Below are 72089 nucleotides of genomic sequence, written 5' to 3' on the forward strand. Positions count from 1 at the left end.
TTTGTTTATATGGTTGCTTCCCAAGTGTCCTAAATCCAAATCTTCAATAGTTTCTCACTGCCTACACTCCGCTTCCTGAACCACAGCCATGATGGAAATCCGTAAGTTGTATGAAGTGCTTCCGGACCTATTGCTGCTTGCTTCTGTGGACTGGGCACAGGTGCTGTGTGTTCTCTTTAGCTGGCACTTTACCAAGGCTCTAATACTCCATCAGGGTTTCAATAAAAACACGACCATAAACAAATCACAATTCCTCATCTCTAACATTCAAGTCCAGAAAAAACAAAGCAAAACAAAAAAAACCTCAAGTCCAAACTTTTAATCACTATTTAAGATCTTTTGCTTGGCCAGTGTGGCTCAGTGGTTCATCATCAACCCATGAACCAAGAGGTCACTAGTTCATTCCCAGTCAGGGCACATGTCACAGTTGCTGGCTCAATCCCCACTGGGGGGCATGCAGCAGGCAGCCAGCCAATCAATGTTCCTCTTTCATTAATGTTTCTCTCTCCATCCCTCACACACCCTTCCTCTAAAATAAGTAAAGATGTATTTTTTAAAAAAGACCCTTCTAGATTTATTCAACTGAATCTCCAATTAATGCTGATTTCTTACTTCTGGCCACCTACTACCTGCCCCAATAAAACACATCTTCTATGTTTACTTCAGAATTTTGTATGTTCAAGTCACCTTAAAGTCTCAAAGGGTATTTTAAATAGGGGAATGGAAGGAGAAAGACATGACACTTTCTTCAAATAATGTAATATTCCACATTTGAAAAGTTTCCTGAAAACTTTTATTGTAATCAAAAAGTGACATAACGGGGTTGTAATGAATTCAGCAAATCATTCTGCTGATATTTTAGAACTGATATCAGCTTTTGCCAGGCAATTAAAAAATTCAAATGTGAAAATTTCACAGTACAGTAAACTCCACCCCAACTAATTAATGGTGGTTAAAAATAATAGGTCCTAGCAAAACCTCTCATGTTACATGGTCACAACTCACAATTCTGTACAAAAGTTCGTGTTATAAAGCTCTGATGTAAAAATCAAATAATCAAGCAGCAATATTTTAAGTGCAGCACAGGGTCTTCCGTATCATTATTTACAAGGCTTGAATCTCTTTACATTATAACAAAATTTAATACAGATGACTTAGTAATTAAGTCAATTTTTAAAATCTGTCCTTCTACACAGTGACAGATTTCACTTTTTGGTCATCTTTCTCCTTCTCCTTCTCCTTTTCCTTCTCCTTCTCTTTATCTTTGCTCTTCTTTGATTTCTTTTTCTTGTGTTTGTGTTTCTGGCTTTTTTCCAATTCTGCTTCAGGGCCTGCATGTTTCTTATGCTTCTTATGTTTTTTATGTTTCTTGTGCTTTTTCTTTTCCTTCTTTTTCTTCTTCTTCTTGCTGTCCTGACTTTCTGCCGAGCTGGCACTGCTACTGTGGCTTCGAGTTTGGCTTCCAGAAGGGCTGTGACTTCTACTTGGACTAACACTGGGACTGCTCTGACTCTGGCTCCTGGTGACACCTATCTGGGTGACTGCTGCTGTGTCCGGGCTCTCTTTTACTTTCTCTATGACTTTCTCTTTCAATTCCTTAGGAATTTTCCCGGAAGTATCTTCCTCTTTTATTACTGATGCATTGCTTTCACTGTCACTTTCATTATAATCTGGTTCAAAAGCAGCTTCATCAGTTTCTCTAGTTAAGTCGGAGCAAAGTCGAGAGGAGTGACTTAACTGGGGTTTAGGCTTGGTAGCACTCTTATCAATTTGCCCAGCAACCTGCTCTTTTTCAGTCTGTGGGTCTGGTGGATTAAGTATATACAGTAATTTATTGCCACTTGACTCTTTACTGTTCCTTGTTTCTAACATATGCTTCTCACGATCCTTACAAGGATTTTTATCTACGGATTTTGTCTCTTCACTTAAGCGTTTAGTATCAGAAGTGGCTTTATGATCATGAGGTTTTTTGTCTCTTGAGGGGCTAGAATTACTTTTTTTAGAATCTCCTGTTCCTTTTTTAGGCAAATCTCTCTCCTCCCTTGGCTTAGTTTTCTGTCCAGATGCAGAATCTTTGCTCCGAGAAGGAGAGTCTTTTCTTCTTGTTAATTCATTCCGTTCATCTCTACGTTTGGAACTTGAATATTCTCTGCTGTCATAGTCCATTTTTTTGTCTCTACTGGGAGAAAAGTCTCTCTTTGAGGAACCTCTAGTGGAATCATGCTTATCTGAAGTTCTAGTCTCTTTGGAAGATTGAGACAAACTTTTAAAATTACCTTGTTCATTGAGACGGTCCAAATTACTATCTTTCTCTGGCTGAGTGCTGCTCTTCCTCTTTTCAGGATTTTCCTTCTCCAACACTGAATGATCTCTCTCTTTGGTTTTCCCTTTTTCACCAGATGCAGAGTTTTTCGAACCTTTGATCTCATGTTGTATGATTTCATGGCTCACTTCCTTGGTGAGTTTTGGAAGTTTCTCTGCTGGCTCGCTCTCTTTTTCAGTATACTTGACTGTATTTGCTGGTTTAGTGCTAACATTTTTTATAACACTGGCAGGTTTTCCTACACTTGACACAGGCTGTGTGGCTTTAACATCTTCTTCCTCAGATTCAAAGTCATCTTTATCCCATTTGGACTGAGGGACCTGAATCATAATAATGACATCTTCAGCAGGAGCTGTGTTATCGTTATTATATTCTTCCATAGTTTTGATGACAGTTCGCTTTGTATCTGTTTTTTCTTCAGATTTTCTCACAGGACTGCCTCCAGTTGAACTTGTACTAAAAAGAAATAAAATATTTTCAATTAATGAAGAATTTACTTTTATTAAAACACTGATAAATATAAAAAGGCTAATCCATGATGTTTCTCTGCCCTGTTTCACGTGGCTCAGTTGTTTGGGCATTGTCCCATGCACCAAAAGATTGTTGATTCAATTTCCAGTCAGGGTACATACCCTGGTTGCAGGCTCAATCCATGGTGCGGGGTATGTGTGTGTGTGTATGTGTGTGCGTGCGTGCACATGCACGCAGGAGGTAGCCAATTAATGTTTTGCTCTCACATTGATGTCTCTCTCTCTCCCTCCCTCCCTCCCTTTCTCTCTCTAAAAAAAAAAAAAATCAATGAAAATATTAAAAAACCACACGTTTAACTTCCAAAAGGAATAAGTCTACTCTAACAAAGATATAAATTGTTTAAGCACATGTCTGCATAAACACAATGACTCACCCCAAAACTGACTGACTTAAAAGCTTATCTTTAAAGTAAACCAGCCCAACCCCCAATATCAAAACGCATTCTTAATTAACATATTCCACTTTTAAAGAAAATTCTCTCCCAAAACAAACACCCACCCACCCATATCAAATACCTGGTATAGTCCACAAGAGTAGAGCTGGATCCTTCAGTTCCAGTTACTTTTCGTCTGACCTTTCCTTTGACTTTTTCTTGTTTAACTTTGCTAGATGATGACTCCAATTTTTCAGAGGTTTCTTTTGTATTAGATATATTTTCTGTACTTCCAATTTTTTTACCAGTTTCTCTGTTGAGCTTAATCTTTTTGGCTGGGGCTGTTGATGATGAAGTTTTGTCCTTTTCAGGGGTCCTATCCATCTTTTCAATATCAGGTTCCATTTTGCGTTTTGGCGATGGCTTCACTATTTCAGTTACTTCGAGTTTAGAGGCTTTCATTGAAGATGATTCAAAGTCTTTCTCTACACCTTTCTCTTCAGTTTTTCTTTTTCTTTTTTCTCCTTTGCTGTCAAGAGGCTTACTTTTCTCAGTAGGCTTCTTGGCCTTGTCTTCCTTACTAGTTAGTTTTTCTGATTTGACGTCTTTGGAATAATCTTTCTTCACTTTTTCCTCTCTGATAGGTTTTGTCTCTTGGTGTTCTTTTGCTGACTTAGAGTGAGCTTTTCTGGGGGTGCCGATGGCCTTCTCATCTTTTTGAGAGGAAGATGATGACTTAGCACTGTCAGTCTTTGGAGTCTCCTCTTTGGCTTTTTTAGGTGGAGGTTCAGATCGAGGAGATTTTTCACGCTCTCCCTCTAGCTTTTCTTGGGATCCCTTAGCAGGTTTTACATTTTCTTTTTTGGACACAGAAGATCCATCATTTTTTCGTTTGGTCTTATCTCCTTTTGCTTTTGGCTTATCTTTTTCTCTCCTGTCTTTTTCAGACACTGATTTAAAAGTGATGGATTCTGCATCCATTGGTTCATCTCTAACTGGTGTAGCATCATCTCTACTCGGAAGAACAAATAATGAGTCTGTTTTATTTTCCTCACCACTTGTAGGTTCTCTTGATTTTCCAGAAGGTTCTAACAACTCTGTGTTTAGAAGGCCTTCGCTTCCTTCCGCCTTCGATGTTCCTTATGTTTACTTCCTTTACCATCTCCTGCAGCACTGTCGCTCTCCTTCTCTTCTGACTTTGTACTGTCCTTCCTATTGTGGCTGTCTCTTGTTGAAAGCTTTTCTGGAGAGTTGCTACCACCTATGTTTCGACTTCTACGACTTTGTCCACCCGAGTAAACTTCTCTGCGGCCCCTTGTAAGGGGAGAATTCCTGATATGAGGCGGTGAAAAGCTCTCTGGGGGAAAGTTATCTCCATTTGCTGATGCTCGAGGCTGTGCTCCAGCAGCATAACCTCTGTGGTATCTGTCATACCACTCTCTGTATTTTCTCTCCCACTCTCGATAATGCTCGTTTTCAAAGGGGTCTCTAAAGTCAACACTCCTGCCATAGTAAGCTTTTCTGTCATATGGTGGTGGAACTTCTCTGTATCTATTAAAATATTCACGTCCTGTTTCCCCTTGTGGTACAGTACGTTTATTTGGAGACTGTCCCCTAAATGCTTGAGGGGACCTTGGTCGCGAAGGACATCGTCTATATAGTGGTGACCTTGACCTAGATCGATGATATCCATGAGATCTAGACCTTGGGCGGTAATTTCGACTCTTGCCTCTGCCCCTTCTGGGGTATGGAGGTGATCGCGAATAGGAACGAGAGTGTGAGCGGCTAAATGATCGAGAATAAGAACGTGACCGCGTTGAACCAGATCTTGATTTAGAGTAAGTATAAGAACTTCTGGAGTATGAGGAACCACTATAGGGAGATTTAGACCTAAAAACAAAAACAAAACAACAGTTGGACAGTTGAGAAATATATACAAAGTAAAACACAGACTCTCAGATTCTAGCATGCTTCTCCTTAGGGTTCTATCTTTATATCAAATTTCCTCTTGGATGATTAAAGAGGCACAGTGGCCTTTATTGGAATGGAATAAAATACACTATGCAAAGGTCAGATCAATCACTTGTTACAAAACAAAAGTGAAACCTTAACAATTAGAGTGAAGTGCATTAATGTACTGTGAGTTATATGAGCTAATAAACTTAACATTTAAAAAAATGCCAATTATGTTTAAATTTTACTTCCTATTTGCTCATTTAAATATGAGCAATATCTTTATCCTATGTTGGCCAATATAATCTAGCTTTAAAAGAAACTGCATTTCAAATGTAAGCTTAAAAAATAAGTCTTTTAAACAAACTTCCAGGGAATTTTTATAGTAATTCAGTTTTTCTATCAATAAAGCAACTTGTATTCTATCATACATCACCATAATTACACAGGTTAATGTTCCAGCAAGAAGCTGTAGCCTTAAGTAACAGTGTCCTCAGATATGTGCTTTGGCTATTCCCCTATTTCTTTCCTTCCACAAACATTTCCCAATTATTTCACATTATAAATAAAGTTCGAGGGACAAGGGTACTTTAATCCCCATAACTGCTAGTTCTACACAATAGAATTGACATTGAGACATTATTTCAATAAAAGGATATTGGGAAATAAGCTACGTCTCCATTTCTATATATCTAGACCGAATCAGAAAAACTCCGTAAGTGCAGTGTTATTTATATCCATAGCTAATCCCTGGATAGGCAAAGTCCCATTTGTAATTCTGTTGTGAAGGCTTGCAAAACACTAACCTGGAAAATGAGCGCCTACGCTCCTTTTGAATCTTTTTGTATTCCATCAATTCCTTAGCAAAATCATTTGTAAACTCATCTAGCTTGGACTTTTTCTTTTCCCTAGTAAAATAAAGTTAAAGAGTGAAAGTTAACAAAAACCATTTAAGAAAACTAACAAGACAAATGTAATTAGACCATGAATGAAATGAATGAAATTGCCATTAGTTTTCCACTTTAAAACTACAGATAACTAGGAATCCCTGAGGAAGTTGCTTGTATGGCTTTGGTTCGATTTCTACGTGATTTTTCTTGTACTAACTGGAAACAATGGAAAATGTTTCCATAGAAACCTGCTTAAGGTTACATCAGAAAATGAAAGTGTATAATTTCAAATGAACACACTTACTCTCCTTTTAGCCGTCGCTGCTCTCTATAGAATTCTTCCCCGGGCCCAACTGGTGCTTGTGTTGTTGGGATGGTATTTGAATGAGCAGTCTGCACTCCTGATGATCCCCAAGGCGTTGACAAATTGGCTGGCGCTGGAGAGAACCCGGGGGGAGGGACGCTATACCCAGCAGGTGGTGGCTGGCCAGGAGGAAACTGAGGAGAAAACTGTGGTGGAGGAACACCTGGAGGGAGAGGCAGTGTATGTGGAGGAGGTGGGTACAGAGGAGGGGGCGGAACAGGCACAAAAACTGGAGCTGTTGGTAGTGATGGGCCTTGAGTTCTCTGTGATCTTTCGCTGTGGTGTCGTCCACGGTTTATACTTCTGGAGAAATAAAAATTCCAAGATGTTATTCCTTCAAACTAAAATCATCTGAGATAAGTAAGTTTGTCTTTTCTATCCATAATTATTTTCAAACTTATAAACAATGGATTAGAATAAGAACACTGATATCACTTATATGTACCATCATTTACATATAAAAATAATTATAAAGGCTACCTAGGGACTGAGATGATGTAAGTATACGGGGCCTTCTCTATACAGCCAAGGTATACTTAAAAGTTTCTTTTGTAAAGTTCAGATTTATTATCACCGTACAACTATCTCATTAGTTCCTAATTTTTCCTTTAAAGGAACTAGCTGACAGGTTACTATTTCTGTAATAAAGGCACTTAGTTCTCCCCAAAATGTCTTCCCAGACCCAAAGTTTAAAAGGAGGAAAAACACTTCGTATAATTTTTGAGGGAAGAAGTGGGTAAAGACCCTTCAAAGTACAATAAATTACTAGTTTTAACATTTGTAATGAATACTTGAAAATTACACTGCTTTCTCTCAAAGATTTAGGTCAAAATAACAGTGATGGCCAAAGTTTCTGATTTGTGCCTCATCAAAGAAATAATGGCTTCTTTAAAAGTGTGGGGTTCTTGCCCTGGCTAGAGTGTCATTCATGCAATGAAGGGTTTCGGGTTTGATTCCCAGTCAGGGCACATACCCAGGTTGCGGGTTTGATCTCTGGTTGGGGCACTTGCGTGAGGCAACCGATCGATGTTTCTCTTTCTCTCTCTCTCTTCTTCTCTCTCTAAAATCAATGAAAAACATATCCTCAGGTAAGAATTAAAAAATAATGATAATAAAATAGTGGATTTCTTTCTGTTAAACTAAAGATTCTTTAAATTATAGCTCACTAATATAAAGTAGTAGCAGGAGGGGTGCTTAGATTTTAAGCCTCTTTTCAGAGTCTGATTTAGTAAATATTATCTTCCATTAATGTGATCTATAAGGAAGTATTAGTTTACTTTCAGAAACTTATCAATTCTTAATGGAGCACTAGAAAATACAGTAAAACGTCTATATAACGGACTAATTTGGGTGAGGGGTTGTCCATTAAAGCTGAAAGTCCATTATATAGTAAAAATAAAGTAGGTTTTTTGAATGTGTATGACAAGAAAACTGACAAATTAGTTTACCTGTTTAAACTTATGTAGACATGTCTGTGTAATTAAAATTAAGTATGCATAAAAGTTTAATTTCACAGAAAAGTCTTTAAATTTATACTGAATAGGTCTAGCAAATGTGTTCATTCACCAGTTACCAAGAATAAACAAATGCACATGCCTGGGGCATGGCTTAGCATGTGAGAACATGGGCTGGCATGTGTGAAAACTGCTGCAAAAAGTCACACCACATGATAACAGAAACAACTGCTTCAGGCAATGCAGTGTGGTCATGTGCTAATCACTTGTAGAACATTATTTATAAGCAGTGACTCTTGGATTTAAAAAGGTAGATTTGTAATTGTAGATATGTAATATTTATTTATGTTGGCAAAATTACTAGTGTTTTTTTCTAACAAATGGCCTATTCGATAAAATTTGTTAAAAATTACAGTGAATTAGTAACAAAAATGACCTGTTAATCTAATTATAAGCAAATCTTGGTTAAAAGCATTTAAAAATTAACAGGGTATTAATCTTTATATATGATATACAAACAGGAAATTTTGTCTGTTAAGTCCAGGTCCACAAAATCACCTTTACTAATCCTGTCATAAAGTTAACTTGGAGAACCCTTTACCCTGGTGGTGTGTGAGTATGACTTATTTACTTGTAAGATTAGTACAGCTTGTTCCTGTGCAGGGCACAAGCTCCTAATAACATTCTCCTGGTCTCTTCTTCCTCGAGAGAAGAGAGAAGAAGAGAGGAGAGAAGAAGAGAGGAGAGGAGAGAAGAAGAGAGGAGAGAGGAGAGAAGAAGAGAGGAGAGAAGAAGAGAGGAGAGAGGAGAGAGAGAGGGGAGAGGGGAGAGGGGAGAGGGGAGAGGGGAGAGGGGGAGGGGAGAGGGGAGAGGGGAGAGGGGAGAGGGGAGAGGGGAGAGAGGAAAGGAAAAGAAAAGAAAAGAAAAGAAAAGAAAAGAAAAGAAAAGAAAGAAAAGAAAAGAAAAGAAAAGAAAGACTGGGACAATTGGGTCTAGAAGAGAAATAAATACAATGCTTCACACTTGGGAGCTTTGGGCGCTGAGCTGATTAACTGAAATACGCTCTGGGCCTTAATGACTTCCTTCTACCCTCAAAAGAGTACGTAAGCCAACAATCTGCTGTGTGCTGACAGGGAGAAAGCAGTCGACTGATGTTGGGAAGGAGCCTTAAAACCATAATTAAAATACTGACATAATCCATTTTTCTTAGACCTCTTAAGGGCAACTACTGAGGACTAAAGTTAGTGTAAACTGTAACTGTGCTTTAATTTCTCTGTGTTATATTTTTGAGTGTGTCATCAGATTAGTGTTTTTCAAGAATTTTAGCAAGCCTACCTGTAGCAACTCCTCTCTCCCCTCCTAATTTGCTGTGGCGGAGAAACCAGATATCCAAGCTTGTTGGAACTGTATGGAAAGAAAGATAAAATAAGCTTGATTATAACACATTACCTTTTTAGTGTGTATACATTAACTTTACTTTGAAAATGTTTCTTACTCCCTGTTCCCAACTCTTACACGTTCCAGATAGAGAAGATATGAGCAAGCATAACATTTACTTTAACTAATTTTTCTGATGAATGTGTTTAACAATAATGACACCTCAATATAGACTATTTTCTGTAATATTATATTCAATTAGCATTCTATAAGTTAGTCTGTGAACTCATTGTTACAGAAAAGGAACAAAGCCCTTACCTGCCAGGCAATGTGTAGGCATTTTATATGCTGAGGTAGGCAGTACCAATCAACTTCTATAGGTAAGGAAATAGGCTGAGAGGTGTCCCACTGCCCACTGTCATGTCGCTAGTATATGGAAGAGTTGGGATTCAAACCCGGTCTACCTGTCTGCAAAGCCCACATTTTCCCTAATATGTTCCATTAGTCTCTTATTTAAATATTTTATAAAAGATATTTGGTTTATCTTTCAAACAACAACAAAATAATCAAAATTTTAGAATATAAGCCAGTTTATACATATATGTAAGCCTGTTAATATAAATTATATAAACAGAAATGATTGTATATATAGAAAGATAAATAAATCTACCGATTTTTAATATGCTATAAGATCAAAATTCATTGTATTTCAGGGTAGAAAACCATATAAATATTAATATGCAGTAAAATGACACTAACACAGACTATTCAAAATGAGAAATTTTGTGTTGTGTGGGCTTTCATCTCAGTATGTATTTATTTATTCAAATTTTGAACATCCAAATTAAGAACAGGAAGAAGTTTAATCGGTTAGGATAAGTGAGTCAGTATTTAAACTATTCTTTCAAGTTATTCTTATCTATTCATTAATTAAGGTCCTGTCAATATCACCATTTGTTAAGACATAAAAATAAAAGGAATTTATAAGATTTTAAATTTTAAAAAAGAATTACTTATTCTTTTAAAAAAGAATTCTTCATAATTTTGAATTTGTGATATTTTACATAAAAACCATGGTAACATGACATATAAGAGTTAGCAAAAGACATTCATCAATACAATGTCTAGATCAGGGATCCTCAAACTTTTTAAACAGGGGGCCAGTTCACTGTCCCTCAGACATTGGAGGGCCGGACTATAGTTTAAAAAAAAACTATGAACAAATTCCTATGCACACTGCACATATCTTATTTTGAAGTAAAAAAACAAAACGGGAACAAATACAATATTTGTATTTGCATGTGGCCCGCGGGCCGTAGTTTGAGGACCCCTGGTCTAGATTATAGTTTCCATTATCTAGCTCAAAGCAATCAGCTGAAGATTATTTTAAACATATACTTACTGCTCCCAACCTGGTCGACCACCACCTGGACGAGCAGCATTTATTCTTACTGGACCTTGGAAGCAAAAATAAACAAGAACAGTAAGTAAATATTTTATTGTGTTTAGAAAAAGTTATAGGAAAAACGTTCAAACCAGAATGATTTTACTCACCAGTTGTAGGGATCAACTGTCCATGCAATAATGACTGTCCAAGCAAAGATGGGGTTCCAAGCACAGGCACCGGGTAACCTTTCTCCTCCACAAGGGCAGTCATTGCTATTAAAGAGGTTCCCTTTGAATGTTCTGAGGCAAGGGCTGCAGCTGGCAATATTTTATGATCGGAATCCCTAAAAAACAATAATTTACAATACACTAAAAAGTTATCAGACATGGAGGATTAAGAGTAAAAGTTACAACTGTGTTTTCATCCTCTGCACTAAGATGAGTTAAATCAAAGATGATGAAAACTTCTGAGGAAGGTGAGAGACTGGACTTTTAGAGTCCTTCACATACAAGTGAAAAGTAGAAAGAAGAAACCTCAAGAAGCACCATCAAGGATTTATGATGGCTGTGATAGAAATCAGTTAAGTTATAACAATAAAGCTTGAAAAAAAAGCAGCTCAAAGTGTGGGACACACACACACACACAATACAGAATCAAGATTAAATTCTATTTCTAAATCTGCCAATAAATTAAAGGGGGCAATTTTCAGATAATCCAATGAACTCTGGGCTTTATTCCCACTGTTAATCAAATGAAAGGCTAACCTACCTATCAGTGGGATTTGTTACATATACATGTGAAGGCCCCACACCTGAAGATTTTGCTTCGGCATGCCTGGAACAGGCCCCTGGCATCATTCTATACCCCGGTTGAGGCCTATGCGGGAGGCAACCCGTTGACGGGCTGTTGTTTTTTCCTCTCTCTCCATCAATAAAAACAATAAAATACCAACATATCCTCAGGTGAGGATAAAAAAAAACCACCACCCAACAACTCACAACTGGTTGACCTCTTAAGAATTTATGAACTGCTGGATTACATGGTCAAAGGTCACTTTTATTTCTTAAGCGGAAATATTTAAATAAATCTTCACTACTTTTCTAAGTAATTATGCTCCAAAACAATGATTATTGCTGACCTCTCTACCTCTACCAATGTTTTATGCTCCCTTCCTCTGCCTTCAAAATTGTTCTTAGTTCTGCTCATATCTGTTCATTTCTAATACATTAGTATGACCACAAGTCAAGTCTCACCCCAGTGGACTGCTGAGCTGTTATGGGATACAATTCAACATGTAAAAGGGGGTGTTGGCAACCTGCAGTTTGTTGTTGTTTTTTTTAAAATATACATTTTATTAATTTTTTTACAGAGAGGAAGGGAGAGGGATAGAGAGTTAGAAACATTGATGAGAGAGAGACATTGATCAGCTGCTTCCTGCACACCTCCTACTGGGGATGTGCCCACAACCAAGGTACATGCCCTTGACCGGAATCGAACCGGGGACCCTTGAGTCCGCAGGCCGACGCTCTATCCACTGAGTCAAACCGGTCAGGGCAACCTGCAGTTTTTTACTTTGGGATGTTTAATCATGGCCAATCAACCTCTTCCTCAAATTAAGATTAAGGCATTTCTTACAAGTTGCCCACCTTGCTGAGCACAGTGGTCCACAAGGACATACAAACTGCAGGTCACTACAGCAACCATTGAAACAATATACATAAAAACCACATTACTGTTCTCACTTGTTTCCTAACACTGGGAATCCAGACTTACCGGAAAGGCCCATCTGATTTTTCTGAGTGGACTGATATGGAGACCGTTGCAGTTATATCAGGTACAGGCGCTGGGGTAGATGAATTTCTGGGCACAGCAGGGGCTAAGGAAGACTGACTAGAAGTTAATGAAGATATAGAGGGAGCCGGGTGGCCTGATGAAGACGTCACTGGAGTCATCGGAGGATCTTGCTGTCTTGATATTGGAGATCTCATCAGAGGCTGTAGATTCCGCTGAATGAGGGGTCTCGGAGGCGGTATCGGGGGTGGTGGTGGGGGTAACTGTTTCCGTAGTCTTTTTGTATAACCAGTTTCATTTTTGAAGTTATTAACAGCCTAGACACCAAACATAAAAATGCAGAAAATGTAATGCAGTGTTTACGCAAGTAGTTAAATCAATTAAAAGATTAAAACATTTTTTCATAAAAGTGTTATTATAAAAGGAATAGAAAGACAGCTACCTGTCGCAAGAATTTATTGGCAATTAAAGCATCAGGAGAGACATCATTTTGATGACACGTTGGGCATGTATGGTCCTCTGATTCCAAGAGTGCTGTTCTTATACCTATATATAACATTTTAAATATTAATGCTAGGACTGTCCAGTTACATTATTGTTTTCCAAGCACATTATCACTAATCATTTCTAGTCTCTTGCCTCATAGTACTCTGCTCTAACTTCTTTCTGCCTTAAAAACAGAAATCATGAATTTAAACATTTAAATTTTTGAAAAAAGCATTCTTTCTCAAATACTTTTCTCTTTGTTGAGCTAGTTATTGGAATATTACAGGAAAAATTAGTCTAAAAAAAAAAAACTTTATATGGCTTACTAGGGTTTTATAAGAAACAGAAACATTATTCAGTCAAAGAAACCAGAGACATCTATAGCACATTAAGTAGGAATAACACTGAATTACAGATTCACTGATTATGTTCCAGTGTAATAAAAAAATTCAGTAACAAAGTGGTTTGCTAAATCCAAGACACACTCTGAAAGAAGTCTTAAGTGACCTCCTCTCTTGACTTTAGTCTGCACTACAGAGGCCCCCAAATACAGATTTATAGTTCAAAACTATCTTTAGAAATGAAAAAGGCCAGAGCAGTGAAACTTTCAGATGATACCATTTTTATTTCAGTAAGAAGGGACAAACTTAGGATGAGTGGCAGAAAATAAAAAAGTGCTAATATGAGTATCAGGAAAAAAAGCTCTAAGTAACCACATGACAAAATATTGGTATTTATTTACAGAGAGCGGTTTTAAATCTTACAGAGAGCGGTTCTAAATCACACTCAGGAGTTATCTTTTCACTTAAAGGAAACACTTTCTGGCTTCTTTTTAGCATATGTGAATTGCCAGAATCCCTACGCTTGTGCTATGGGGCCATCAATAAGTAAAATAAGGGTGACTTGAATACAAGAACTGTGATACCATGACAGTAATGTGATAACCAATATAGCTATTAAGGGACTATGTGAGGGAAATGGAGACACTGGACAAAAGGATGGTTCTCGTCTCAGGTGGGACAAAACTGCTCAGCATGAGATTTCATCATGCTATTCAGAACAGTGCACAATTTAAAAATTATGAATTGTTTATTTCTGGAATTTTCCATTTAATATTTTCAAACTGTGGTTGACCCTGGTTAATTGAAACCACAGTGAAACCTTGGGTAAAAGGGAGGCCACGTAAGATATCTTTCACGATCCAGAAAAGGGAATTAGTTACCATTTTAAAGTATCTGCACTGTATACCATTTAAAATGTATAGGAGCCCTAGCTGGTTTGGCTCAGTGGATAGAGTGTCGGCTTGCCGACTGAAGGGTCCCAGGCTCGATTCTGGTCAAGGGCACATGCCCAGGTTGCGGGCTCGATCCCCAGTTGGGGGGCGTGCAGGAGGCAGCTGATCAAGGATTCTCATCACTGGTGGTTCTCTCTCTCTCTCCCCTTCTCCTTTCCTCACTGAAATCAATAAAAAAGTAAAATCAATAAAAACTTATTTAAAATAAAATTAAAGATAAAATGTATAGGAAACAAGAATTCTTCATTTTATAAAACCTCATCACAGCCAGTCACGCCCTGATGAAGGTATTGGTTAATTCAAATAGTAAAAGGACAGAGAGGCTGTTGCTTAGAAAAAGAAAAACGTAGCAGCAAAAGCAGAGTTCTCATTATTAAATGCTCAGTCAATTATCAACATTTCATATCTTATTAAAATTCACAATGTTGCTAAGTGCCTTTCCAAGTAAAACAGCTAAACCTTAAACATGGATTTGAACTGCATGGGTCCACTTATACATGGATCTCCCCCCAATAAATATGTACAGTACTGTAAAAGTATTTCCTTTCTTATGATTTTCTTAATAACATTTTCTTTTCTCTAGCTTACTTTATTATAAGAATACAGAATATAATATATGTAGCATACAAAATATAAAATTAACTATTTTTTGGTAAGGCTTCTAGTCAACAGTAGGCTAGTAACAGTTAAGTTTGGGGGAGTCTAAGTTATACTTGGATTTCTGACTAGGGGTTAACGCCCCTAACCTCCATGTTGCCAAAGGTCAACTGTATACATATTCTAAAATCTATGTCTTCAAAGGCTGAGCATGCCTTACACTCATCACAGTAGCTGTTTCCACAGCAGGGAATGACAACGGCATCAGTCATGATGTCTTTGCAGATGAGACACAGCAACTCATCTGGGATAGGGTCGTCCTCTTCAGAAGATGAAGAAGGCTCCTCTGGTAAGAAAGGTGGCTTTTCTTTCTTCCCAATTGCATATGCTTCTCTGTAAAAGAAGGTTTTAGCATTTTAACACTGTTAAGAAGGAAAAGTATTTCTAAGACATTTACAAGTTCTGCTATATCCATAAAGGGAACTTATAATTCAGTACAATGCCTGATTAGTTGACATGAGTGTAATATCTTCCAAAATAAGGGAGCAATTATTATTCTCCATCTAACCAACAAAAAGACATAAAATCCTCAACAAGTATACAAAAAGAAACAAAGAATGCTATAAAAGTGGCTGAAAGGATCTTAGAATCCATAGCTCTAAGAACTGAGGGCCAGAAGGTAAAGTGACATTCAGTGCCACAAAAGGATTCAAACTTAGACATGGCAATACCCTGATCACATTTTTGTGCCCTACCAGGTTTCCTGGGGGGGGGGAGAGGGGGAACCCCTCCATGGTCTAACAGTCCTCAATACCTGTAAAGGTAATTACTGTGAATGCCACATAATATGGGAAACTAAAATTGGTACAAGGGGAAATATTATGTCACCAACCACACCAATAATTAGTGGCCAGTGGTCTACTTATAATTGGTATTTTAAAAGAGATTTGTCCATTTATAGTCAATTTTTACTTAAATGATTAGAACATGTTACAAAAATTTAAAGTAACACCTGCAGAAATGTTGGATATTAAATGTATTCAAAATAAAAAACAAAACACGCTACTCTCAGACTCATCACCACTGCGTCCAACACCCCCATCTTCTCTGTAATCAGGCAAACTTGTAAAACAGGAATCCCTAGAGAAATTTCCTATCTCGTTAAGGAACAGTGTGTTTATCTCACTGGACAGAGAAGGTACCTGAGGTGTGCTATTTGTGTTGCAGTTGCTCCATAGACATCACCACGATTCCAGAAATAAGTGTCAATTTGCTTATGCCCCACTGTTCCCAATTTGTGAAAGAGGAGTCTCCCACTGCCCGAGAGAGAAAAGAAAAGAAAAAAAAAAAAAAGAAGAGAGGATAGAAAAAGAAACAGAAGAATCTGAGTTGCTTATTAGTGGTGTTAATGGAGAGGGTGAAAGTTTTAATTAAAATATTTGGGCTCCCATTTTCCCCAGCATTTGCTGCGTGTTTGACATAAATGAGTTTTCTGTATTTCACCATTCAAAAGCAATGAATTATTAACTCTGGTTCACAGGTGATGCTCATTTTTCCAACACAAATATTTAAAATACTTTATTTCTATATTTTATTAAGATGAAGCGGTCTGCTCTTAAATTGTGTCTGTAAAAATAATTTCAACCTAAAATTGTTTGGAAGCATGTATGGAATGTCTGAATTACAAACAGCGTAACAAGTTACTCTAAGATGAACCACAAAAATACAAGATGGTAACCGATAAAAAACAGATGGGTGTGAAGTTAAGAAAGTGAGCAGGGTTGGGAATTTTCTTATCTGTGAACTAAAACATTTACTGAAGTACCTACTCAAAAACACTAAATCTTTTCGATACCATTCTATGGAACAGCCATTTTCATTGTCCTCCCCGGCTCACTACACTACTTTCAACAATACAGCAAGAAGCTGAGGAACAACTGTGTTCTTACATAAAATACTTTTGTATGTCATTGAGAACAGGGACATCTTATTTTCTAAATTGAGGTCTGTCAAGGTAACTTCACGATCTCCTGGAGGACCTGTTATAAATGCAGCAGCGGTGGCAGTGGCACGTGAATGCCTAGACCACTCAACATAGAGATTCCTATGCACTATGAAGTTGTTCTCTAAAACAACATTTAATATTGTGTTGTGTGAGTTCACAGCTGTTGAGAGTGACAAAAAGGTAATTAGAAGCATTAGTAAGAGCTCATGAAAGGGAACTTACTAGTTGAACTATTTCCCTAGGTTTTCATGTCTATCCATTTCATTAAAAATTAGCTCACAAAATTAAATTTGAAAACGCATTAAAAATGAGCATTAAGGTATAGCTTATTGTGCTAGAGATGGCCTGAACTAATGGTTTACAAAATAAACCGTACTTTAGAATCTTAAGACTCACACAGATCCCTCAGTGTTTCACTTCTTGTCACTTACATTTACCTTGACATATTGCAGAACTTTTATTCTTAAGCCTCGTTTCTCAAAACTATTAAGATATCTGTCTTGTTAACTTAAAAAATGCAAGTAGCATGTGAGTTTATGTGGCAGTAAGTATGTGAATGAGGAGGAAAGCAGGGAATGACAGAAAAAGAAAAAAATTAGAAGACTACAAGGGAAGTGGCACTCTGGTAACAGAATGTGCTTTAAATGGAGCCGACTGCAGCTTCTCATTCCTAACACAGAAGTGGCCAAGTTCCAAGCTCAAGGCAAACAGAACACTCTACCTGGACTGACTGCAGTCCCCACAGGCCATATTTAATCTGAATACTCACGCATCTATAGTTGGTATTGCGTATTTTCCAGTGTTGGTGAGCATTGCACCTTTCATGTTAGGATCTTTCACTTCCATCATGAAACTTCTGGGAATTCCAGTGCTCTTTTTAATCCTAGGACCAGATTCGAAGTTCTTATCCTTTTCAGAGACGAAAGATGAGGAGGGAGAGAAATTTAACATTAGCTAACATGTAGTGTTTACTAACTATATATATTATTTACACATGATTTCACTTAATCCTCACAACAGCCATCCACAGGCAAAAAGTAACAGGCTTGGAGAAATCAGGTAACTCGCCCAAGCTCACCCAGCTATTAAGTGGCTGAGCCAGTATTTGAAGCCTGACAATTTGGCTTTGACCACAGAGGCTGTGGTCATTTGCCCTTGTACCATAGAAAGCAGTATTTACCAAGAAAAAAAAAAAGGCTAATAAATAACTGTAAGAAAAATAAGCTGAACTATGTTTTGTACTTTGGACTTACCCCATTTGTTGGGCAATTCTTAATATAATGGCCAGGTTTACCACAGCGGAAACAGGTATAAGATGGAGGTGGTGGACCTAGAGGTTTCTTCATGTAACTGAAAGGGAGAAAAAAATTACATGTAAACAAAATCTTAAAAAAAAATAAAGCCTCTGATTGGGGGAGAAATCCACCCCGAAGTCCCTAGTAGTATACAGTACTTATGAACTTACTTGATTGGGTCGTATTCATGGCCAGATTGCGACATCATTGCTTTAATTTTATCTTCTTCAGAAGCATTGGCTTCAGCCAGATTGGCAGTCTGTTTAACAGGTAATTATTTGACACACACATTAGAAACACATTTAAGACCACACAGCCAAAGACAACACCACTCATCCTGTAAAGAGCAGTATCTAATCTTGCATAAAAACAGCTATTTACACATATAACCCAGAAGAGGCACCGGGAGTTCCTCAGGTGTTTGAGTGTCTGCGGGATTGGAGAAAGTCGTTCTGGGGGCACTCAAACCTTAGACCCTGTTTATACCTTGTGTTAAGATTTGCACACTACTCCTCTTAAGAGTTAAAAGCAGATTAAGTTTAGAAAGAAACACTTGATGTTTTCCAACCTTAAAAATAATTCAAGTGTCGTAGCACTAAGACTATAGTACTTTGTACTTACAACTGGGAGGTGGGATTGGGGGTAGAATAACTGAACACATTAAAAATCAGAAGGCTCTTTAGGGAGTGGTGCCAATTTCAAATTAAGAACAAAGCAAAGCACATGCAATAAGCATTCATAATTTTAAATCCAACTCTCCAAATTTTTATGAACTTCATCTTTAAGGTATATACAAGTGTAGATACAAGCAGGGTCTAAGGGAGTGAGTCCTAATAGCTTGAATCTTCAGGCATCTAGCACTCATATCAGTCATTCATTGGGTTTTTATCTTTACATTCATTCACAAAACAAGCAACCAGTTTTAACATTTTATTGTAATTTTGTATACAAAGAATGCTTAACATTAACAGAGCTTAGAACAGCAACATTTACAGAAAACTTGATTACATGTTGAACAACTAATTTGTTTGAACCCAAACATTAATTTACAAATAGTTAAAAAAAAATTCCCCAAACCTCCAAAACTCCCCAACTGCTTCCCACAGAGAAACACTGGTAGGAATAGACCCAAATTCGAATATGGTCCTTACAGCACATAAGGATTAAAACAGTAACCTATAAACTGCTAATGATGTTAAGTCTATGATAAACTACTTTGTATTAGAAAATTAGGAGGACAGTTTTAGCCCACTTTATGCTCTAGAGTTATCAATTTTAATGTTTAGTTTTCCCAGAAAAGGAACTAGGACATTTTTTTTGGGGGGGGGGGGGGGGGAGGGGTACATTCTAAGGGAAAAGGACACAACCTATAACAAAACCAAGGTATAAGATGGAGGTGGTGGACCTAGAGGGATAGCACCAATGGAAAACCCATCAACTCATTAATCGTGGTTGCTAAATTTGGCTTTATATTTCTGATAGTAGGAAAAAAAAAAAAGATGTTTTGAAAACTTCCTTTTTGGCCCTCAAAAATCTGTCTATTCTGTAATAATTGCCTTTTTAAAAAAAGGCATGATTTGCAAGCTAAATCTATTGTTTTTAAAAGTAATCCATTACTAGTGCTTTCCAAAATAAAAAGTACACACTGTTGAGCAGAAAATGTAAGCAATCTTATAGCAAAACATGGCATATACAATGATTTCAGGAGGTAACATTTTGCCCCTCTGTCAAACATACACATTGGTATATTCCTGCAAACAGCTGTATACATCACAATTCATGTAGTCTGTGTTCAAACAAATTAGGTTGTTTAAAACTTTTTCTAATGCAGACAGACTACAAGTCTATAGTATAAAGAAGCAATTGTATCACATTTAATATATTGACCTTCATGGGTTCAATTCAAATATTCAAGAAAGAACCATGCAATTGTCCGTGTAAAGGAAAGCTTCTATTTGGCTGCTTAAATAAAGTCCACATAATTTACAGCCAAAACCAAGGAATTCCTCCAGAACTTTCTTAGTTTCCAATGTACAATTAAAAACAAAATATATGAGGGGGGGAAAGTATGAGTAGCTTCATTGTGTTTCTTCTGTCTTGAAGATGAAAATACTCCAACATTGTGCTGAGGCTGACAAAGTACTCCCCCTATCTTCTCAAAACCACACTACTCTTTACAGGATAGTAATAATACATACAATATTTTTACAAAAATCTCCTCCCCCAACCCCTCCAAAAAATTGTTCCACATAAAAATACGATGTTAGAAAAAGATTAATATTTTCAAGAATATATGTATATATACCTTTGTAAGCTGGGCCAGAGAAATAGATGCAGAAGAGTCATCAATCTGTTCACAAAAAATTAAACACACATTCAAGTTCCACACTGCAAACATCTAAAAGTGATCAGTTAGTTCCTACTGCCACTTAATGTTTAAATATTGGGCATTTCCTTAGAAGTATTCTAAAGAATGTTATTTTCTAAAAAGTGTTTTAAAGCTGAAAGTGTAGCTCACCCCTCCTTTCCCTATGTATTTCACACACAGTAACAAAGGCTAACAGCTGAGGGGGGCTAAATCACAATGGGAAAACGGGGTAAGGAAAAGTGTATCATATAGGCACTCTATGCAGCCAGGTGACTAAATGCTAGGTAGAGTCCAGTGTCTGTCAGTGGTCTCTAAATTTGATGATGCTCAAGACAATGGACACTAGGAGAGCAAGAAATCTAACTTTCCTGGAATGTCATTATGTAAATTGTAAAACAAGCAGTTCTTTAAAGGCTCAGATAATCTTGAGTAAAACAACTCCCACTAATTGTGACTTTTGATCTTTTTTTAAGCATACACTCCTCAATCTAAGGAAGTTTAGTCTCCCATATGGAGAGTAACAAGTAACTTCTTGACAAAGAAAACACAACTTTATCAGGGCAAAAATGTTACGCTAAACAGAAGGGCCCCGAGGCAAGGGCAAACAGAGCTGGTCCGTGTGAGGATGATTTTAATATGTGAAGAAAAGAAAACTAATCAAATGGAGCAAGTATTAGAAATGAAAGATATAAGGGGGCTTTTTAAAAAAAAGTGTTTTCAAATGTGACTTTCTCAAATTTTTCATTATTTGGTTCCCTGACATGATTTTAATATCAGCTTTTAAAAAGTATATATGTATGTGCATATATGTACACGCACACACACTTATCTTTAGCACATAATTGTGAAGATATAATTTTCCTGCAGGTGTACCCAAATGAAAGCATTATCTTTCTATGTACTTAGGAACTTGTTATAATTCTCTCATGCATTATTGGTTATAACTCTAGCTTAAAATGGAGAGAATGTAACAAGATGTCTGAATCAAAGAAGAAAACAAAAGTTAGTTTGATGGCTATTATTACTGAGATGCTTAAATAAAGGTTCATAGCTCTATACTGAGGGACTCTAAAGAGTTCATAATGCATGAATCCCACATTCCTAATACTCAACCATATAATCCACCATTGGGTCCTCACAACTGTCCAGCTCTTAAAATTTAGTTTCCTAATAGAACTAATCTCAAGGGGCAAGTTAAAAAAATTTTTTGAGAGAATTTACGATATCCATTTTTAGCCAGAATAAATTAACCTCGTCAAATCTGTTTTAAAGAGGGTTACATTTTACATCAACCAGGAACTGTTTGAATTTAAATAACAAGAACTGAATAAACTACTGTCACCCATCATCTATATACTGTATTATGCTTCTAACCAATGAAACAAATAGCCTTTAAAACAGTCCTTTACTACCTCGAATATGATACTGATCATTTCCTTAGAAAGAAAGTAAATCAGTTATGTTAACTCTCTTACTGCTGGAACTGAAAAACTAACGTTTTTGTTCATCCCACTCTAACACTTAAAATATAACGTCTTTTTTGTTCTTATGCCAGGCTTTCTTGTCCTCCTTTTTAGCTTTCTGCCAACTTGTTATTAGTACTGGATATTTATTGGGTTGAAAGTGGTTTCAGATATTCAATGGCATCTAAGTAACTTTTTTCCACCAAATAATCACCATAGCACCTAAATATTTTATAATCCACAAGGAAGTCAAATGTACCACAAATTTAGAAGGGTATCTAATTGTTTTCTACATATAGCAAGGTAAGAAAAACTGAAAACTTGCTGACAAGGAATGGTTTAAAAATGACTAGAAATTTGTATGTTCTAAACATCAATAAATACAGTAACTCTCAGACTATTGATAAAAACAAATTCTGCCACATTAAAAAAAAAGTCTTCAAAACAACTGCTTGATGCATACTGTGGACATCATTAAGACACCTCCCCACATCTAATTTGTGGTCTTGCTTCTGGGAGCAAGAATCTAAAATCTTTAATGACAAATACACTTACTTGAAATTAAAGGATCCTACACAATGTAATTCTGATGTTCAGTTAGTAGGAAGAAGACCCAGTTTTGGAGTCTCAACATGGAAGGACAACTAAGTAAAGAAAGCTGAAGAGTACAGACAGATATAGCCAGTCATCTTTGATTAGAGATGGCCAAGTTACCAAAATGTACATACATTCACTTCTACTAATCAGAATGTAAAAACCTGGTTTAGTGATTTTTATCTTACTTGGTTTTTGGAACAATACATGTGATTCTTAAGTCTCTTAAGATGGGAACAAATTATACTTGTTGAAGCTCTTCTCTCATCCTAAACGTCAGCAAATGTACCCCAAGCAAATAAATGACGGGGATATTGTTATCTAATGTCTCCATTTCAGAAAATTCTACTTAAAAATTAAAGCCACTTTTAAAGTACTAAAAACAAAAAGAAAGAGAAACCTAAATAAGCATAAAATAAACTGCTTCTTATAAGTGTAATACAGACATGCCAGGGAACACACAAGGCTAAAAGAATGTTAACTTTATTTATGAACATGTGATTTGTGTTTATACACATGCTAATAAACAAAAAGGAAATAACTGTTTTCAAGAAATAAAACTTCATCTGAATTAGTTTAAATACTATATAAAATGTACTTTATACAAATGTGTTACATTAACTACTACAGTCACCAGGATAGTCATCTATTTTGTGCTAGCATTTGGATACATTTTTAAAAAATCAGTTTTAAACCAATCACCAGCAAAACAGAAACTTGGACATTTTTTACAGCATTATGCTTAAAAAAAACAAAAACCCATATACCCCAAAAGAGGGGGGGAACCCCAAACACTATGAGTTTGGAATCACTGTATTTAATTCCATGGGAACTAAAGGCCATATATACTTTAGAGAACAAGTCCAAAGTTCAGATTTTCTATGTTATCATGTTTAAGATCCAATGATCCAAGGTTAGTGAAACAACTAATACACAATTCAAGATCAGTATTTAAAAAGGATAAAGTGAAACAGCAAGCAGTACCCTTGAATTCTAAATGAAGATTTCAGACATCTTGTGTATAAATCAGCCTGAGCAGTCAGATGTTTAGAGAACCATCCAGTTTACAGAACCAATTACTGCAGACCTGTGTTTGGAAACAGATGCTTCATCCCACAACTGAGGACTACTACTAATTATTAGCTCACAGTCAAAATGGTGCCGTACTTCAAGTTAATCTGTGATAAAATTAAGATGTTACCCTGGTTAAGGGCAGTTACCTTTGATAAGGTACAGTTCTCAATTAGCTTACAATTAATATCTTATGAGAATGAGGGAAATATTTTAATTTGGACAACTGAGCAAACTGGAACTGGAAGACCTTATATTAAAATTTGAAAACAATGTACTCAATTATATAAAATCATCAAAATCACTGAGGAGACTGATATCCTGTTGGAGGGCCCAATTCGGGTTTCACTTTAGAGTAAGGACAGAAACAAAGAATCGGAGCTCAGAACTGCCAAATAAAGCAAAACTAAATAATAAAGCTGCATCAGTGGTCGCTGGGAAGCTTTCTTCTCTCATGTGTCTGAACTTGGAGAAAGCATCAAACTTTACTATGGAGCTTTGCATGTTGCTAATGCCCTTTTAAAAGCCATCCATCAGGCAGGAAAAAAAAATCTAACAAAAACTAAGTGATACAACGTGAAAATGGCAAATTATACACTCCAAACATTTTTTTATTGCAAGAAACAAAAAGCACACAACAGCCTGTACATACATACAAAATACTAACTATAGACAGACAGATGCAGAACATGTTATCATGTTCAGTAATGTAAAACCTACATGATCTAAAAAGGATCATACATTAACTGTACAACACAGTGTCATACAGGGTTGCTATCATTTAATACGAAACAGTGTTCTTGGGGCACAAATTACCCATTTCTACAAAGTAAGTGTGCAAATTATGCCACATATATCCAGATTCAACTGAGCTGTCATCAAGATACATTTTATTTACAATATGTACTATGATCAGTTGGATATTAAGGTCTAATGTGATTTACTTCACTGCAACAGTATAAAGGTAAAAGCAATGTGTAGAAAAAGTGTGAGATTGTGTTTTTACATACTGCTTTTGAAGTTCCCATCACTGGTTCAGTTCGACTTCTAAAAAACAAAAACAAAAATAACATTAGCTCTATGAGCAGCTAGTTAGGATTTTATCTCTATCACACATTTGCAGGACAATTTTCCTTTGGGACAAAGATTTACAAACAGCCAATTTCCAAAATAGTACACTACTTTATTGACCTTTACCACCTTTGAACACTATCAATTTAAGATGCATTTGTGATTTAAAAAAAATAAAACTAAAAAATCTACTCTGGAGGCCTGGCAGACCTCTAGAATCTTCCAGGAAAGATGGATTGCATTTGAGTGAAAATATGTTTATTAGAATAATGGTCTGAAAAATGTAAGTATGAGATAGTTAAGACAATGTCCCATTATGACTCGCACCTCTAACAATCCACCTCCATAAACTCATATGCCTTTTGACTTATTGCTACTTAGAATATTATAATTCAGTCTATTAAGAACTATTAGGAACTATTTCTATTAAACTTTCCCCCAGTTCTTAATAGGTACAGATGTAAATTTTCACACATCAGATTTTCTTAAAGCAAGACCATCGTTAATATTTGTAATTTGGATCCCTGAAAAATTGTTGTGCTCCAAAAACTGGATTTCAAATCCAGAAAGACAGGTTGATAGTTACTTTAATTTTTTTTTTAATTTGAAAGACACTTTCTTGATACTGAAGTTGCTTTTAAGTTTGTATACTATTGGATAATTACCTTCATTTTTTAAAGTCTCAAAACAATGACCAAAGGTTATCAGTAAACAAGAATTCTAACTTCCAGAAAAATACAACATAGTTTGACAGAATATTTTAGTCAAAAGAATGAGTTAAATGGTTATGGATAATTGAATAAATTAATTTTTAAAGAGCACACAAATAAACCCCAAAAGAAATTTTTTTAAGGTCTCACAGGCCAGAGGATGAGTTACTAAATATGTAGTCTTTATATGTTTAGTTTTAGTTTATGCTGTCCTGACTATTCAGAAATGTGTAGAACCTGAAAGGAGTTTCTAAGTTTGTGCATAATTTGGAAGTCCTGAGGTAAAAATAAAGTTTTCTTTTTCTAGTATTCGCTCAACAAACTCAAGAGGCATTTTATGAGTCAAATATATGAGTCAAAAAAAAGGGAAATCATATCCATAGTGAATTAACATGCAATTCTCTAACAGCCAACTTATTTTTTTTATGTACTTCAAATAATTCCCCAAGAGTTTCTGAATATATAAAAAAATAAATCTGAAACTCAATGTTTTTAAAAGGTACTCGGTAAATTAAAGTGTAATTTCACACTAGATTCTAGGAATTAATTTTTTCCTTATAATTTCTTAAGATTACATAAAAAACACATAGTTCACTTGGTATTTACAGCAAAAAAAAAAAGTATTCAGTCTTTTAAGTTGTTATTATATAGAAGATATTATACAAAAGGACCTCCAAACGGAATGGAACTTTACAGTAAACAATCAGAATAATCTGTAAGAATGAATACTTGCCCACACCAAGTAAAGCTCTAAGATATGATTGTACCTCAATTCTAAGGACACATTCCATTTCCTAAGACTGACAAATTAGCAAATTCCGGAACTTTTTCATTAACCAAAAGCAGAATTTGCCAAAATTATAAATAAGGTTATCTAATTTCTAAGGGGAAATCACTACCCTTTAAATCAGGGGTCCTCAAACTTTTTAAACAGGGGGCCAGTTCACTCACTGTCCCTCAGACCGTTGGAGGGCTGGACTATAGTTTTTAAAAAAAACTATGAACAAATTCCTATGTACACAGCGGCGGCAAAAACACCCGGCGGGCCAGATAAATGTTTTCGGCTCGGCGGGCCGCATGTGGCCCACGGGCGGTAGTTTGAGGACCCCTGCTTTAAATAGTCTATGTTGCCCCTTGGCCTGTTTGGTTCAGTTGGCTGGGTATTATCTGGTGCAACAAAAGGTTGCCAGCTCAACCCCTGGTAGACAGCATGCAGGAGGCAGTGGACAGATGTCGCCCCACTCCCACTTCCTCTAAAAATCAATTAAAAAAAAACTTTAAATAATAAACAAATGGCCTAAGTTGCTGCCCTTTTCACATATTATGATTTTGCTATCACCATTAAATAGCAAGAACGTATAGAAAGTTACAAGATATAAAATGTTAACCCTGCCTCCTTCTTAAGCTCTAGACTAGCCCTAAAGTACTGCTGTTTTGGTCATTTACCATGTACCAGGCACTGTTTATTCATATCCCTATTTCATTTTGAGAACTCTAAGGTACAGATTTTAAGTAACTTACCCAAAGTCACAAATTAGTGTGAAGCATTAAGTATAGTCAAACCTAAATTTGATTCCAGTGTCTGCTCAAAAATCCTATAAACTCTCTAGCCTCCCGACTAAACCCCTTTTTGATGAGGAGCAAATGTTGGCATTACTTAATACTCTTTTTTTTAAATTTTATTTTTAATTTAATTTAATTTTTTTAAATATTTTTTTATTAATTTCAGAGAAGATGGAAGAGGGAGAGAGAGATAGAAACATTCATGATGAGAGAGAATCATTGATTGGCTGCCGCCTGCAAGCTCCCCACTGGGGATCGAGCCCACAACCTGGGCATGTGCCCTTGACCGCAACCTGGGCATGTGCCCTTGACTGGAATCAAACCTGGGACCCTTTGGTCCACAGGTTGATGCTCTACCGGGTAGGGCATATTTAATACTCTTGATGGTGACAAAATATTTAGGACAGATCTCTTAAGAAACTCATATACATTTTTTAACAGTAGGTGGAAAAAGAAAGTGTAGAGGCAAATAAAAGCAAAGGGTACAGAAATACTTGTTCACTATTTGAACATCATTTTGTTTTTCTAAATATTACTGATATAGAGTAAAAATTCTTCCTAATGGTGCTTACTCCTAACTACAGGTTAAGTTAATCTACCTGGGGGAAGAAATCAGGAAAAAACAAACTAATCATCACAGTTTTAATGATTGAAGAGATGCAGGAAGTTTGGTTCTAAAACATCCCTGGTTCTTTCTCAAACCGACAGTCTATTATTTTAAGAACTTAAATACATGAAATTGATACTTACATAACGTACGTCTTGCTTGTAGATTTAACACCTCCAATAGGAATTCTTCTAACAATTACAGATGAATTCTTAGGAATCAGAGCATTATCATCAGTATATTCTGTAAGTAAATGATAGAAATGAATTCTATTTGGGGATTTGGGTAAAGTTACAGTCCTCAAGAATTAGAGGACTTCAAACATGAATTTTATGGGAAATAAACTTAAATATAAAAGAGCATTAATAACTCCGTGTTCCTTGCATCTGGATTACTGATACTGTCAGAACAAATATCCAAAGCCGTAAGGGACTTCTCTTCAAAGAACACCGAATAGTCAACTTGTTCTTGACCCCGGCAGGTCCACTTTGGTGGAACCCCAAATTTCAGTTAAGTTAGCCACTAATGCTGAACATCTGAACTATGAAAAAAGCTGTTATTTATAACAAAGAAATTCTGTCTCTCCTAGCCCCTAAACATAAGTATTACTGGGGAAAAGAGACTAAAAATTTAAATTGCCGTGTTTAAATACAAAAAAAGGGGTTTTATAATAAAGAATTAAGTGGAATGCAACTTTGAATAGAATGTTGATTCAAGGAAGTAACTGACATTTGAGACTTAAAAGACTGAGAGGCCAGCCAGATGTCCAAAAGGCTATGTTTCAGACAGAAAGGAAAGCACTTGGAAAAAACAAAAAGACTGAACAGCTGAAGAGAATGAAAGGAAATAATGATGTGAAATACAGGTAGAAAGGTACTGATCTTACATTGATTTATATTGTTTCTAAATACACAGAAAGTTATTGAAGGATTTTAAACAAAAACAATGAAAGTTTTGTTAAAAACAAAACGATAACTCTGTTATCTAAAGTGGAGCATGAATCCATAGAGAAATAAAAGTAGAAACAGGCTAACTAATAGGGCCATTGCTGTGCAGTCCAGGTAAGAGATAAGGATGGTCTGGGCTGGGATATGAGAGAGAAATGGAGAGTCAGAATGTTTGAGGCAGAACTGCTAAGGCTTGTGGATGAATTGAATTGGGATGGGGGCGGGGGTGGGGGGGTGAAGGAGAAACAAGAATTGGGCATGAACTTCTGAGTTCCTGGTTTAACAACTGGATGAACAGTGATGTCAATTACTGATAAGACAAATGGGAAGATTAGTGAATCCTATTTTTCTACTCTTTGAACTACTATTGCAATATTTCTTTAAGAATAAAATTTAAAGAGTAAGTGGACCAATTGATTTAACTATGGTAAAAAGAGTTGCTAAGGAAGGAACTAGTAAAATTACCAAAAAGAAAAATAATCCAATATAGGGAGCAGGAGGAAAAAATGTACCCAACTCCCTTAATCACACAATCAGACAGACATTAGGGTTTATTCTGTTAAGGTTATGAGTTTACTTGTTTCACATAAGTTACTCACCACCAAGTGACTGACTTCCAATTATTTCAAGTTTGTCACTTATCTAAGCATTTTCATACACACACACACACACACACACACACACACACACACACGTATATATATGAAAATATATCATCAGTTCTATTCTTTTAAATAATATGATGGTATTTCCTGTTATGAACTAAGTTGTTCAGAAAAGGGTTATTTTCCAGTATATTTCAAGCAGTAGGCTGTATCTCACAGGTAATCAGTTAGAATGATGCAATTTCCTATATCCTGGAATACCAATGTAAGCCTATCATCTTGCATACTTTATGACAGTTCCAGATTCTAAGCAAGCTAAGATATATTGGGAACAGAGATGGAGAATCTTTAAAAAGCAAATTCTAGAATCAAAACTTGGGTGTCAAACACCTGACAGTTTCTGAATGTGTAACAACTCTCAAAAGTGTTCAATGGGGGGGAGGGGAATAGCAATTGTGTTCACAGTAGCTTTCTAGGACAATTAATTTAATCCACAAAGTGCTGTGTCAAACTAAAAGTTAGGTGCCCTAACACCAGACATCGTAACTGACCTTTTAATTTTCATGTACCTGAATTACATCAATGATTTTCTACCCTTAAATAGCCTGTTAACTTCAAAAAAACCAACAACTTTCTACACACCAGGATAATTTTTAATCCAAAAACATGCAGATCATGGATAGAATGAAAAACAAAATGCATTTGAGAAATGAAGGAAAATGTATAAGAGTATTTTAAAAATACTTCACCCTCAGCTTCCAAATCTTTCACAGTAAGTTCAAATGAAGGCTTTTTTTGGGGGTGGTGGTGGTGCAGAAACATAGCTAAACAAGTTATACAGTTAAATTATACAGGAAAAACATACAATCTCCTATTACGAAGCTATAAGCATTTATTCTGTACTCTTTAATTCACTGGATGGTGCTAAAACTAAGTGGCTCTTACTCAGCTGTCTCGTGACACTGGATACTATTTCCAATAAAACTCATTAAGTGACTGTCCTCTGCACTCCAGTATTCCTCCTCTAATGTAAGGATTGCAAACAATGCACATCTCCTCCCCGGGGTTCCTTCTCTTAACCACTCTAGTATCAAAGCTCTCTCCAATAAGGACAGTTCACACAAATATAAGAAATAAACATGCTGCTGGGCAAAGAAAGCATTCCCCTCTTTTTCAGGGCTTACCAAAATAATGTATCACATAATTTCCTGGCTTAGAAAAAAAATAACATGTCACAAAAGTCTTTAATTTTGAACAACAATCCCATCGCCTTACTCCACCAAATTTACTCCAGTCTAACAAAGTTGTATTCAGTTATTAGGTGGAAAAGATGGATAAAGTCTAGCCCCAAATGATTAAACTGTGCAATACTGCAATAAAATATGAAGCTTGCATAGTATCTAATGATTAAAATTGACCTAATATTCTTTAATGCCATTTATATTGTCTTTCATTCATAAGTACCATTCCCCTATCAAGATGGCCTGAAATTCGTATAAAGTCACCTGTTCTGTAAAGTATAAAACTTAAGGAATGTTTTTGGTAGCCTTAAAGAAAAAGTAATTCCCTGGGCTTAAGTTATTTTCTTAAATAATATTTTTAAAAGCTGTTTCTCAAACCTTCGTGACCACCAGTTTTTCCTCTCCTAAGTACAGAGGTGCTGCACATAATTACAATTACCATGGCCTCACGTGAAGTGTCCCTTTAAGTATGAAACTTTTTCTTAAAGGGGGGGAAACAGAATATTCTTTCACTTTATCTCGTGAATAAGTAAAATTCTTAATGACTATTTTTGAGTCATGATTGCCAATAGTGTTCCTTAACACAATAATACAATCATACTTATGTCTGGATGTAAATGGAAAACAGCTCTTTAACACAAGACATTCTATCTACCAAACAACAGGCTAGAAGTGGGGGATCCCCCCCCCAACTGCAATTAAAAGAACCCTTGTTACCATAAACCAAATTTAGTAATCAAGAAAAACCCTAACCTAATTAGAACTTCACTCTTATTTCTTCTCATGCCATCAATAAAACTCAAGACTGACCAACTGAAAACTACAGATCAGCATTACAATACTGAGAAAAAGAAACCAAGACAAGTTCAGAGTCAGAATCTGAAAGGGTCATCTGTCACATTTTCAATATCTACTGTTAAACTCTCAATATTATTTAAAAAACGCATGTAAAGAGTACAATCAGCGGGTGACTGGTACTCATATGGCAGCAGCCACTGTTTTCCAGTACCCTAATATCAACACCATTATGTAAAGTCTGGCAATCATTTTTTTAAAAAAAGTCTGTTTTTGATATTTAGTAAAAATGAACCAAGAGCACAGCCACTAAATTACTGTATCACTAATTCTGAAATTTGCACTCAAGACTAAAGCAATTCCATCGCTGAAGACTGGCTGGATTAAATCCTCCAAATCATTAACGTGAGGCTCCCTTCTCTACAATGAAGACCATTCCAAAATTAGAACAGACAGACAGGAGAAGGAAGAGGACAGAACATTTGCCCCCAACAGTTGTCCGGTCAGAAAGTTTGAGCAGCAGCCCTGGGCGAGCCCCCAAAGCACGCCCTCCGCCCCCACCACAGCCTCCGTTCCCGAGCCCCGGAGGGGACCAGCCTGTTACAGGGCCCCGTGGGCACAAAGCAAACGCGGCCAGTTCAGCTCCGAGGCCGAGGCCACCACCCCTGGCCGCACCGACGGCCTCGGAAGGACCCACAACAGCCATGATGGCGGTTAGTCTCCGCCGGCACCGAGCCCATGTGCTCACCTTCCTTGGTCTGCGCGTTGGTGATCTGCAGGTCGCAGTTGGCAACTTTCAGCTTCTCTCTCCCCATAATCTGCTTCTTTAGGTCACGGAGGGAGATGTGCCGCCCATCAAAGGTGGCGATGGAATAGTTGAGTTTGGAAGCGAATTTATAATGCACACAGGCCATGGTGCCAAAGGACTCCTAACTAAGGTCAGGCGTGGAGACGTGGACACGCTCAATATATGTATATTTATCAACTTAAGAGCAGAATATGTACATACACAGAACACTCACAAGACACCGAAGGACCGCAGGCCTCGGGTTCAACACCCCCACCCCACAGCAGGGGCGTGAGAACCGCAATCCAGACCGCGAGCACGGAATCACTTCATGTGCAAGAGGGTGGACCAGGGCGGGAGGGCCAGGGGCTCCGCCAACGGGCACCGCGTCACCCAGCCGGGTCCCCCTCGCTCCTGCTAAGGGCCGGCAGGCGGTGCAGTCAGTCGCGGTGAGCCCACACGTTACAAGTCCGAGTGACCCGGCGGGGTCAGGGGTCCATAGCGCGGCCGCGCCTCCCGGTGGCTCTCTCCGTGGTTTGGGGTGCCCCGGGCCCCGCGAGAAGGCCGAGGGGAGAGGGCCTAGGCCCGCAGTCCGCCAGCGGCCTCTCGCCTCCTCCTGGCTTGCGGACGACCGGCGTGGCTCCCAGGCCCAGGCCCGCCCCCCCACGCCCCGGCTCCGGCTCCCCGGAGGCCTCGGCGCCGCGGCCTAGGCCCAAACGCGCGGTCGGCGGAGGACAGGCCTTCCTTCGCAGGCCGCCGCCGCCCCCCGCCGCCGCCACCAAGCCGGCAGCGGGCCTCCACCGGGCTCCGGGCACGGCCTCACCACCCAGACCCCGCTGGCGGGCGGCCAGGGGCCTTGGTGACCTGTCACCTCCGCCGCCGAGGCTCCCGGACGCTTCCCCACCCGAGTGCTCCGTGCTTCTCTCACCTTCCGCTCCCGTCGCCTCTAGGCCCAGAACGGCGAGAACACGCCCGGAAACCGCCGGGCGACGACGAGGGCTTCCTTTCTGTTCTGCCCCGTGCCGCTCCCGGGCCCTCCCTAGGAGCCGGCGACACCTCCGGATCAGGCACTATGGCGGACGCGGCCTGACTCCAAGCGAGCGCCCACTCCGGGGTCTCTTAAGCAGGAACTGCACGGGCAGCGCCTGCGGGCGGGGCCGGCGTGCGCGCGTCGGCGGAGAGGGGCGGGGCCCGCGGCGTCACAAAGCGCACTCTGCCCACGTGACCCCGCGCTTTGTGACGCCGGAGCGCGGAACCGGAACCAGCCGAGAGAGCGGAAGAAACCATCGGCCTTAAAAGGGGAGGGGGAGGCTGCCAAGAGGGCCGACCCATAGGGCGGTTCTGGGAGGGGAGCTCAGATTTCAGCAGCTATTACCGGGCTAGTTTGCACCACAAACTGGGGTTCCGAGGGATGCCCGGCTAACTCCCCTGGCCTACAACCCCCCACTCCTCCGAGCCCCCCAATTTAAGTAAACATTATGGTTGCGATGCACTCACCCCCTAACTTTCCCTTCCAACAAACTCGGTACCCTAAGATATTCTAATGGAAATTATGAAGCAGCCCCAGGGTAGAATTTATAACCACTACATACATTTTGGGGGAACACCCTGAATTGTGGGAGGTGAGAACACAGTGCAAGATACAGATGTGTTATAGCTCTGTACACTTGAAACTGATATGTCATTAAACACCCCAATAAATTTAATTTCTAGAAATTTTCATTAAAAAATGTTACTTGGCCCTCGCTGGTGGCTCAGTTGGTTGGAGTGTCATCCCATACACCCAAAGGCTGTGGGTTCGATTCCTAGTCAGGGAACATACCTAAGTTTGGGGTTTTATCCGCTGTCGGGCAAGTATGGGAGGCAGCCAATCGATGTTTCTCTGTCTCTGTCTCTCTTTCTCTCCCTTCCTCTCTAAAAAATCCATAAAAACATATTTTCTGGTGAGGATTTTTAAAAATGGTACTGGGTTTACTGGGTGGTTATGAATTAAATAAATGTGTACATTTCCATTATTTAGGACCATGCTGGGTACATGGTTCAATGTGTGTCAATAAATGTGGTTCAATCAATGTCAGTTTAACATCAACAATAAACCTGAAGTGGTCAGTACTACCAGTATCTTCAATTTATAAATGAGGGAACTGAAACTAGCAATCATGAACTTTCTGAATTCCCACAATCAGGGCAATGCCTGTTCAGTGGCAGGTCCGAAATCTCATTTCTAATTATAAAAGCCGGGAACTGTGCCAAGAATCCCCTCAGTGGATTGGAATATCTTCCCTTGGAGCATGGGGGTGTTAGTATTACATCCATAAAATTCATAATATAATAAAATTGTATTCATAAACTGTAACACTCACTATCACTTACAACGCATTTTCCTCATCCTCGCCGAGCCAGTCACTGAGAACAAGGTTGCACGGCCCAGAGGTGGCCAGGTTTGCTAGGGACTTCCAAATCCCCACTCCAAATTCCCTCTGAACTTGGTTTTAATCCATCAGCATCTTGTCAGAAAAGTCTTCCCAAGGCAGCAGTTCTCAACCTGTGGGCTGCGACCCCTTTGGGGGTCGAACGACCCTTTCACGGGGGTCGCCTAAGACCATCAGAAAACACATATATAATTACATATTGTTTTTGTGATTAATCACTATGCTTTAATTATGTTCAATTTGTCAATGACATTGGGGGTCACCACAACATGAGGAACTGTATTAAAGGGTGGCGGCATTAGGAAGGTTGAGAACCACTGTCCTAAGGCGACCTTATCTACAATCGAGATAGAGACAGACTCGTAGACAGAGCAGGCCACAGTCATCTCCTTTTAGAGGCTCCAACACTTGCCGTTTGACCTTCAGAAACTAACTCAGGTTCTCTGGCCTTGGTTTCCTGTAAGGCCCGTCTCATGGCCCTGTGTGGCCGCACACAGAAGCGCCCAGTGCTTGGTTTCATACGCTGCCGCTGCCTTGGCATTGCTCACCATTTTCATTTTCATTTCGACCTGAGCCCCACAAATTATGAGCTGGTCTTGGTTAAAATAGTGCCTTGGGGGCAGGGGAGTGGGAAATGATACTCAGTGGGCACAGTTTCAGTTTTGCCAGATGAAAAAGTTAGAGATTTGTTGTACCAAAATGTGAATATATTTAACGTCGCTGAGCTGTACACTTAAAAATGGTTAAGATGGTAAATTTTACATTTTTTTTTTTCTAAAAAGGACAATAAAAACTCCCCAACGCCTTTCTGATGGGGTGATGAAGACCATGCCATGCAGTGCCTGGCACAGAAGCACCATTTACTAGTAAGTGCTGTTTGGGAAGTAAAGTCAAGCGGCTGGTGCTGGAGGCATCTCTTTGAAGTGCTTCCATTTGCATAAACATAACACCAGAAACTATGGCTGGCATCCACCACGGCTTCCTTTTCACCACGCCCTGTGCCACGCAGCCTTCCGGGCCTCCCGAGAACCCAGTGGGTAGGCCCCACTACCACCCCCATTTTATAAGCTTGGCAACAAGGTTCAGAGAGGTGAGGTCACATGCGTGAGGTCACCCGGGAGCCGGGATGTAAAATGGGCGTGCTGGGCTGGGCAGGGCATTCTCCTCACACTGACTGTTTTACGGCCAAGGAGGAAGGGACTGCCCCTCTCCCGGGGCCCGGAGCAAAGCTGGCCCACTGCCAGCAGGCTGTCCTGCCGGCTCGCCGCCCTCCGTCCCTGCTGGTCCTCGGTTATCTCCGATCTCCTGCTTTTATCTCGTCTCTATTTCTAGATTAAGTTCTGGGAGGGCACGGACCTCATCTGCGTTGTCTCCGGCACCTGGCAGGCGCTGGGGCCCATTTGTGGAGCCCCAAGGCCTCTTGCTCAGTGGTCTGTCTGGCTCCTCCAGCACCGACCAGCTCGGCAGATGAAAGCAGGCGGTGGCCGTGAGTCTCCCTCACACTGGGAAAGTGTCTGGAGGAAGGGCCAAGGGGTGCCCTTGCTTACATAGGCCTCTGCTCACGCATGCGCACCCCCTCACCCACTCTGTGCCCACAGTTGCTGGGCCTATAGTCCTGGCACTGGCTCTGTGCACCATCTCCTTCATCCTTACCTGTGAACTAGGCGCCGCTCTTCTCGTTGGGCACAGGGAGCCCAAGGTCACAGCTGGTAGTGATGGAGCCAAGCTTCACCCCAGTGGGGAGCTTCCCTTCCCTGCCAGGCCCTCCTGGTGGTGTGGGTCCCACCTGTGCCTGTCTCGACATATACCTGGCCTTCGGTTTGCTCCTGGAGAACACTGGATGGGGTGGGGGTAGGGGGGCGGGGGGAGGGTAGGAGAAAAGCATTCATTCATTTCATAGGACTCACTGAGTGACACTGTGTCCCTGGCACGCTCCGGGCACTCGGTGCAGCAGCGCACATGACCGGCCAGGCTTCTGCCAGCCTGGGCTTTATTCTAGGGAGGGAGAGACGCTAGAAGCAGCTCGACAGGCAAGGCAAGGACGTTGCTGCAGAATGTACTGAGACTTAGCACATTAGTCGGCAAACTCGTTAGTCAACAGAGCCAAATATCAACAGTACAACCATTGAAATTTCTTTTGAGAGCCACATTTTTTAAACTTAAACTATATAGGTAGGTACATTGTTATTAACTTAATTAGGGTACTCCTAAGGCTTAGGAAGAGCCACACTCAAGGGGCCAAAGAGCCGCATGTGGCTCGCGAGCCGCAGTTTGCTGACCACTGCGCTAAGCGTTATGAAGAAAACGAAGTGGAGTTAGGGCGATGGGGCCTGGTGGGGCGGGGCAGGGGGAGAACCTGACCGTCCGGAAAGGCCTCTGGAGGAGGTGACGTTGGAGCTGGCACTTGAATGACAAGAGAGGTGAGGTCCTAGGGAAAGACGTTTCTGGGTGGAGAGAATGACAAGTGCAAGAGTCCTGAGGTGTGATACAGCCACAGTCAGGAGGCCGGTGTGGCTGATCGCGGATAAGGCGGGGTGACAGGCTTACGCCAGAGAGGAAAGCAGGGGCCAGATCCTGTAGGATGAGCGAAGCCATTCGAACATCTTTTGACTTGAGAGAGCAATGTTCTAGGAAGGCGTGACCCTTCGGGACCACCCTGTGTTAATGTTCTGGGCATTTGAGAATGGGGTGGGTGGGTGCCATGGGTTCCTAAGACCCAAGTTACTGCTGAGCCATAAGGACCTTCACACATCCTGGAACTTGAAGAGGCCAGGAGAGCATCGGGTGCCAGGTGCGGTTTGTTTAAAAGGCAGAGGTGGGGTGACACATGCCATGCATGGCTCAGAGCGTCTTCCCCAGGGTCACGTGACCAGGACTGCGGCTTCAGACAGGCGGGGAGAGATGGGCTCCCACAGCCTGTTCTCCCTGCCACGCAGGCTGGGGACAGGTCTGATAGGAATGGTCGAGGGCGACCGTGTCAATTGCGGCCTGCGACTGGATAGAGGGCCTGCGACAGGGACTGGAAGTAGAAGCCCTCCTCCGTGAGGCAGGAAGAGGGAGGCTCGGCCAGGCTGGGCTTCTTCCAAACTCAGAGGCCAGAGGGTCTGCCCCACAGGCTGGGTTAGGAGCCCCCGCCTTCTTGGTGGCGAGTGGCTAAGTGCACAGGTGCAGGCTGCATAGCAGCCTTGGTTCAAATCCTAGCTCTGCCTCGTGCCCCCCTCCCATCCCCCCCGCCGTTTCCTCACCGCCCAATGGAGCCCATGATAACAGCACCTCCATCACCGGCTATTCCAGGGAACGGGACCCCGAGAGCAGCACCCCTGAGTGCAACATGGGCCATCCTTGTGCGATTCCACGGACCTCAGGCCCCGAGGGCAGCATCATCATGACCAGATTTACAACCCAGACCTGAGCTTAGTGACCTTCCTGAGGTCACACTGAAAGTATTTTATTGGCAAAACAAGAAGACAAAACCACACCTACCCCAAAGCTCCCGCGAGCTGGCAGGCAGGAGGCGGGAGCAGTGCCTTTCTTGCAGGGTGTCCTGAAGGTGCAACATGGCAGGGAGAAGCTGGGCGGAGTTCCGGGCACAGTCACCCGTCAGCCTTGCACGAGCCACAGCTCTACGCTCTGGAGAAAATGAACCCTGGAAACGGCGGGGAGCAGTCAGCCGGGCAAGTGCGAGCGGGCTGGCTTCACTTGGGAGCGAGGGACAGCACTGGTGCTGCCTGTCAGCAAAGCCCGGACAGGTCTGTGCCTGGGAGGGCGGGGGTGTAGCTAGAACTCTGCTAGAATTCTACCCAGCTTTACTGGCCCCCAGGACCCGAGGACTGGGCGCAACAAACACAGCCTCTGGGAACTGAGGGGGATTCCTGGAAAGCAAGGTCCAGAGAAGGGAGCCCCAACTCTCTCTCTGGGACCTCTGCCCCATCTCTGGCAGCTCAGCAGAGGGGCTGGCTTCCAGCGCTGGCCCCGCGGGAGGTGTGGGAGGGGCGGAGGGGGAGGCGGGCCTCAGCCTAGGCAGCTGCCTGCTTAGAAAGGGGACGAGACAACCCGCCAGGTCCCGATAGGATACGAATAGTTAAGTGCATGGCACAGTAACAAACAGTGCCTCCAACGTATACACACACATATTTGCGTATGTGCATGTGCACATATTCATGCCACATGCAGATGTACATGCCCGCGTCTAGACATCTAGAATATTTCCGGAAGGCTGAAAGGGCACACAAGCTGGTGAGTGTGGCTGCTTTATGGGAAGGGGAAATGGTGTAAGAGGCAGAACCACTTTTGTCCCATTTTCATTTTTTTTTTTAAATCACATTCATTGATGTATACTTTTCATACAGAAAAATTCACCCTTTTTGGTTTACAATTTTCTGATTTTTGGCCAACACATACCATCACGTGACACCAGCACAGTCAGAATGCGGAGTATTGTCATCAGCCTCCAAAACGTGTGGTCGCCCCTCCCTCTCCCTCACCCCCGACTGACCGTCCATCTGCTTTCTATTCCCTGTCTTGCCACTGGCAGCGTGTGATATGAATGGAATTGTACGGTGTGTTGCCTTTTGAGACCGACTGGTTTCACCTGACGTGCTGCCTTTGAACTTCATGCTCCTGCCATTCCTGCTTGTTTGGACTAACCCTTCATCGTAGGGACGCACGGTGCGGGGGTGCGGGGGGGGGGGGGTGCGGCGGTGCTCTAGCTGAATATGGGTTGTTTCTTGTTCTGGTGATTGTGAATACACTGCCTTCAATTCCATGGACTGGTTTTCATTTCTCCTTGGTCAGTACCGAGGAATAGGTTATTGGGCCACAAGGTTAGGTGTCTGTTTAACTTTGCAAAAAGCCTGCCCAGCTGTTTCCTGGAGTGGCTCCATTTTGCATTCCCACCAGCGATGCGTGAGGGTTCCCGTGGCCTGCGGCCCGTCAGCGTGTGGGCTGTCTGTCCCTTTTCCTTGTGTGAGACACTCTAGTGCAGTGATGGCGAACCTATGACACGCGTGTCAGAGGTGACATGCGAACTCGTTTTTTTGGTTGATTTTTCTTTGTTAAATGGCATTTAAATATATAAAATAAATATAAAAATATAAGTCTTTGTTTTACTGTGGTTGCAAATATCAAAAAATTTCTCTATGTGACACGGCACCAGAGTTAAGTTAGGGTTTTTCAAAATGCTGACACGCCGAGCCCAAAAGGTTCGCCATCACTGCTCTAGTGGCTGTGTAGGACTGCCTCATGTGGTTCTCACATCAACTTCCTTAATGGTTGTTAAGCTGGAGCATCTTTTCATATGCTTGTTTGCTTATTTCATATGCTTATGTATCTTTACAACAGCATTTTTGAGACATAATTCACATACCATAACATTTACCTGGTAAACATATACAATTCATTGGCTTTAAGCATATTCACAGATGTGTGCAACCATCACTACTATCTAATTTCAAAACATGTTCATCACCCCATTCCCATCAGCAGTTATTCCCACTCCTCCACAGCCCTCCACCCAGGGCCTGGTGACCACTAACTCACTTCCTGCCTCGGTGGACTTGCCTCCTCTGGACATTGCCTGTTCTGGACATATACATGGGATTATATAATACGTGGTCTTTTGCATCTGGCATCTTTCACTTAGTATAATATTCTATTGTATGAGTGTATTATTTTGTTTATTCACTCAAGATGGACATTTGCCTTATTTCACTTTTTGGCTAGATGAACAATGCTGTTGTGGACATTCATGTACACGTTTTTTTTTTTTTAATTAAATCTTTATTGTTCAGATTATTACATTTGTTCCTCTTCCCCACCCCACCCTCCGCCCTCACTCCCCACCCAATGTCCTCATCCATAGGTGCACAATTTTTGTCCAGTCTCTTCCTGCATCCCCCACACCCCTTTTCCCCCCAAGAATAGTCACTCCATTCCCTTTCTATGCCCCTGATTCTATTATAATCACCAGTTCATTCTGTTCATCAGATTATTTATTCACTTGATTCTTAGATTCACTTGTTGATAGATGTGTATTTGTTGTTCATAATTTGTATCTTTACCTTTTTCTTCTTCTTCCTCTTCTTAAAGGATACCTTTCAGCATTTCATATAATACTGGTTTGGTGGTGATGAACTCCTTTAGCTTTTTCTTATCTGTGAAGCTCTTTATCTGACCTTCAATTCTGAATGATAGCTTTGCTGGATAAAGTAATCTTGGTTGTAGGTTCTTGGCATTCATCACTTTGAATATTTCTTGCCACTCTCTTCTGGCCTGCAAAGTTTATGTTGAGAAATCAGCTGACAGTCATATGGGTACTCCCTTGTAGGTAACTGAGTTTCTTTCCCTTGCTGCTTTTAAGATTTTTTCTTTTGTCTTTTGCTCTTGGCATTTTAATTATGCTGTGTCTTGGTGTGGTCCTCTTTGGATTCCTTTTGTTTGGGGTTCTCTGTGCTTCCTGGACCTGTAAGTCTATTTCTTTCACCAGGTAGGGGAAGTTTTCTGTCATTATTTCTTCAAATAGGTTTTCAATATCTTGCTCTCTCTCTTCTTCTGGCACCCCTATAATTCAGATGTTGGTACGCTTGAAGCTGTCCCAGAGGCTCCTTACACTATCTTCGTATTTTTGGAATCTTTTTTCATTTTGCTTTTCCAGTTGGGTGTTTTTTGCTTCTTCGTATTTCAAATCTTTGACTTGATTCTTGCGATCCTCTGGTCTGCTGTTGGAACTCTGTATAATATTCTTTATTTCAGTCAGTGTATGCTTAATTTCTAGTTGGTCCTTTATCACAACATCAAGGGTCTCACTAGATTTCTTGAGGGTCTCATTAAATTTATCGGCGGTTTCTAGAAAGTTCTTGAAAAACCTTAAAAGTGTGGTTTTGAACTCTATATCCAGTAGTTTGCTTTCCTCCATTTCTGTCATTTGTGTCCTGTTTCTTTGTCTCGGCATTTTTTTATGCTTCTGCTGTGTCGTTAGAATGGCTTTCTGTGCTAAGTGTCCTATAGGGCCCAGTTGCTCAGCCTCCCCAATTACCTGAGGTAGACACTCTTGGTGCACCCCCTTGTGGGCTTTGTGCACAGTCTTGTTATAGTTAAACCTTGATTGTTGTAGGTATCACTGGGAGGATTTGACCTCCAAGCCAATTGGCTGTGAGAATCAGCTGTGTCTATGGTGGGAGAACTTCTGTGCTGAAGACACCCTTATGGGGCAAGACTTGCTTCATTGGGGCTTTGGTGCTCACTGAGTCTGCCCCCTGAGTGTGTCCTTTATGGATCTGAGGAGTTGTAATTGGATGGTCCCACTCTGACCACTGGGTACACTGGCTCTTGGATCTAAGGAGGTGCTAATCTAGCCTCTGCCTGAGGCTACCCAGCAGAAGCCAGCTGTAAAGCAATGCAAGTTGCCCTGGGGCCTTGGGGCAGCTGCAGTTTGTTAAGTAATTTTCAGATTACAAAGGGCTAGGCCTTTCATATGCAAAAGCCTCAGTGCAGGGCTTGGGCGTGGGCGGGATCCCAGGGGATCAATAGGGTGGGTGGAGCAAGCAGTATGGCTGCTCTCAGTCCTGCCCTCAGAGGCCCTGGCAATTGCTGTGAGCGCCTCCGAGAGAAAGCTGCCCTCGAGTTCCGACCGATGCCAGACAGTCCCATTTCTCCTGTATGAGTCTGGGTCCCCAGAGACTCACCCAGAACTGGAGCTCAGAGCCTGAGCCTTCCTCCCAGTTGAAAAAGACAATCATGACCTCAGCCGCCAGCCCTCTCCGCATGCACCTCTGCACCTTTGTATTTTACTTCCGAACCGCATCTCCTCTGAGTCTCGGTATGCTTTTCTCTTTCCTTCTAGTTGTAGAATTTCCACTCAGCCAGCCTTCCTGTGGTTCTGGATGATGTCTGTTCTGTCTTTTAGTTGTATTTTTGAAGTGGTTGTGTGAGGCAGCAATCTCTGGTGTTTACCTATGCCGCCATCTTGGTTTTCTCCAATACGTAGTCTTTTGCATCTGGCATCTTTCACTTAGTATAATATTCTCAAGGCTCATCCATGTTATAGCATGTATCAATAATTCATTCTTTTTGTGGTTGAACGATATTCTATTGTATGAGTGTACTATTTTGTTTATTCACTCAAGATGGACATTTGCCCTATTTCACTTTTTGGCTAGATGAACAATGCTGTTGTGGACATTCATGTACACGTTTTTATGTGGACACCTGTTTTCATTTCTCTTGGGCACAAATCTAGGAGTGAAATTGCTTAGTCAAATGGTAACACATGGTTTAACTTTTTGAGAAACTGCCAAACTGTTCTTTGAAGCAGCCATATTAATCCACATTCGCCCAGGAATGTGTGAGGTTCTGATTTTTTACATCCTCACCAACACTTGTTCCTGAGTACGGCCATCCTGGTGGGTGTGGAATGATACCTCATTGTGGTTTTGATTTGCATTTCCCTAATGACTGATGAGAACCATTATTTTGTGGGCATATTTTGGCCACCGATTTTGCTCATCTGGTGATTTAGCCTAGGTCTTCATCCCTGAGGGCTCTGAGCCCCTGGTTTCCATGCCTAGAGGAGGCTGAGGTTGCTGTAATTGCCTACTCACAGTTAAAATTGGGCACGGGAGCACCAAAGGCTCTGAGTTTCAGAATCCTCCTCTCTGTCCTCATCATGACCTCGTGCTGATGGAAGTCAATGAGCTCTTCCAACCCAGGAACTGCTGTCTGTTTCGTTAGGGCTGCTGGTATAAGGAGCCCCAAATGGCCAGGCAGCAGGTTTAGGTTTGATCACCGTTGCCGTCTGCTTAGGGGCATCCCTCCTCTGGAAGCCAGGTCAGTAGAGCTTACAATTTCAGGGAGAGGAAACACAGTTTTTTAAGTGGGTTGCTGCCCCTTGGTTCTCAGATCTGTGCATCGTAACTTGTGGAGAGACACCACCATAGAGGGAATATTGCATCTTGAGGGACAGCCCTCTGACCCCAAGCTGTGCTTTTAAGTGGCCATGACAGTGTGCTATCAGTCAAGCAGCTTCTGAGTGATGCAGAAAGTCATGCCATGGCCATCTCTCCTTCTACATACAGTAAGTCCTTAGCCTAAGAGTTTGTTATCCAGGACCCCATGATGGAAAATCAGACACTTTGTGAGTCTTTAGATGGTGGTGCTGAGCAAGGTGCTATGGACAGGAAAGGTTCACAACCTATACTTGGGATCCATATGAACCACAGGAGGGACAATCCACTGTCCACTCCAGGGTAGAAATGGTCCAATGCAATCAACTTTTCTCAGTGGGTTGGTTGGGTTTTTCTTGTGATGGCTGCATACATAGTGTCAAGAGATGATGCTGAAAGGCAAAATGTTCACCAGCAGCAGTGGCTAGATCAGCCACAGTGGGAGGGAGCTGTTGTTGGGCCTTTGCCGAGTCCCTAGCACATGGTTATTCCACTCAAGGCCTCGAAGTCATAGCCCAGTCATAGCTGAATAGAGGCTGACTCATCTCACTGGGCAAGTCACCCTGGCCACCTAGTTCAGGTGCTTCCCTTTGGAGGATGCTCTCTGGTGGGCCTTGACATGAGGCACCAGGATGCCCTCTTTGTGCTTCTCCCACAGACACACCTGTGACTTCTGCTTCGAGATCTATCATTTCCCATCTTGCTCCTTCAAGGCTCCCGGCCAATCATTGGAGCCACTCACAATTGCCAATAAGTCACTTCTGTCTTCTCCCCAGGCTGATGACCACATCTACTGCCCGAAGCTCTGTCCAGTCTCTCAAAGCTTCCCCTGAGTGGGGACGCAGTGTCTTTTCAGCTCACACCGGAGTGTTGAGCATCCATGGACTTCGCTTTGGTTTTCTCATTCTCTGTGCTTCCTTAGGACACAGAGGGAGTCAGCAGGGAGGTCTGAGTCACATGTTTGTATAACTCAGGTCCTGAATGGGCCATGTCCACTGCCCCACGGATTTCTGTTATACTTGCCCACTCTTGTGACTCAGTGGGTCTAATGACAGCCTGCTCATATTGGGAGGCCCACGGTTAGGTGCTTGGTCGCTACTAGGGATAGAGTGTGCTGGTAAAAGTGTGGGGTTTGGAGTCAGAACTGGACTCAAGTCTTGGCTCTACCGTTTTTTGGATGGGTTGTTTGACCTCTTTCAACAGTTTCCTCTTCTGAATACCAATAGTACCATAGGCCCTGCCCCTCGGGGCTGTGAGGATAAACTGAGAGGCTCATGTGAAGTGCTCAGCATCATGCCAGGCAGGGTCCACATGAACAAGCCATGTCACCCTCGCAGTGACAGCGTTCACGAAGCGTAAGCCCCTCCACCCCATGTGACCGAGGGCATCCTTGCTGGCTGCCCACAAGCAAGGCCCGCATGAGGCTCCAAAGGTGCAGGACCCGGAGATACAGTCCTGTCAGCCTGCTTTTGCTGAGTGTCTAGTCCAGGTGGGAAGGCAGCCCGCCCCGAACTGGCTGGCTTTCCACGGCTGCGTCTCCAGTCAGAGAAAAGAGCCTGCGAGTGAGGAGCAGGGGCCGCTGCTCTGGTCTGACTTGTTAGTCTCTGCATTCCTGGGGGTGGGGACCGGGTGTGCCTTATTTTCATTCCCCCGGAGTCTAGCCCAACACTGGTGGCACGTGCTGAATGGGGGGCCGCGTGTGACGTTGGGGAAGACGCTCTAGGACTGAGCTTCTCGGTGTGAAAAGGAGATAAAAGCCTTTGTCACAGATGCCTGTGCTGGTCCAATGATGTGAAGGGCCTTATAAATGGATTTTCTCTCTGAAGACGTGATGAAGGTCCCTCCAGCCGGGTACTGTGCCTTGTGATAAACAAGAGGGTGCTAAGCCAGCCAGGCTTCGGTTAAAATCCACCGGAGCCACGTATAAGCCGTGGACTTCCCCATGGGTGCAACTTCTCTGAGGACGAGCACAGTTCAGCGTTTAGTACGCTCTCAATGAAAGCTCCTTGCTGGGTCCATTGGCATTTGAGCTTTTCAATATTTGAGCACATTACCCGCTGAGTTTTTTTTTCTTTCTTTTTTTTTTTTTTAAGATAAAACCACAATGAGATATCACCTCACACCTGTCAGAATGGCTACCATCAACAAATCAACAAATGACAGGTGCTGGCAAGGATGTGGAGAAAAGGGAACCCTCGTGCAATGCTGGTGGGAATGGAGACTGGTGCAGCCACTGTGGAAAACAGTATGGAGTTTCCTCAAAACATTAAAAATGGAACTGCCATTTGACCCAGTGATCCCACTTCTAGGAATCTATATTAAGAAACCCAAAACACCAATCCAAAAGAATGTATGCACCCCTATGTTCATAGCAGCACAATTTACAATAGCTAAGATCTGGAAACAGCCCAAGTGCCCATCAGTAGACGAGTGGATAAAAAAGTTGTGGTAAGCCCTAACCGGTTTGGCTCAGTGGATAGAGTGTCGGCCTGAGGACTGAAAGGTCCCAGGTTCGATTCCAGTCAAGGGCATGTACCTTGGCTGTGGGTACATATCCAGTAGGAGGTGTGCAGGAGGCAGCTGATCGATGTTTCTCCCTCATCGATGTTTCTAACTCTCTATCCCTCTCCCTTCCTCTCTGTAAAAAATCAATAAAATATATTTTTATAAAAGTTGTGGTATATTTGCACCACGGAATACTCTGCAGCAGTAAAAAGGAGGGTTCTCTTACCCTTTGAGACAGCATGGAGGGACCTGGAGAGTATTATGCTAAGTGAAATAAGCCAGTCAGAGAAAGACAAGTCTCCCATGATCTCATATGTGGAATCTAATGAACAAATAAACTGACAAACAAAACAGGCCCAGAGACATGGAAGCATGCAGCAGACTGTGGAATCTCAGAGGAAAGGCAGGGGAGGGTGGGTGGGTGGGGAGAGATTTACCAAAGAATTTACATGCATGTGTGCACAGCCCATGGACAGACAATAGTGTGGTGAAGGTCTGCGGGTGATGGGGAAGAGGGGGCGGGCAAAGAGGGAAAGGGGGACATCTATAATACTTTCAACAATAAAGGTACATGTTTAAAAAGATAAAACACAAGTCAACTTCACTAGAGTTGTCCGCAGTCGGCAATGGTGAGCTTGCCATTCCCGGACCCAGAGCAGTCCGTGGCTGCCACAGCACCCATGCCACCTTCCTCCTGGCGGAGACCACATGCTTGCCATCCATCGCTGGGTCTCGGCCAGCCGTGCAGACGAAAGACCGGGAGCCGCTTGTGTTGGTCCAGCATTTTCCATGGACAAGATGCCAGGACCTGTGTGCTTCAGGATGAAACTCTCTTCATCACATTTCTCCTGATAGATGGACTTGCTGCCTGTGCCATCGTGGCGTGTGAAGTCACCACCCCGGACTTCACACAAACCCCGGAATAATTCTGTGACACAGGAACCGTTATAGCCAGATCCTTTCTCCCCAGTGCTCAGAGCACGCGAGCTTCTGCTGTCCTTGGGGCTTTGTCTGAAAACAGCTGGAAGGAGGCGTGGCCCCAGGGCTCGCTGTCCAGGGTGGAAGAACACGGTGGGGTTCACCATGGCTTTGACGCAGCGGCGTCTGGAGGCCCAGCTGAGTTTTCCGTTTGGCCACTGGAGGTCAGGCTAACCCCGAAGTTCCAGGCTCCTCACTCCGGGAGAAACGGGCTGTGAAACCGTACAGCATGCCTTTGCTGTGTCTCTGTCCTGCCCGACCAGCACTCAGGTTTTATCACCAGGCTCAGCGGATGGGGACGCCCGCTGAGGGCAAATACATTGCGTTATTTCTGCCAAATATCAGGAGACAAAAGAAAGACAAAACTGAAAGTAATAGTAAGAATTTCTGGGTGTCGACTTCATGTGGGAAACTTTTATAAAGAATTTTACATGTGTTAATCAGCTTAATGCTTGTAGAATTCTATGGGGTAGGTGTTTTTAGTTTCATTTTACAGATGAAAAGTTAGTACAAGGACATAAGTGTCTGAGAGGAGCCTGGGTCCAGGCCTGGCTGCTGTTAAGAACCGGCTGGTTTATTTCAGGTCACCATTTCGATTCCCTGTCAGGGCACATGCCCGGGTTGCTGGCTTGATCCCCAGAAGGGGGTGTGCAGGAGGCAGCCAACTGATATGTCTCATCAATATTTCTATCTCTCTCTCCCTCTCCCTTCCTCTCTCTCTCAAAGTCAATAAAACATATTTTTAAATTATATATATATAATTTAATTTAAAAAATTTCCATTACTATTTAAACCCCCTTAAGTCCTCCTCCATCTCCACCCACCTCCCCACCCCTGCATCACTACACTGCTGTCCATGAGCTCTTTCTCTTGGTTTTTCTTTTTTGCTCAACCCCTCCGCCCTCCTAGCACCCCCAACCCAGAGATGTCAGGCTGCTCTCTATCTATGAGTCTCTCTGTATTTTGCTTGTGAGTTCAGTTTGTTCATCATCATTTAATCATTTTATCGTTTGCTGTTTCTTATATATTCTTATATATTCTATTTTTATTTATTTTTTTTGAATTTATTGGGGTGACATTGGCTAATAAAGTTTTACAGTACATCATCTGTATATCGTATTGTATGTTCACCACCTCAAATCAAGTCTCCTTCCGTCACCATTTATTCCTCCTTTACCCTCTTCTACCTCCCACCGCCCCCTTTCCCTCTGGTCATCACTATTGTTTTTTTGCTTAATATCGTCACCTTTTTCACCCAGCCCACAACCCTTCTCTCCCCTTCAGCTGTCCGTCTGCTCTCTGTATCTATGAGTCTGTTTCTATTTTGTGCGTTAGTTTATCTTGTTTATTAGTTTCCGCATATACTAGTGAGTGAAACCATATGGTACTTGTCTTTCTCTGACTGACTTATTTCAGTTAGCATGATGCTCTACAGGTCCACCCATGCTGACAGTAAAGGTAAGATGCCCTTCTTTTTTATGGCCGAGTAGTATTCCGTTGTGTAGATGTACCACAGCTTTTTTATCCATTCAGCTACTGATGGGCACTTGGGCTGTTTCCAGATCTTGGCTATTGTAAATAATGCTGCAATGAACATAGGGGTACATATATTCTTTTGAATTTGTATTTTGGTTTTCTTTGGATATATTCCCAGAAGTGGAATCGCTGGGTCATAAGGCAGTTCCATTATTAATTTTTGAGGTAACTTCATACTGTTTTTCTATAGTGGCTGCATCCCCACCAACAGTGCATGAAGGTTCCCTTTTCTTCACATCCTCACCAGCACTTGCTGTTCGTTGATTTATTGATGATAGTCATTCTGACAGGTGTGAGGTGATATCTCACTGTGGTTTTAATTTTCATTTCTCTGATGATTAGTGATGTTGAGCATCTTTTCATGTATCTATTGGCCATCTGTATGTCCTCTTTGGAGAAGTGTCTATTCAGGTCCTTTGTTAATTTTTTAATTGGATTGTTTGGTTTCTTGGTATTGAGTTTTATAAGTTTTTAAATATAAAATTTGGATATTAACCCCTTATCAGGTGTATCATTGCCCAATATGTTCTCCCATTCAGTGGGTTGTCTTTTCATTTTGTTGATCGTTTCCTTTACTATTCAAAGACTTTTTAAAGTTTGATATAGTTCCATTTGTTTATTTTTTTCTTTTGTTTCCATTACCTGAGGAGATATATCAGAAAAAATATTGCTACAAGAAATGTCCAAGATTTTACTACCTGTTTTCTTCTAGGACTTTAATGGTTTTGAGTCTAACAGTTAAATCTTTAATCCATTTGAGTTTATTCTTATGTGTGGTGTAAGAAGGTGGTCTAGTTTCATTTTTTTTTGCATGTATCTGTTCAATTTTCCCAGCACCATTTATTGAATAGGCTGTCTTTATCTATTTGCATGTTTTTGCCTCCTTTGTCAAATAGCAATTGACCATAAGGTGTGGGTTTATTTCCGGGCTCTCTATTATGTCTCATTGATCCCTATGTCTGTTTTCATGGCAACCTCATGCTGTTTTGTTTACTATAGACTTATAGTACAGTTTGATATCCTCCAACTATATTTTTTTTTCTCAAGATTTCTGTGGTTATTTGGGGTCTTTTGTGGTTCCACATAGATTTTTGGAATATTTGTTCTAGTTCTGTGAAATATGCCATTGGTATCTTAATAGGAATTACATTGAATCTGTAGATTGCTTTGGATAGTTTGCATATTTTAATGCTGTTAATTCTTTCTATTTGTAAGTATTTCTCTCTTTTCCGCATCCAGCACGGCTAGAGAGCAGTCCGGTTCCTGGGTAGGGCTGCTGGGGATTGAGAAAATGAAAGAAAGAGACAGACACAGAGATGGAAGGGAAAAGCCCGGACCTGGTGGGACCCCTGTCCTCTGATGGAGAGACAGGGACCCAGAGCCAACACAGCGTGTTTATTTTATACAGCAAAAACCAGGAAGTTTTACTAAAGGTCAAGACAAAGGAGATTATGTGCATTTTTGGGTGGGCCCAAGTCGTATTCATTCCTGGTGCTTGGCTGGATTTAGAAAATGAAACTCACCCCCTGGCACCTTGGCTGAAGGTCAAGCTGACAACACTCCTGCCTCTGGCAAGGTGTGTTTCCAGGACGTGGCTCTGCCAACGCCACTGGCTTCAGCTGACAATAATTAAAGAAATGCTCATGTGCCTTCCCAGGCGCTCTCTACCCCTATTCATGAACATGGTATATGCTTCCACTTATTTATATCTTCTTCAATTTCTTTCTTCAGTGTCTTAGAATTTTCCAAGGAGAGGTCTTTTACATCCTTTGTTAAATTTATTCCTAGGTGGTTTTTCTTTTTAAAATGCAGTTGTAAATGGGATTGTTTTCCTTTCTGATAGTTCATTATTGGTGTATAAACACAACTTATTTCTGGATATTTATATTGTATCCAGCTACCTTACTGAATTTATTTACCACTTCTAGTAGTTTTTTGGTGGAATCTTTAGGACTTTCTATATACAGTATCATGTTATCTGCAAGATTTCTTGTTTAGTACATTCTTTCTAATGCCCAGAACAGTGCCTGGCACAGAGTAGGTCTGAAGAAATATTTGCTAATGGTTGCTTGACTCTTCTCACTGAGCATTGCTTAAAGTGGAAGTGTCCCCTCCTTTCTGTATTCCCACCAGGTGGGTATGACTTCAATCATTTCCTAATGACTATTCATTTACTCATTTAATTCATTCACTATCATACACTTGTTGTGCTTCTGTTTTATGAGTTCTGGAACTATGACGAGGCATAAGGTACCTGCTCTTGGGAGCTTCAAGTCCAGGATGAGACAAGCTGGCAGTTGTGAGTTCAGGTGTCAGCAGTTGTCCCGGTGGGGTTCACCGCCCATGCATGTTCCCATTTAAAAGCGGAGCTTGTGTGGCCTCTTCTGCTAAGGGAAAGCCGCACTTGGGCTAGGCAGTCTCAGCAGGTGGCACAGAAGCGGCAGAGCTGGGAGCCTGTCTGAGGCTGCCCTGGGGGGTGGCTGTGGGCAGGCTGGGTCGAGTCTGAGCTCTTATTTGAATGGCTAGGCAAGGAGGAGCCAAGCTCTCTGCTCCAAGTATTCTGCTAAGCCTCCTAAGATTGATGGCTAAAGGCCAACCACATGCTGACATTTCGTACATCACTTTAGACCCTAAATGCAAATGGATGCTTTACAACCCAGTCACACCCGCGAGTTTCAGCTAATTTGGGGGAATCTGGTGACTGAAGGGAGGAAGCCTCATTACAAAGGGGCAGTGCCCAGCCCCTCGGGGGACCCTATCGCCAGGGATCCAGTGCCCAGCCATCCTTTCAGAACGTTCTGGCTCATTGAAAGGTGCGCGGGTTTGACATCCTGGGGAAGGTCAGCTGGACTTTGAGCAGTGATGGGGCACACCTGGAAACCGTGTGTACCTGACCCTTGTTTACACGGTTATCAATCAGCAACACGGCAGCTACTGCGGTCCCTACTGGACCAGCTGTGCGGCTTTCAGCTCTGATGCTGCGCAGGGCTCACTCCAGGCAACACAGCCGGTTCAGTTGTACTTACTAGGGGTCAGTCATTCTTCCAAGTCTTTGTAGAAATGAACCCCCACAGCAGCCTTGTGAGGTGGGCACGTTAACAGCCCCGTTTCACTGAAGAAGGAACTGATGCAGTCTAATTGGTGTCAGCGGCCGGAGGTCACACAGCTGGAGTGGCAAAGCTGGACCTGACCCGGGTCGTCCACTCTTCCTCCCGGAAGTTGTGAATAAAGGCTGTGGCGGCTCTGCCTAGTCTGCAGGATCACTTCTTCTTTGGCTTTTGATCTTAAACATGGAAATTTTGCTCTGTTATAAGAGAACTTCCTCCCTAGGCGAATGGAAAGCTGCCCAAGGGATTTGGGTGGGGATGGTGTTAGAATGACAAGCGATGGAATAGATCATGTCTGTCTCTGTGTATCCTGCTTCCCATCTCCTCTACTTTCTCAGCATCTACTTGTCAGCGTGAGCTTCAGGTGGGGTTTCAGGTTCTGGGCCAGCCCAGGCCTCCCTCCCTCCGGATGCGCTCTCCTCCAGGGCAGTGCTGGCCAATAGGAATAGAATGCGAGTTGCATACATCCTTTCAAACTTTCTAGTAGCGACCTTGAAAAGGTAAAAAGATACCAGTGACATTAATTTTAATAATATTTTATTTAAACCAGTATGTCCAAATTATCATGGCTTCAACATGTCATCACCATGACAAGTAGTCATTACATTCTCTTTTGAGAAGATAGCTTTAAGTGGTTTATCTCCAACTTCATCTCTGTTGAGACATAATCTCTTCTAATAGGGAATCCTCCCTCAAGTTGCCAGTTATGGCATGTTTTCCAGAAGGCTAAGCCCGGCCCAAGTTTTCTTAACACATGGAGAGCAGTACAATATGTATTCATTCAACAACCGCCTGCTACAGACTTCATAAGTTCAATCGTGTGCAAGGGCCTGGGGAAGTGGGAGGGCATTCCCCCTGCAGAACAGGACTCTGGAGCTCTGCAGGGATTCCCTCAAATCTGCAGCTGAGCGCTAACTAGCACAGGCCTTGAGGATGCCGCCCCTGGCCAGGGAAAGACCCTGGGAAGGTTCACACAGACCTTACACAGGGTCAGAAATTATTTGTGTTACCACCTGCAAGAAAAGAACTCGTAACGCATGGACTATTAAGCAGAACCTTGAGAAAGACATTGTCTAGGTAGTGCCCGAGTTAGCTCTAGACTAAAAGTGTCCTGGACCTGCCTTGCATTCTTAAGCAGGCCTCAAACAGTTCAAATCATTTCCAGTAACTTAACTGCACCTTAAAACCAAACCCCAAATACAAAAGAAATGCAGAAAAAAAAGTTCAGCATTTAACAATGTAAATTCACAGCGTTTGGCATTTGATGAAAAATTGCCAGGTATGCACAGAAGCAGAAAATATGAGCTATAATGAGCAGAAAAATCAATCAACAGAAACAGACCCAGAAATGACACAGATGACAGAATGAGTAGACAAGGACACTCCAACAGCTGTTAGAAAGACACTCCACATGCTCACGGGGGGAGAGGAAGTAGGAGCCTGTGAATGAGAGGCATGAGAGCTATAAAAAAAGACCCAAATCAAACCTCAGGATCTGAGGATCTCAACGAAACTCAAGCATATCTTGGCTCCGACACTTGCTGTGTAACCACAGGCAAGTTACACACGTCTGAACCCAGCTTCCCTCATCTGGCGCATAATAGTGAACATATATTGAATGTTTGTTCTGTGCCAGGCAGTCTTCTAAGAGCTTTCCACAACAAGCTATGCTGTTATTATCGCCCGCCCTTTAGAGAGGAGGAAGGGGAAGAAGGAGGCACAGAGAGCTTCAGGAATTGTGCAGCTCAGAAGCCCTGTGGTTCCAGGACTCAGACCCGAGCCCAAGGCCCAGCTTCCATATGAGGCTCTCCACTCTGTCTGACTGGGAAAATGTAGTATTTGCTGCATAGGGCTTTTTTAATTTTAATGTTTTTAAAATGTATTTTTTATTGATTTTAGAGAGGAAGGGAGAGGGAGAAAGAAAGATAGAAACATCAATGATGAGAGAGAATCATTGGTTGGCTGCCCCCCACTGGGGATCAAGCTCGCAACCCGAGTATGTGCCCTTGAAGGGAATCGAACCCGGGACCTTTCAGTTTGTAGGTCGACGCTCTATCCACTGAGCCAAACCGGCTAGGGCTAATTTTAATTTCAGCTTTATTGAGGTGTAATTGACAAAATTGGAAGATATATAAGTGTACATCATGATGATGTGATATGCATGTACATTGTGGAAGGATTCACTTGGTCTTTTTTTTTTTTTTTTTTTTTTTTTGGTGAAAACATTTAAGCTCTACTCTCCTAGCGAATTTCAGTCCACAGTGCAGTGTCATTCACTGAAGGCCCATGTTTACATGCAATCCTCAGGGCTTATTCGCCTTACAGTGGAAAGTTCATAGACTTTTGTTTGTGGTTAAGCCAGATAACCCCGTGAATGTGTTCACGTAGTGTGGAGTGTTCAAGGGGAGGGGGATTTTCAAGTGGGTTCAGAAGGGCTGGTGTGAGAGGTAAGGTCAGTACGACCATGAGTGGGCATCATACACTGCTTACCAGCGGGACAGAGGCGCGGAGCCACAGCCTGCTGGACTGGCGTGTAGGACCCTTTCCCACGTGCCCACCTGCCCGTTCCCCGGGAAGGAGGAAGCGAATGAAGACTTCCTTCTCCTCCCACACTGCATGGAGTGTGTCAGGGGAACCGCCCGGAGAAGCTGACTGAGGCTCTTTAGTGTCCTTTGCTCTCTTTTGGATCGCCGACCTTTGGTTTTGTTTAAAGATATTCTCAAATCTCAAAAGAAGCGCGCCCAGGCACATGGCGCCAATGCCATAGGGCACTCCAGGGTGTTCTGCGTGCGCTCTGGGAGATGTGCTTGGTCCTGGGGGCTGGGGAGACCTCCGCTGGAGCTCTGTCTCTGCACCGGCACTAGAGGGGAGAATTGTCCCGTCCACTAAAGCGATAGACATCGCTTAACCGATCGGAACTGTCTTCTTTTATGAACCTGCTTGTTTGCATAAGTATTTCTATAACTTTTTGCAAATTTAGTTTAATATTAATGTTACATTTATTCCTTACAGTTCCTTTTATTGTTTCTTATTAGAAAAATAATACATGTTCCTTGTAGAACATTTAGAAAATGTAGGTAAATAAAAATAAGGAATCAGAAACTTCCAGTAACCCTGCCAGCACACTGTAAATTTTGAGGTCTGTTTCCCCAATATTAATAAGTGCCTGTGATGTAAATGGGGTCCCCCTTTTTAAAGCTGATGTATCATGATGTCTTACTCAGCCATTGCTTATTCTTCTGTGACATACATTTTTGTGTGGCTTCATAATAAATATAAAGTCAGGCTACATTTAATGAGAATTTGGGTTACACAACTTGAAATAGTAAGATATAAAATATTAATTAAATCTCCCTATATGGGCAACATTTGAATAATGTGAATCTTGCTTTGCATTTATTTTTTGTAGGAAATTTAACACTGTACAATGTGAGTTTTTCTTCCTGTGAGGTCTTCAACAATGCACCCCTTGTATGAACACGACTATACGTTACTACCACTTTTTAGCCAGTGTGTTAGTAATGGCTGCTTGTTACCACAGTGAGCTTCTTTGAGGGTAAGTCTTTGCACATGTCAAAGATGATCTCTTTAGGAAAACTCTTCTTACATGCAGAATTGCTGGGCCAGGCTTCGATGCACATTGTCAAAATCTCATCCTGAAGGTGGCATCAACATTTACGTAAATATTTCCCCAGAGCTCACTGTGGCAGGCACCATTCTAAGAACTGCGTCCGCATAGTGATGGTATGCGGTGGGCACTGTTACTCTCATTCCCATTTTACAGATGAGGAAGCTGAGTCAGCGCAGGTGCCGGGTCACAGAGCCAGTAAGCGTGGGGCTGGCTCCCGAGTCCTAGCTCATAGCCCCAACTGTGCTGCTTCCCCAGCATTCACGGCAGCAGACTCCGAGGCGGTCACTTCCCTGTGCCTTCGCCTGCACGGAGGATAATCTACCTGCTCAACCGATGTGACTGTATTACTAATACGGGGAATCAAGTCACCAAAAGGTGATTTCTGAGTGCTGGTGGCATGAGAGAGAAAAGTTCTAGTCATTGGCTCTCCATGAATTGCTGGTCTGTTTGATTCCTTTTTAAGAAACCCCATCCATTTAATATTTTCAGAAGCTTGACTCAGGTAGAAGAGACTCTTGTCTCTTTTTTGTTGTTCATCCCCACCCATTGATTTTTAGAGAGAATGGAAGGGGTGGGAGAGACAGGAGAGAAACATTGGTGAGAGAGGGACACATGGATTGGTTGCCTCCCACAGGCACCGGGACCAGAGCCTGGGATCAAGCTTACAACCCAGGCACGTGCCCTGGACCAGAATTGAACCTGCGACCCTTTAGTCTGCATGTCGACACTCTAACCACTGAGCAACCAGCGAGGGTGAGACCCTGGTCTTTGGTCTTCATGTTTCTGGGGTCCACCAGTTCCCCTCAAAGCTCTGCTCATGGCACAGGATTTTAGCTGCCGAGCTTCATGGCCCCCTTCCTCTGCTGCCTGCCTGACGCCGGCTGCGTGGTCAGGTCTCTGCAGCCCGCAGAGTCCCTCACCCAGGACTTGCTTTATTCATGCCACATGGAGCGCGTCCACCCTGCAAAGAGGCACGCAAGTCGGTCGCTGTGTGTGCTCCCCGCACCCCCACTAGTCACTTAGTAGCCATCCAGGTTATCAGATAGACTGTTGTGGTGTCGCGGTGCTTGGGTTCAAGGAACCTTTAATTTACTTAATAATGGCCCCAAAGCCATTCATGTATCTATACTAGTAAAAGGGTAATATGCTAATTAGATTGGGAGACCTTCCAGGAGACCGGCCAGGGAGGGCAGTTGGGGGCCATGAGGCCAGCCAGGGAGGGCAGTTGGGGGTGAGAAGGCTAGCAGGCAGAGTGGTTAGGGGCGATTGGGCAGGTAGGCAGGTGAGTGGTTAGGAGCCAGTGGTCCCGGATTGCAAGAGGGATGTCTGACTGCCGGTTTAGGCCCTATCCCTGTAGGATAAGGGGGATGACTGTACCCAACAACACATGGCTTAAAGGACAAAGCAGTTTATTCTCTTTAGTGTGACGTTTTGAGGGGAGTATTGCTAATTGCTGGGATGGCTCTGATTCATAGGGCTTTTAGAAACAGTTTCCTTCCATCATGTTGCTTCGCCATATACTAGGGCATTAACCTCCTCTGCATGGTCAAGGGTTCCATCCCAAGGAAAGGGGAAGGACATGGAGGGGCCATGCCCACTGCTTGGGGTGTAAGTGCACAGCACTTCCACTTGGATTCCATTGGTAAGAACTGGATCACATGGTGACACCTGAGTGCAAGAGAGGCTGGGAAATGTAGTTCAGCCAGATGCTCAGAAAGGAGAGAATGGATTTGTGGGAGAACTACTACCATCCAATAGACTCTCCAAGCAGGAGACAAACCCAGCTGTGCATTATGTCTGCACATAATGAGGTTATGATATTTCTTTCTTTCTCCTCTTCCTATATCATATCAGTGGGTGAATTTAAGAACAAGATACATAGGCAGCTGACATTTATTTAGTCTGAGTATACCAGCCTCATGGGCACTGGGAACTTACTCCTAAAAGCCTGTGTTTATCTTCTTGTTTGTGCTATCTGACTAAAAAATTAGCCCACAGGGCAGAGTGCACAGGGTTTAGACAAAAATTTTCTGAATGAGCCACGGCCAGTGTGTCTAAGTAGGTAGAGCATTAAACCGACACACTAAAGGGTCACGGGTTTGATTCCCAGTCAAGGACACATACCTGGATTGCAGATTCGATCCCCAGTCCCAGTCAGGGCATGTACAGGAGGCAACCAATTGATGTGTCTCTCTTACATTAATGTTTCTGTCTGTCTCTCTCTCTCCCTCTTTCCCCTTCCATTCCTTCCTTTCACTGTCTCTAAAAAAAAAAAAATCAATGGAAAAATATCCTTGGGTGAGGATTAACAAAACAAAACAACAACAAAAATTTCCGAATGAGAAGCCCAGCTCCGCCATTACCTACCCTCTGTGTGGCCTTGGGTGTGTTACTTAGACTCTGAGTTTTAGTTTGTTGTGAGAGTTACAGAAGCAGGCGGAGAGAACCAGGTGCAAATCCTGGCTTCGATGACACTAGACAGTTCTGCTAATTTATCTAAGCCTTGGCTTTCCCGGGGAATGGGGAATACTCTACCTCTCACTGGGATGTGTATGTTGTATATTCTGAGCTCATAAGTCAGTGCTGGCTCCGGGCACTGAGAAATTCAGGAAGTGATCTATCTTTGGGCTCCACAGTCTGAGCATCCCACCCCTATCTCCTCTGTAAGTTGGCTTCATCCTCAGACCACCTCTCCACAGTAGCAAGATGGCTGTGACATAGCCAGAGGAGAGCGTGAAAGCTTCTCCCCCAGACACCCCTTCACGTCTCATTGGCTCTGATAGGCCATGGCCCTGTCCCTAAACTGGGGTTTTGGGGGTGAGATCAGTTGATTGGTTTAAGCTAATTGGGCCACACTCCTGGAGTTAGGGATAAGGTCACTCTCAAACAATATATGGTAGTCACATAGTTCCTCCAAGGGAAAATGGGTTGTAATTACCAGAAAGGCAGCCAAAACAACAGATGTCCACGACAGAAAATGTGTTTGAAGGATGAGTTAATTGGGCCTAATTATGGCCCAATTTTTATTTGTTTTTTGAAATTATGAGCTGACTCCTTCTGATGATGGATCAACTAATCATGGTCGCTGGCAGTTCTCTTTCATCTCCCTCTTGGTTGACTCCGAGAGCTTCCTCCTATTGCTTTGCCCACGCCAATGAATGCCTTCTCTCCCCACGTCATCGGCAGTGTCTTTCTGACCCGCAGGTTCATCAGGCACGCCCAAACCAATGGACTGAAGGGAACCCAGTGGGAATCTGTATGTATATGTTTTAACTTGCAGTATTTATCTTTGAAAGAGCAGTGACCTTTTTGTCTCCAAAGCCTATACTATACATATCAAGGCTCAGTATCAAAGACTTTGGCAACAAAAATTATATATATATATATATATATATATATATATATATATATATATATATATAAAAGTTTAACATATATCATTTCATTTAATATACATTAATATGGATAAGTTAGAGTGAACTGTTGGGGTTTCCGTTTCTCATTTGTAAAACTTTGCAATAGAACTAGATGCTTTCTAAAGTTCTTTTCAGCATGAAGACCCTTTAGAGAGGCAGCATTATAGTATATCAACACGAAAAATGGCCAAAATTAATTATTGAGAACTCAACTCTGAACTTTAACATATATATCTCATTCAATCTTTTTTTAAAATATATTTTTATTGATTTCTGAGAGGAAGGCAGGGAGAGAAAGAGAGAGAGAGAGAGGGAGAGAAACATCAGTGATGAGAGCGAATCATTGATTGGCTGCCTCTTGAATGCCCCCTACTGGGGATTGAGCCCACAACCAGGGCATGTGCCCTTGACTGCAATCGAACCCAGGACCCTTCAGCTCGCAGGCTGAAGCTCTATCCACCGAGCCAAACCAGCTGGGGCTCTCATTCAATTTTCACAAAACCATGCAAGGTGTGAACTATTGACACCCTCTTCAAATGAGGAAGTTGAGGATTGAGGAGGTCCTGTAACTGGGGCCTGGCTTCAGGCTGGCAGGTTCTGGAGCCCGTGCTCCCAATCGTGTTGTCCCACCACTGCGGCTTCCCCTGGGGAGGAGAGGACGCAGACTTTGCAGTCAGAAAGCCTTGGGTTTGAATTCTAAGTTCTGCAGCGTGTGTCTGTGGGAGAATTACTTAACCTGTCTGAGGCTTAGTATGATGTAAGAAGGAAATAATAATCATGCCTTATGGGAAAGGAATTATAATGAAGGGAGTTGAGTTAATGGATGTAAAATTTTGGGCTTATACTCGGTGCTGAATAAGGGACATTTATCAGAATGATCCACTACACTAAGCCAGTTAATAGAAGGCACTGCTACCAGACACAGGAGAGCTCTGTGAAGGGGTGCCTGGCTCCCGAGTCACCACTCCGAAGCCCGTCATAATATGCTTGTGAATGTAATTGTCTCTAATAAAACTCTGCCTGTTTCCATGGAAATGCATGCACGGACCCAGACAACTGACAAATGATGGGACAGGAGCAACATCTCCCAAACACCCCTCCAGGAATGCTGTCTTGCAAACAGAAGTGTTTCTCTTCTGGGCCATTTTCCTATTAAGGGGAAGGAACCATTTTCTCTATTATGGCTACAACATGAGATTCACTTTTCCAGGAATGAGGAGAGGTAGGGTGCGCGGGGAGTTCTGCGTAGAGGGAGGGAGTGAACAAGCCCCTCCCTGGTGGTCTGGGAGCTCAGACATCGGAGTAGAGGAGAAGAGGAAGGACAAGGGGCGAGGTAAATGTCTTGTCTCCCTCCTTCTGGATCAAAACTCCTCCTGGGTGGGGGAAAGGGCATGGGTTAGAAACAACTGCAGGCGTTTGGAGGAAATGGAGAGCAGTGGGGCCTCGCCCCAAGCCCCATTTGGGACTCTGGGGTGTGAATGCATCGCAGGGGCAGGCACCCGCATGGGAGGCTGCATTGCCTGTGGGGGGCAGTGTGCCTCTGTGGAAAGTCCTGCATGGGGGTCTCAAATCTCTGTCAGCCCCCCAGTGCCTGGGAACAACTCAGCACCCCCTCCACCACCACAAAGAGGGACAAAGAAAGCAACGGGATGTGTTAGCTGTCCTTTCATTGTAAGGCCACAATGGCCCTAGAGCCAAGAGCTGCGGGGAGGATTGCCTGGGCTGGCAGATGACATTAAAGTCACCAGCAAATCTCTGAGGGACCCACAGTAAAAGCCACAGTGGGACATACCCTTCTCGGAGTGCTGGCCCAGCCACCCAGGAACATAACCCAAGTGGGAGATGGAACAAGAGTTCTGCCAGTGTGGGTTTCGGCAGCAGAGGCCAGAAGGCGCCTCCGTGACCAGTCAGGAGGGCCGTGAAGGTTGTGGGGGACGCCCCGTGAGGAGCAGGAGCACATGGACCTGCCCCCGCCCCCAATCAGGAGGACGTGTCCGATTTTCCACGCACTTAAATGCCAACTTGAGAAGGAGAAAGCACTGGCAGCAAATTTGAACCTTAAATTAGATTAAATATTTATCCAAAAGAAATTGAGCCAACTGGAGAGAGAGTGTTCTGAATGAGAAGTGAGCAAGTTACCTTAACTAGGAGTTAGGATTTTCCCAGCTCGGCCTTCAGTGGGGTGGGAGCCCATGAATAAGCCATTTATAGGCAAATGAGAAAGCCCATGTTTTGCACACTGAGTTGTATGCAGCAGATACTGCTGGTTGCCCTGATTTTAGTGTCTCCCTTCTCTCTGCACAGCCATTTGTTCAGGGAAGTGGCTCTCCCCTGCGGCTCAGAAACAAATACCCATTAGTTCACCCTGGTCCCTGGGCCCTGTTGTCTTGCCAGTGATTGGTTTAGGCATGGGCTTCCGCGATAGCCCTGCCCAGGAGATATTGGGACATCTACTGGGGGCATCTGGGAAGATTTTGCTCCTGGAGAAGGTGAGACACACAGGAAGAACGTTTCTAGTCTGAGGCAGGTAAGGACTGCAGCTGTGGCAGGCAACTTGGGGGCAGGGGTCTGGTTGGCTGAGGACTGGCGGACACATTGTGAGGGCAGAGCGGGAAGCTAGAAGGAAACTGGCTCCTTGATGATGCGGCTGGACCACCTCCCTGCACCCCTTGTTATGTTTGAGATGAATACCTGTTCCTTGCAGCCAAAAGCAATCTGAATGAGGCAGCGTGTGGGTAAACGCCCCACTTTTCTACCTCTGTTTCGTAAATGTACCCGTGTGTGCGTGAGAGGGCAGGTGGTGCTAACAGCCGTTAGCATTGTCAACACCTGGATGTCTTCCTGCGGCAAGCTTGTTCCCTGACCACTGAAGCCCCTCCCCCAACTGACAGTGCAGCTGCTGCACATGTTAGCATCTCCTCTTATTCGCCTTCAATGCCTTTCCTAAGGGAAGAGATGAAGCCATGTTTGTTAATTCTTCTTGAACATGAACTAAAGGATCCCTTTTGCACTTTAAAAACATATTATCCTATATAATAAAGAGGTAATATGCAAATTGACCATCACACCCTCGCACAAGATGGCCGCCCTCATGTGGTCACAAGATGGCTGGCAGGGGAGGGCAGTTGGGGGCGATCAGGCTGGCAGGGGAGCAGTTAGGCATCTATCAAGCTGGCAGGGGAGTGGTTAGGGGCAATCAGGCAGGCAGGCAGGTGAGTGGTTTTGAGCCAGCAGTCCCGGATTATGGGAGGGATGTCCGACTGCCAGTTTAGGCCCCCACAGGGATTGGGCCTAAACTGACAGTCAGACATCCCCTGAGGGGTCCCAGATTGGAGAGGGTGCAGGCTGGGCTGAGGGACATCCGCGCCCCCCCCCCCCAGTGCACAAATGTCATGCACCAGGCCTCTAGTTAAAATGTAAAAAGGCAGGTGAAGGTGAAGGGATTAGCTAAAGGAAGTATATGCATAACTCGTGGACATAGACAATAGTGTGGGGAGGGCTCAAGGAGGGCGGATGGGTGGAGGTGGGCAAAAGGGGCAGCAAATGGGGGACATCTGCAATAGTGTCAACAATAAAAAATTTAAATTAAAAAAATGTGAAGCCCTGGCTGGTGTTGCTCAGTGAATAGAACATCCACCTGCGGACTGAAGGGTCCTAGGTTTGATTCCAGTCAAGGGCACATGCCCGGGTTGTGGGCTCAATCCCCAGTAGGGGGTATGTAGGAGGCAGCCAATCAATGATTCTGTCTCATCATTGATGATTCTGTCTCTTTCTCCCTCTCCCTTCCTCTCTGAAATCAATAAAAATATTTTAAAATAAAATAAAATAAAATAAAATAAAATAATGTGAAAAAAAAAGAATATGTTTCTAGGGTTGGCTGGTGAGTGAACGGGGAGCATCCGACATCAAACTCACTGCCGCGTTTTGGCTTTTACTAGGATCATCTTTGCCTTTTGCTAATGGAACAAAGGGAGCCTTATAACATACAATTCTTTCAAAAAGAAGTGGATTTTAACTGCTGAGCTGATCCAAGATATAAGGCTCACACTGATGGGGCTGTATAATTTGGCTCTCTTTTCAACATTCAGACTTCTCTCTGACTCTCCAGAACTATCAACTTTGGTTGAGCCTATTTCCCCCCCAAATCAGTTACATTTCTTGGAGTTTACTCTGTCAAACTGTTTCAGGGTAATTTACTAGCTGGAGAGAAAGAGTGTGGGCATGAGGAAGAGAAGGAGAGATAGAGGGCAGGAGAGGGAGAGGGGGGACAGACCGGGCGGGGGTCGGGGGTGGGGGGGAGAGAAGGAGGAGAGAGTCCTTCCAAGGGCTGTTTTCATTAGAAAATATTTCACAATTTTAGATTCAATGCAATACTTAAGCCATGTCTTTCCTTTTGGAAATGCTGTTATGTTCTAAGGTAACTTCAATGGGTGAGTTGGAATCTGGGGTGGAAGATAAGATTGTCACTTCTTCAACTGCTTCAACTTGAACAAGCTCAGATATCTGTTTAACATAGGGTTCTTTGAAAAAGGCTTATTGGAAAATAACATTTCTGTTACTAAATAAAGTTTGAAAAAAATGACATTACATAAGAACAAACAAATGCACACAGTTCAAATATTAAGTCCTAATCTTTAGTGTCACGTGGCAGATAGGAATAACATTTAAATGAATAACATAGTAATAGTTATGAGGAGTTCCTATCCAATATAACAAAAACAAAAGACAAACAAACAAACAAAAAACCCCAAATGTTGAGTGGCTAACCATTATAGACATTTATATATCATTTCTTCAATGCATGTGTTCCGAGCCAGTGGTAGTTCTCCTCCTTGTTGTATTAGTTAGCTATTGCTGTGTAACAAATTACCCCATAAAAACAAATGATCTTGGTTTCAGAGGGTCAGGAATTTGGGAGTGGCTATCTGGGTAGTTCTGGAGAGTCTCTCATAAGGTTGTGGTCAAGACATGGACCAGGGTTGCAGTCATCTGAAAGGTGACTGGGACTGGAGGATCTGCTTCTAAGAGGGCTGGCAAGTTGATGCTGGCTGTTGGTAAAAGGCCTCAAGTCCTTATCATGGGGACCTCTCCACAGGGCTGCTTGAGTCTCCTTAGAGCATGACACTGGCCTCTCCCCGAGTGAGTGATCTCAGAGAAAGCAAGGCCAAGACCTCACTGTCTTCTACGACCTACTCTCAGAAGTAATAGTTCATCATTTCCATGAAGTCCTATTGGTTACACAAGTCAGTCCTGTTCAACAGGAGGTGACTGCATGGATGTGAATACCTGGAGGTGAGAATCACTGGGGACCATCATGGAGACTGGCTAGCACACTAGGGCTTTTCTGTCTTGTGGTCAGCATCCCATTGGGTTTTAGCCTGTTCTGCTTCAAGGCAGAGGAAGAGGAAAGAGCACAGAAGAGTCCCAGAGGGGAGGCTTATGTGGACCAGGGTTAGAAGTGGTGCACAACTTCCACTCACACTCCATGGTTAGAGCTTGATCATATGGTGCCACTGCCTATGAAGGCAGTTGGGCAATGTCATCCCTTGTGGGGAGCCCCTTCTCAGCAACAACCCTATACCACGGAAGGAGGGGCATGAACTTTCGGTGGCGAGATAATGCATATATATGTGCAGAATAGTCAGCATAATGACACAGAGCAAATGCTCAATTAATGATCACCATTATATAAAGCTCTTCTGACAACCCAGTGCCTACCTAGAACCTGGGACATACTTGCCTTAAAGAAATGTTTGCTGCACGAATGGATGAGTTAAGGTCAGGAATGTGAAAATGGTGCCAACGGGAGGAATTATAATGCCTGCTCCTTGAGTTAGTCAAGTGCATTGGCTATCCTTATTGAGGTACTGATCCTCTCTGGAGGAGCAAATTACTGTCCCCATTTCAGTGGGTCAAATGGAGATGGCAAATATTGAAGACTTTGCAGGCTAGATGGTCATTGTTGCAACTACTCAACTCTGCCATTGTAGTGTGTAAGGCTATAGACATAGGGAAATGAATAGGTGTGCTGTGTTCCAATAAAACTTTATTCACACAACAGGTGGTTAACCAGATTTGCCCCAGAGGGCATCATTTTTTGAACTCTGCTCTATAGCATTCAGAATGAAAGGGGCACAGCCACAGGCAACGTGTGTAACTCTAAAAAGTACTGAATGAAAGAAGTCAGACACAAAAGAACCTTCCGTTTATAAAGTTCAAAAGCATGGAGAATGGAAATATATTGTTTAGAGGTATATATTAACCTGGTGAAATTATAAAGCAAAACAAAAAACTGATTATTTAAGAGGCCAGGATCATGGCACCCTCTGGAGCGGGGGAGGGAGGTGTAATTGGGAGGGCCCATGAGGGGCGTCTGGTGCTGGCAATGATCTTCTTGACATGGTGGTAGTTTCCCACGTGTTCACTGTACATGATGTGTTAAGTTATATATTTGTGTTTTACACAAAAAGAGTGCATTCTATTTCTCAATAAAATGTTAGAGAAAAGTGAATATTATGAATTATGCACCATGCTATTATGCTCCATTAACTAATTTGAGTTCCTTTCCTTTGGTTAACAAACATGAACCTTCATTCCTACATCACTGTTATTAGTCAACTCATTGTCATTCAGCCCCGGCTGTGCATCAGAATCTCCAGTGGAACGTTTCTCCCCCCGCAGGCCCCAATGCAGACAGCTGAGTGCACCCGCAGAGATTTCGATGCAGCAGATCCAGGTCGGAGCCCAGGCCTGGCCGTCGGCAGATGCCTCCCAGGCGGTGGTGGTGTGCAGCTGGTGCCGAGAGCGCTGCTTTAAACCACGCTATCTTGTTGCAGTTATGCAAAGTATTCCCCTTAGTCACACACTTCGCCCAATATTCATCCAAACTGACAAGCTGAGCAATTTTTTAAAAATGCATTTGCCTTCAAATTAGGTATCCTTTGAGTAAAAGAGTCTGCTATCTCATCTGGCTTTTGTTCTAGCCGCCGTTCACACACGCCTACACTGAGACACCTTGAAACTTCTTTCTGGATACACTCATTTCCTCATTTTAAGCCAAGTGCACGTTCTTGGCTCCTTATAGCCAGTCCCATCTCTGGTCCTTTCTCTGGCGGGCGGGCAGGCGCTGCAGCGGGCTGGCCACCCATCCTAGGGTAGATAAGTGCCTGTTTATCCCTCGCCTTTGTCTTCTGGGCTCTAAGTCAGCATCCTATCATGAAAGAACATCCCTCCCATCCTCTGCTGACTCATCTTTAGCAGCATTTACTGGAGAACCTTATCAATAGCCTTTTCAACAGCTACTTAAATTAAATGTGTGCCTCTTATCCTCAGTCTTTATTTACCCTCCCAACGACCTCTGGCGATTGCAAACATTTCAGATTGCCGTGCTCTTGGAGGAAGTATGCCCTTCTTCCCAAGAGGTTTACAATAAATGCTTACTAGTTTGTTCCTTGGGAGGTAATCTCTGCTTCTGTGAAAGCCAGGGTACCCGTAAGTCCCTGTTTGGCCTGGACAGTCCTGCGACACGCCTGGCAATTGTCATTGGTGCTCCCTTTTACTTCAAAAAATGTGTCGGTGTGGATGATGGATTTTGTGGTGACCTTATTAAATATTAAAGTCCGTGCAGTGCAGCTGAAAGGTAACGAGAGGAAGCGTCGGAAGACCCCAATCTTCATTCCCGAGGTCACACACTGGCCGTGGGTTTGATAATTATAAGCCCTCACCTCCAAGTGCGGGCTCCCGGCCAGCGGCAGCAGCAGCAGCAGCAGCAGCAGCGTCTGGCCTGAAGTGCAGGCTCTCAGGCCCCACCTCAGAGCTGCTGCACCAGATTCCCATTTTAGCCGGACACCCAGCATCAGAAACAGTATCAATGCATCCACTCCGCTCGACTGTAATAACAAATCCGCGGGAACCGCAGAGAAGTACATTAAAAAGGTGTGCTTCCCCGTAGAGTGACTTGCTTTTCTTTTTAGAAGGTGAATGAGTGGAATTTACTACCCAATTAAAGTGCTACAACATCCTGAGCTGTGGGCTGTGAGGAGGGTCCCTGCTTCAGATGCCGTGATTGGAGGAGGGCCATCTGCACCCCTGGGCCACGTGAGCAGCCGGCACCAGGGAAGCCGGGCTGGCTTCATGTCCAACTAAGGGGTGTTGGGTGGGCAGCCGCAGCATCTAGAGCAGCGGTTCTCAACCTGTGGGTCGTGACCCCTTTGGGGTCGAACGACCCTTTCACAGGGGTCGCCTAAGACCATCGGAAAACACATATGTAATTACATATTGTTTTTGTGATTAATCACTATGCTTTAATTATGTTCAATTTGTAACAATGAAATTGGGGATCACCACAACATGAGGAACTGCATTAAAGGGTCGCGGCATTAGGAAGGTTGAGAGCCACTGATCTAGAATGTGTTTTATGGAATGTGGTGCATTCTCCTCTGTCTCTGTGAGTGTTAGAAATGTTTACTCATTACTCTTTGATAACGGCAACTCTTAAAATCCTGTTTCAATGCTTTTCATGGGTGTATCTCTAGTCCTTCGAACTCTCCGATCGAAGGCAGGAGAGTGGCAGTGAATACTGTGCAGCAGGCAGACTGCTCTCTGAGAGTCTGGCATCTCCTTGAAATTATAGTTTATCTCTAAGTTAGAAACAAACTTCATCTCCTGCTGAAAAACAAAGAAAGAAATGTACTTGTTTAAACAATCCAGATGCTGGCCTGGGTTAGAAGGTACTTAAGTGGCTTATTTGCGATTATTGTAGAATTGCTCGCTACACATTTTGACTTGCACGAGTGCTTTTCCCCACTTTGCATTAAAAATCCTCACACAAATGAAAATGGGAAGAAAAAAACTTCTCAATACCCGTTCTTGTCTCCTATTTTATCCATTCCCAGTCCCACACGAAGATCACGTTTATCCACGCAGGACAATATAGTATTGTATTCCGATTTCTGGTAACAGCAACAAAGAAAAAGGCCTTTTCATTGACTTGAGAGGAAGATGGTTCCGGTCGCACTGAAACCTAAGGAGCACGTCCACCGTGCTCTCTGGATGTTTGGGGGGCATGATAGCTACTGCTGTACAAGGAAGAGTCCTGTCCCCCCAAGTTCATGTGTTGTAATCCTAACCCCGGAAGCGATGCTATTGGGGAGCCTCATGGAAGAGCGCCTTTGCCCCGTGGGGGGCAGCCCACCTAGTGTGGGAGACACCTGTTTGTTTCTTTTTTTTTTTCTATATTTCTGATCATATTTCTTGCCCTAAAGTCTACCATCTGATATATTTTTTAAAATTTTGTTTGATTGCTTAAAGTATTACAAAGAGTATTACATATGTCTCCTTTTTTCCCCCCTTGACCTTCCCCTGGCCTCTCCTACCCACCAGCTGCCTTGTTTTGAGAACTCCAGAGGCACAGAGGGAAGTGTCTCACCACGTGGTAGGTGTCGCTGGCCATTCTTTGGGCAAAGGACACACTCTGGAGGTGGCCCCTGCTGGCCAGGGGCAGTTTAGACTTCTGCTGGCATTGCTGGGATTGAAAGCAGTGACTAACCACTGCCCCCAGAGTAGAGCCTGGGGTCCCCTCCTCATTGTGGCTGGTAAATTGCTAGTTGGATGGTACCAGGGTGACTCAGTGACGCTGCTGGCCTTTGGGATTCCCAGAGAAGGAGACAACATCTGAAATCACTGGGATTTTATTCCCATTAGTCTCCAAGGTGAGGTGACAGGTGTGCCTCCTCTTCCCGCCTTCTTTTTCTTCTCTGCCTAACATCCCATCTGTGTCTTTTAAATACACCCCTGAGCCTGGACAACTTCTCTCTCTTTTCCATTCCTCTCAAGCTGACTCAATCCAAATCCCTCAGTGTGCCATTTCTAGGGTTTGCACCTGGGGAGAACCACACGGCCTGAGCCTGGTGCCTGGCAGGTCCGGGGAGCAGGTGTTACGCCCTCAGAACAACTAGGCATCCTTTTACTTGTCTGTGGCCAGCTCCTTCTCCTGTCCCCTTCAACACACATCCCGTGTACCGGAGCCAGATCAGGTCTGGACTTTCCAGTTTCAGGGACAAATAATTCCTCTCCTGTCTTGTTTTTGGTGTGTTTATTTCATTTGAATTGGGTTTCTTCCACATGGAATCAAAAGGCTCCTGACAAATAGAGTTAATGACCCCAAGGTCAGAGAAAGTCCTGGGGGGAGAGGAAAAACAGCCTCTTCGGAATGGATGGAACTTGGGAGTAGCTGGTGATTCGCCTTGGGGTTTGGTCTGTAAATTCTGAGCATAAGTATGGTTGTTGGGAAATACAGGCTGATCACATAGAGAATATTCTGGAAGACAATTGATGAGAGTAGCTCTTCCTGTCTTTGCTCCACATCCTCCTTAGGCAAACAGAACTGCCTGCAGTTTGAAATGGACAATCAGACACCGCTAACAGCTGCAGCCTGAAACTTCAGTTCTTGGCAAAAGGATCCTGACACAAAAGTATTTCTTTGTGGAAAATTATGCATTCATCGGGCTCATTTGAAGCGAAATATGATTTGCATCTTAACTTCCTGTAACAAGCTCCACTTCTGCGGATTTCATAATGTCTGATTTTGTTGCACCAGATTGGTGGGGCACATGCTTTACCAAAAACAGTTTAAATTCAGGCCCAGGTTTTTCTTATTTTAAATAGCAACAGCTGCTAGGCACGGTAATTATTGTATTTTATCAAAATAAAGTCACCAAGTTGCTTCTGAATGTTCCTCGGAGCTGCTCTGCTGGGGGCTGGGGTCCTCGGGGCTGTCTGAAGCACAGCAGTGAGCCTCCAGGGCCGGGGGATGGCTGAGCAATTCCAAGGACAGAGGCAGGAAGCAGTCCTGATGGAGGCAGGCCCAGTAACATACTTCCCTCGAATACTTTCTCTCTGCAGTGCCCAGAGTTCCAGATTTCTGAAAGATCAGAGGATACGGGAGGGAAGGAACGGAACACCAGGAATCAACTGTGCGTGGGGTGCTGCTAGGGGAACACCACGGGTTACAGTGCGATTGAGCTCCTTAGGGAGAATCCAGATCATGCCATTCTGCTTACAGTCCTCTCCCAGTGGCTCCTTATTCCTGTGGTCTCAGCCTCGGCTGCCCATTGGAATCCTCAGAGAGCTTAAAAACAAATAAACAAACAAACCCAACTGCCCGGGTTGCAGCCCAGCCCAATTATATCAGAACTGGTGGGGGTGGGGTCTAGACATCAGTGTTTGTTTAAAGATGCTGGATGACTCCGATGTGCAGTCAATTTAAGAGCCGTGACCTTAAATGCAAATTCCTGGCCACAGCCAGGGCGGTCCTGACTGATCTCAGACCATCTTCAAACACCTGCCCTGTCTGAACTCAGGGTAAGTTACTGGTCTTTGGTCTGCTTTCCACCACGGGAAGATCCAGCTCCCCATGTCCCAGAGGAACCTCTGCCATCTGGCCTCTGCCTACCTCGCCAGTCTCTCCTGGACCCTGCCCTTCTCTCCCATGGCCTTTCCGTTTTTTTCTGGCCCTTAAATACATCCTTCCTTCCAGAACCTCTGCACCTGTAGTCTCCTTTGCCTCCTTCTGATAACATATTCTTTCCCCAGGTCCTCCCACATCCAACTTACCATGCAGGCCTGAGGAGAAGGCCTTCTGTGACAAGCCGCCTCTAACCTCGCCTGGTGGTTGCCATCTCATTACTGCATTGTTTCCAGTGTAGCAGGTCCCCCCTGAAGTCATCTTGTTTGTCTACTTCAGAGGTGGGGACCCTTTTTTTCTGCCAAGGGCCATGTGGATATTTATAACATCATTCGCGGGCCGTACAGAATTATCGACTTAAAAATGAACCTGCTATATTTGGTCACACATTTCATCAACTCACCCCAAAGCCTTGGCAGGTCAGACCAAACGATTTTTCAGGCCTTATCCGGCTCGTGGGCCGGATGTTCCCCAGCCCTGGTCTACTTGCTCTTTGTCTCCCTGGGAGAAGGTAAGGTCTGTGAGATCGGAGGCCTCCTCACTATTCTTCAGTGCCGGATCCCAGAGGGCTGGCAGGGAGCAGGTGTTCAGTGAGTATCTGATGAATGACAACAATGAGTGCTTGGTAGGTCATGTGGTAAATATTGGTTAAATGAATGAATGACCTCATTTGATCCTTCAGACAACAGGTGTTGTTAGCACTGTCTTGCAGATAGATAATTCACCAGGGTCAGAGGTTAAGTAAGTTTATTAAAGGAGGAGTAGGGTGTTGGGGGAGAAGGGAGAGCAGACATGTTTTATTTAGATTATGGATTTTTGGTCACTCTGCCATCGCCAGAACAGGCAAGTCCTTCACTAATTGGTGAGGACATGTAATTAGGTGTTAATTGTGGGATTCTGAAGGGACTAGTTTAAAACCATCTGTAGCAGCCTTTATGAAATCTGACTTTCTGACCTTCAAGAGGGTGATGGGAGGGCAATCATGATCATTTGGAAACCAGGGGAGAACTTCATTATTTGGGGTGACGTGCTCTCAGCATGTCTGCAGGAGCTGGGAGCTGGGGAGTGGAGCAGTTCTCCCCACCTCAGGGACTTCCCTGCTGTTGACTCATAGCAACTGTCATCTGGTCTCTACAGAGATCTGCACCCCACACTGAAACCAGAAACGGCATGAGTCACACAGTGGCAGTCCCAGCGGCCAGCCAGCCAGCGTAGCAGGGCAGAAGGGAATGGGGCTTTTAGCGTCCTTGGTACAGCTGGCTTCCTTTGCACAATTGGTCTGGAGCCTTTATCAGTATGGAAATCAAGGGCACCTTGGTGCTCAGCTTTGCATCTGGGTGTAAAAATAACAATAGGTTGGTATATTCGTCTGCCTGGGCTGCTATAACAAAATGCCACACACTGGTGGCTTCAACAGAAACATTTCCTCACAGTTCTGAAGGCCGGTGGTCCAAAGTCAAGGTGTGAGCACGTTTGGGTTGTGCATGGCCATTCCTGTGTGTGTCCCCGAATTCCCTGTCCTCATAAGGAGACCAGCGTGTTGGGTCAGGGCCCCCCTAATAGCCTCTTTCTAACTGAATCACTTCTTTAGAGGCCCTGTCTCCAAATACAGTCACATTCTGAGGTCCTGGGGTTAGGCCTTTAACATTCGAATTTTGGGGGACACATTTCAGCTCATAACAGGTAACATTTATTGAATGCTTACTGCATGTGAGCCTCATGGCAAGTTATTTTACAAACATCAGCTCACACAGTTTCCCCAACTACACTATAAGACCGGAACCCCGGTTTGAATCTAACCTACAGAAAACCGGAAGGGCAGTTAGTTAGGAACACTCGTAGGGAGCAGCATGGTTGGACAGCATGAGCTGGCAGAGAAGTGGAGCCTCACTCTACTCTTGAAGCCTGAGGGTTGAGGACTTTACATCTGAATTGCCTTGAACTTGAAGGGCCAGCATCACAGCAAAGACTGCAGCTTCTCCCCCTGTAGCTGACCTCAGCTCCTGCCTGGCCTACTGCAGGAGGTGACAGCTCTTCCGACTAATAGTGCTGTCCTGCGTGGGGCTCTCTGGCCTTGTCTGGGGCCCCAGACAGAAACACAGAGAGGGCTGGCTCATTTCCCTGCCGGAGAAGCAGGGA

The 72089-nt window shown here is 42.9% G+C and overlaps 1 protein-coding gene and 1 long non-coding RNA gene across 2 annotated transcripts; both read right to left on the reverse strand.

The window, feature by feature from the left end:
* Positions 1–770: 770 nt before the first annotated feature.
* On the reverse strand, positions 771–32084 carry RBBP6 (RB binding protein 6, ubiquitin ligase). The gene is given in 18 exon segments (XM_036310733.1): positions 771–2779; positions 3370–4348; positions 4351–5117; positions 5987–6088; positions 6375–6737; positions 9224–9292; positions 10668–10722; positions 10820–10995; positions 12426–12760; positions 12886–12989; positions 15041–15213; positions 17595–17734; positions 18079–18175; positions 18291–18379; positions 20426–20470; positions 24627–24663; positions 27711–27810; positions 31904–32084. Coding segments are annotated over 18 exon segments (5388 nt in total). The 5' UTR covers positions 32070–32084; the 3' UTR covers positions 771–1188.
* A 36463-nt stretch (positions 32085–68547) lies between these two features.
* Positions 68548–70542, reverse strand: LOC118656599. The gene is made up of 2 exons (XR_004967641.1): positions 70354–70542; positions 68548–70248 (listed from the first exon to the last, which is right to left on the reverse strand). It is a non-coding gene; the product is annotated as an uncharacterized LOC118656599 (long non-coding RNA).
* Positions 70543–72089: the final 1547 nt, after the last annotated feature.

This window comes from Myotis myotis, unplaced genomic scaffold (assembly GCF_014108235.1).
Source record: "Myotis myotis isolate mMyoMyo1 unplaced genomic scaffold, mMyoMyo1.p scaffold_m19_p_5, whole genome shotgun sequence".
Taxonomy (NCBI): domain Eukaryota; kingdom Metazoa; phylum Chordata; class Mammalia; order Chiroptera; family Vespertilionidae; genus Myotis; species Myotis myotis.